Source organism: Tenrec ecaudatus, chromosome 4 (genome assembly GCF_050624435.1).
Source record: "Tenrec ecaudatus isolate mTenEca1 chromosome 4, mTenEca1.hap1, whole genome shotgun sequence".
NCBI lineage: Eukaryota > Metazoa > Chordata > Mammalia > Afrosoricida > Tenrecidae > Tenrec > Tenrec ecaudatus.
In genome coordinates this window covers 64482966-64555054 of record NC_134533.1, presented here as the reverse complement: position 1 = coordinate 64555054, position 72089 = coordinate 64482966, and the positions used below count along the sequence as shown (strand labels likewise).

Genomic DNA, 72089 nt, shown 5'->3' with positions numbered 1-72089 from the left:
GGACACCAGAGAAGACACCCCCCAGGGAACTGTGCCCTCAGCCCAGCCCAGTCCTCATGCCCTAGACGCCAGGGTGCTTCTCCTGCCATGCCCACGTGTCGGAGGCCTGATGGTGAGGGGCGCAGCTTTCTTCCGACCAGCCCGGCCGGCTGCCCGGGTAGAAGAGGGGCCACATTTCTCGGCAAACCTGTCAGTGAAGGTGTAGATATGCGAGCAGTCTGGGACGTTGTAAAAGGACAGCGTGCCAGCCTGGCAGTCTAGGAATATGCCCACCCGCTTAGGTTTCACCTTGATGTGCAAGGGCATAAAAGGCGTGGTGGTGGCCACGTATCTGTCCCCGTTCCACAGGAGCACCCTCCAGTAGCCAGTCTCAGGGAGCGGAGTCAGTTTCCCCTTTCAGCTCACAGAGTCCTGACACACACCCACCGCCCAGTGGGTCTTGTCGCCCACCTCCACCTCTCAGTATTGTCGGCCTGCAGGGAAACCCTCTGTAGCCAGGACGCAAGGGTAGAAGGGAAGCACCGCGGTGTGTCCGGGAGATCCTGCGATCTGGTCTCCACCGATTGGAGACCATCTTCTGACAGGCCTAGGTTAGGATGCGCAGTCTCGGGGTGCAGGTTCACGACTGCTGGCGGAGAAGCCAGAGTTGGGATCAGCCAGCTGTTTAAGGACCTTCCTCAGGGCAAAGTACTGCCCAGGGAAATCGCCACAATTCTTCTCCAACTGCGTGGATAAAGAAGTCACCTCCACGTCTTTGCTTTCTCACATTTTCCGAGGGTACTTTTGACATCCTTGAACATCTCAAAGCCCGACTGCAAGCACTTTAGCTTCACTCAGCAGCGAACTGGGCCGGATCCAGCGCTGGTCTGTGCGGTGGGCAGAGTTTTCTCTGAGTCGTTGCAGGACGTCCTGTTCCTCCGCCTCCAGCCAGGAAAGCAGCACCCGCTGTTCGTCACTGAGGCGTCTGCGGAGCTCTGCGCAGTCCTTTATGACCCTCTGCATAAAGTTTCTCGAGCTCTCCCAGCTTGTTCTCCTCCGAGGACTTGCAGTGGGTGACGTCCTGCAGCTTCTGCAGCTTCTCCTGGTACTCCTGAGTGGGGTTGCCCAGCGGCAGGACGGTGTGGGAAATGGCACATACACAGCACACGGGCTCTTGGTCTTCGGTCTTCGTAGCAGAAAAGACCCGGGGCCTCATGGTGCTGTGGGCAGAGGCTCTCAGCCTCCAGCTGCTTGGCGAGTTCCACCATGCTGCCCAGCTGCCGATTAGCCCGGAGAGTGTGGTGTCCGGGTGTCTTTGGACACACAGGACACGGGAAGTCCCTCTCCTGGTTCTCCTACCAGCTGGTGATACAGGCTTTGCAAAAGTGTGACCGCACCCAATGATGACGGGCTTCTCCCAGGACTCCAGGCACCCAGAGCAGCGAGCCTCCAGCTGCAGGTTCTCCAGAGTTGCAGCTGTGCAGGCGGCACAAGCCCCAGCCTCTGACAGGGCCATCTCTGCCACTGTTTAACTCAGGCTTTGCTTATCCTTCCAAAACTCCCCAAGACCGCCAAGCTGCCACCCGCGGGCAGCCACAGGCCATAGGTCTCAGCTGTGAGAAGCTGGGATTCAGCTTCCAAAGAGAGTTGTGTGTTGGGGCAGGATCCAGGAACAGTGAGTGGAGGGGGTACGGGAGGGGGGCGCTGTGGGGGCTGCGCTTCTGGGGCTCTGCTCCTCCCCTCCCAGAGACTGACAACCTGCAGGTAGGTGTCATCCTGCTGCCACCTCCCCAACCCAGGCCTGCCTTGACCGGTTGGTCGGCTCCGCATGCTGGGTCCTGGCCACCAGAAACTGCATCATGACTTCTTGCACATTCTAAAGCTCTTTCTTATACACATATGAGTGTCTGTGAATGTGTTTCTTTAGTCAACCCAGATTAACATCTACTTCCCCTTTTCTATCAGGATCCTCATAACATGCTCCTGATAAGAACATGTCATAGTGATAGCTATGATCTACTTCTTTTGTTTCCAAGGTAGATGTGATTGTGTTGTTGTTGTTAGGTACCACTGAGTTTGTTCCTACCTTAACATCTCTATACAAGGTCCATGTGGTTCTTCTCACTCCGAGGGTTTCTGACTGCATCAGGGTAGTTTTATGTGGCTTCCTGTCAGAAATGTCTTACAGGGAGTGAGCAGAGTATTTCCCGCCTCCAAGGAGGAAATACAGGAGTCCCCACAATTCTCAGGAGAAGGCCATGCCTACACAGAGGCCTCATTGACTATACAGTGATTGACAGATTAGACTCCACCTCTACACTCTTAATCCTCAAATTGACCCCAGATTATGTAATTACCACGGTTATCTCCATATGGCAGAGTGTTTATAAGCCTTCCTCCAACCCCAAGGCAGCTTTCTTCTTCTAGTTTCTGTGTTAGACAGGGTTCTCTAGAGAGACAAAACCAGATTGCTGATAATTATACATATAAAGATAGATATATAACACAAGAAATGAACAGTTAAATTATAAACAGATAGATATATAATACAAGAAACGAACAGTTAAATTATACATCAGTACAAATGGCTCAGTGCGACTCACTCCCGTGAGAGAGTTGTGAGACACTGGCAGTCCTTCAAGTCTTGAGGGCCACCAGGCAGTCCTCTGTAGAGAGAGAGAGCTAGGCTATCCCAGCACAGGCAGCAAACAGTAAGGCAGGTCACCAACTGTCAGCCAGGTCACCAACTGTCAGTCCTCAGCTCCGGAGATGTAAGTTTCATTTGGGTGGTCTTAAAGGGACCTCATCTTACAGCTACACAGTCCACAGTCTAGGCGCCCCACAGGTAGTGTGCCCTTTAAATTGAGGCACAAAACAAGCAAGGCAGCTGCACACTGGTCCGATGATTAAAGAGCGAGAGACAAGAAAGGTGAGGCTCACCGAACCATTTATCTTTCCGCCCTTCAATTAATCCCACTTGTGTTTATCGGCCAGGCTGGCACAATAAACTATCTCAGTTTCTCTGATTATTTGCTTATGAAGAAATTATGGAAATAAGCTCAACCCAAACCCAATGGCCTAAAGGTTACTCCAACTCATGGCAAACCTATAGGACACAGTCGAACAGCTCCCTGGGGTTTCAGAGATTGTAACTCTTTCTGGGAGAAGTCTTTCTCCTAGAGATTGGCTGGTGGGTATGAACTGTTGACCTTGTTGATGACAGTCTAATACATAGCCCACTAAGCCACCAGGGCCATGGAGACAATTAGTGCTGTTTTCCAATACTGTCTCTGATCCTTGTATTTTCTTCTTCATTGCAGTTTGCTCCTGATGAATAGAGACTAATGTTACACTGTAGATGGCTGTCTTCAAACTATGAATCCAGACCCTACTTGCAAAATAGGACATAGAACGTGAGCTTTATGAACTATCTTATGACAGCTGACTGCATTGACCCATGAGACTATGACCCTGAACTCTCGAATCAAGAAAATTAATCCCATGAGGTGATTGTTTTTGTCTAATTAATATCAGTACTTGTAGCTCTTATTTGATTCATTATATTTATCATCAATTAAAAGTATTTATACTTCTGCTTTTTTATTTTAAGGAAACAAATATGTTTACAAATATTATAAATATAAATAGTGAAGTTACTGACAGTGTAAAAATGTTTTATTTAATGGATGCATGGTATATTGTGAGAATAAATTTCCATAAGTTTTAAAGTTTGCCTTAGCTGAAACTTGAATGTGAATTTGTATTGATCTCTACAAAAGGCTCTTAAGTCATTGATTTCTTCAAAATATTAAACATACATAGGCTCTGACTATTTTCTTACGTTCCAAGAAGGAACATTTTTTTAAACAATTTATTGGGGCTCATACAATTCTTATCACAGTTCATACATATACATACATCAATTGTATAAAGCACATCTGTACAGTCTTTGCCCTAATCATTTTTTTCTCTTTTCTTTTTTTACATTTTATTAGGGACTCATACAACTCTTATCACAATCCATACATATACATACATCAATTGTATAAAGCACATCCGTACATTCCCTGCCCCAATCATTCTCAAGGCATTTGCTCTCCACTTAAGCCCCTTGCATCAGGTCCTCTTTTTTTTCCCCCTCCCTCCCCTTTCCCCCTTCCCTCATGTGCCCTTGGTGTAATGTATACATCATTATTTTGTCATATCTTGCCCTATCCGGAGTCTCCCTTCCCCCCTTCTCTGCCGTCCCTCTCCCAGGGAAGAGGTCACATGTGGATCCTTGTAATCAGTTCCCCCTTTCCAACCCACTCACACTCCGCTCTCCCAGCATCGTCCCTCACACCCTTGGTCCTGAAGGTATCATCCACCCTGGAGTCCCTGTACCTCCAACCCTCATATGTACCAGTGTACAGGCTCTGTCCTATCCAGCCCTGCAAGGTAGAATTCAGATCATGGTAGTTGGGGGGAGGAAGCATCCAGGATCTGGGGGAAAGCTGTGTTCTTCATCGGTACTACCTCGCACCCTAATTAACCCATCTCCTCTCCTAAACGCCTCTATGAGGGGATCTCCATTGGCTGACACTTGGGCCTTGGGTCTCCACTCTGCACTTCCCCCTTCATTTAATATGGTATATATATATACATATATACATACACACATATACACATACATACACACACATATCTTTTTTTTTTTTTTTTTTGCATGATGCCTTGTACCTTGGCACCTCGTGATCGCACTGGCCGGTGTGCTTCTTCCATGTGGGCTTTTTTGCTTCTGAGCTAGATGGCCGCTTGTTCACCTTCAAGCCTTTAAGACCCCAGACACTATCTCTTTTGATAGCCGGGCACCATCAGCTTTCTTCGCCACATTTGCTTATGCACCCATTTGTCTTCAGCGATCCTATCATGGAGGTGTGCAGTCAATGATATGATTTTTTGTTCTTTGATGCCTGATAACTGATCCCTTGGGGACCACTCGATCACACAGGCTGGTGTGTTCTTCCATGTGGACTTTGTTGCTTCTGAGCTAGATGGCCGCTTGTTTATCTTCAAGCCTTTAAGATCCCAGTCACTATCTCTTTTGATAGCCGGGCACCATCAGCTTTCTTCACCACATTTATTTGTTCACTCACTTTGGCTCCAGCCGTTGTGTCGGGAGAGTGAGCATCATAGAGTTCCAATTTAATAAAAGAAGGTATTCATGCATCGAGGGAGTGTTTGAGTAGAGGCCCAAGGTCCTTCCGCCACCTTAATACTTGACCTATAAATATAGACACATAGATCTATTTCCCCATCCTCCTATATATATTTGCATGTACATGTCTTTGTCTAGACCTCCATGAATGCCCTTTGACTCCTAGCTCTTTCCTCCATCTCCCTTGACTTTCCTCCTGCCCTACTACCATGCTTCGTCGCCACCTGGGCTAGAGTATACCTCTTCTCTAAGCAACTTTACCCTTGATCATTTCCCACCATGCCTGCCACTCCCCCTTCTCTACCATTTGGGGTCCCATGTTTTTCCCTTGTCCCTGGGTTTGTTAACACCACTTCTTTACCCCCATACCCCCCCACCCCAAGTCCCCCCAGAACTGTCGGTCCCGTTGTTTTTCCTCCAGATAGTTCATCCAGCCTGTCCTATTCAGACAGACCTGTGGAGTCACTAACATGCACGAAAACAAGACAGAGGAAAACAAAGCAACAGTATGCAACCAGACAACAAAACATCAAAAACAAACCACTGACAAAGAACAGAACAAAACAGTTCACAAGAGAAAAGCTTGTAGTTAGTTCAGGGATCGTTTGCTGGCCCTTAGGAGCGTTTTCCAGCCCAGTCTGTTGGGGTACCACGCCCTGGCCCCAAAGTCCACTTTCAGCATTCCCTGGGGACCTTGCCACTCCATTCCCTTGCTGTTGAAGGAACATTTTTTTCTTTCTAAATTAAACACTTAAAACACTTAAGCACTGACAAGAGAATTCTCATTTCCCATATACTACATTTATTATTTAAAAATTTCTACTGTTTAATAACAAGATCAAATGGAATTGCACATTTATTTATCACTCCTGTAGAATATTAGATACAATTATGCCAGTTATTTAGTTAATTAATTCTATAAATAAAGTTATCTTAGTTTTATTTTCCATTTACTTTGAGATGAAATCTCTTAAAAAACACCCATGTGGACCAGGCTATACTGTTTTCATGATCTCTGCTGATGGTATTCATTGAGATGTTCAAATTAGAAAATGGGACTTATCTTTTATTTTCCATATTCTTTACTTTGCATACAGATATGGAATCTATCACTAAGTACCACTACTAATTATTCTACCTCCAAAATATATCTTGAATATATTCATCTTTTCTGAACTTGAACCCACACTTCAATCCAGACCACTGTAATTCCTTATCTAAACTGTGAAAGTAACTCTGAAAAAAATTTGCTTTTCCTGCTCTCTATAGTCTGATTTCTCTGAGTAATTTTAGCTTTCTGTTTACAATTTTTAAGTGACTACTCATACTGGTATGAATATATTTTTGGAATCTTAACTGTAGTGGCTTGCATTTTGTCGCCCCAAGTAAAGGTCAAATTCTAACTCCCAGTACCAGTGTCTGTGGCGTGGTTTGGATGTAGGATCTTTGCAGTCAGAATTAACCTCAGTATCTTGAGATGACATCTTTCTTGGTTCAGAGTAATTTTTGAATCGAGTGACAAATGCCCTCCTGAGAAGAAGTTTGGGACACCCAGAAAAAAACCCAGAAGAAAGCAGTGAACATAGTTGCAGAGACTGGAGGACAGCCATGAGCCAAAGAATGCTATTTATCACATATACTCAAGTATAAGCCGACCCAAACATCAGCAGAAGGGGGCACCTAATTTTACCACAAAAACTTCACTAAAAATGTGCTGAAAAACTTGGCTTATTATGAAGGTTGCAGATGGATATTGGACCTCCACTCAAGTACTCCCTCAATGCAAGAATATTTTGTTCTATTAAATTGGCATTCCATAATGCTCACCTTCCAGAAACAATCGCTGAAGACAAAGCAGGCGTATAAGCAAATGTGGTAAAGAAAGCTGATGGTGCCCTGCTATCAAAAGATGTAGCATCTGGGGTCTTAAAATCTTGAAGGAAAACAAGCAGCCATCTAACTGAGAAATTACAAAGACCACAGGGAACAAGCATACCAGCCTATGTGACCATGGGTGTTGAAGGGATCGGGTATCAGGCATCAAAGGAAAAAAAAAATCATATCATTGAGAATGAGGAGCAGTGCGGAGTGGGGACACAAAGCCCATCTGTAGACCACTGGACATCCCCTTACAGAAGGGTCCTGGGGAGGAGACAAGCAAGTCTGGGTGCAGGGTAGCAATGATGAAACACATAACTTTCCTCTCATTATTAAATGCTTCCTCCCTCACTTTCTTTTGTTTCCCACTCCCTACCATCTTCTTCTTCTTCTTCTTCTTCTTTTTAAATCCTTTTATTAGGGTCTCATACAACTCTTATCACAATCCATCCATACATCAATTGTGTAAAGCACATTTGTACATTCATTGTCCTCATCTTTCTCAAAATATTTGCTCTCCACTTAAGCCCCTGGCATCGGCCCCTCATTTTTCCACTCCCTCCCTGCTTTGCTCCCTCATGAACCCTAGATGATTTATAAATTTTTATTTTGTCATATCTTGAACTGTCTGATGTCTCCCTTCACCCATTTTTCTGTTGTCCATTCGCCAGGGAGGAGGTTATAGGTAGATCCTTGTTATTGGTTCCCCCTTTCCACCCCACCCTCCCTCCAACTTCCCGGTATCACATCACTATTCTCACCACCGGTGCTGAAGGGATCATCCACTGTATTTCCTATGTTTCCAGTTCCTATCTGTACCAGTGTACATCCTCTGGTCTAGCCAGATTTGTAATATAGAATTGGGGTCATGATAGTGGGGGCAGGGGGGTTGGTAGGAAGCCTTTAGGAAGTAGAGGAAAGTTGTATGTTTCATCGTTGCTACTCTGCACCCTGACTGGCTCGTCTCCTCCCTGCAACCCTTCCATGAGGGGATGTCCAATGCTTACAGCTGGGCTTTGGGTCTTCTTGTCTATATCTTCGATTGCTATGGGTCTGTTGAGATTCTTGATGTCCTTTGTCGACAGTCTAGGGAGGGCTTGTTTTTCCAAGAATTTGTCTATGTGTTCCAAGTTGTTGAATTCATTGGGATACAATCCTTCGTAGTACTGTGTAATTATACTTTTGATTTCATTAGGGTCTGTTGTAATGTCCCCTCTTTAATCCCTGATTCTTGCTCTTGAAATTTATTCCCTCCTTTATTTGGTGAGGTTTGACAGCGGTCTGTCTATTGGGTTAATCTTTTCAAAGAACCAACTTTTAGGAGCATTAATTTTTCCCATAGTTTTCTTATTTTCCCTCTCCTGAATCTCAGTCCTGATTTCATTATTTATTTTCTTTTGTTATTAGTGGGATTGTTATGCTGACTCTGCTTTAGTTGTAAATTTTGTGCCAGCATACCAATCATGAGACTCCCTTCCTTTCTCAGGTAAAAATGTATTGCTATGAAACTTCCTCTGACAACTGCCTTTGTTGTGTCCCACTAGTTTTGTAGCCTCGTGTTCTCATTCTCGTTGGTTTCTAGAAATTTCCTAATATCATCTCTGGTCTGTGCCAATACGCACTCCTTTTGCAGTTATTCATCCTCCACTTGTTTGCTTTTGTTTTCTTCATCTTCCTTTGGTTGATTTACAGCCTTATGGCACAGTGGTCAGAGAGAGAGAGAGAGGTCTGTATGAGCTCAATGTGGTTAAATATATGTAGATTCACCTTATGCCGCAGCATGTAGTCTGTCTTCGAATATGTGCCATGTGGCCTTGAAAATAATGTGAATTAGTTTGTATTTCGATGAAAATCTCTGTAAATATCTATCAGGAAATATTACCTAATTGTAGTATTTAGATCTCTAGCCTTCTTGTTGAGTTTCTTTCCATGTGATCTATCTTTCTCAGAGAGCGGTGTATTGAAGACACCCACTATAATTGTTGAGGTTGTGATTTCTTTTTTCATCTTTTGGAGTGTTTGGTTGATGTATTCAGCGGGTCTCTCATTCGGGGAATATTTGTTTACAATGCTTAGTGGTTCTTTGTCTACCATTCCCTTGAGCATTACATATTGTCCCTCCTTTTCTCTTTTTATGGTTAGCACTTGGAGGTCATTTTTTTTTTCTTAGATTAGGATTTCAACCCTGCTTTTTTTGAATTGTTGTTTGCTTGGTATGCCTTTCTACAGCCTTTGATTCTCAGCCTATTTTTTTTCTGTAGCATTGAGAGGTGTCTCCTGTACGCAGCAGGTTGTTGGATTGGGTTGGCTAAGCCAGTCTGCTAGCCTCAGTCTTTTAATGCCTGAGTTCAGGCCATTGATATTCAGGGTTATTATCTCCATCTGAGAACTCTGTGATGTCATCTTATACCTTTTGTGTTGAGTGTTTTCCTACCTTTCTTTAGGGTGTCGTGCATGTGTGTGTATCATTCTTGACTTCTTTCCATCCTTAAGCCAATGGTATCTTGGGGTCAGTTTTCTCTTTATTGCTCTCTGGGTGAGGTTGATCTATGAGGCAGTCTCTTATTTAAGCTTGGTGAGGGTTGTTCTTCTGCTCATACTGGGTCAGCAAGGATCCTTTGCAGGACTGAGTTTCTTCTAATGTATTCTTTGAGGTTTTCCTTGTCTGGGAAGATTCTTACTTCTCCATCTATCTTGATCGATAATTTGGCTGGATAATTTGGGTTTGTGTTGTTTTACTTCAATTTTTGGAATATTTTACACCACTGTCTCCGCTTCTTCAGGGTTTCTGCTGATAGTTCTGAGCATATTCTTTTTAAAAAATCTTTTTATTGAGGGCTTGTACAATTCTTATCACTATGCATACATCCATGCATTGTGTCAAGCGCATATGTACATTTTTAACATTTTATTAGGGGCTCATACAACTCTTATCACAATCCATACATATACATACATCAACTGTATAAAGCACATCCGTATATTCTTTGCCCTAATCATTTTCAAAGCATTTGCTCTCCACTTAAGCCCTTTGCATCAGGTCCTCTTTTTTCCCCCTCCCTCCCCGCTCCCCCCTCCTTCATGTGCCCTTGGTAATTTATACATCGTTATTTTGTCATATCTTGCTCTATCCAGAGTCTCCCTTCCCCCCCTTCTCTGCTGTCTGTCTCCCAGGGAGGAGGTCACATGTAGATCCTTGTAATCATTTCCCCCTTTCCAAACCACTCACCCTCTACTCTCCCAGTATCGCCCCTCACACCCCTGGTCCCGAAGGAATCATTCACCCTGGATTCCCTGTGCCTCCAGCTCCCATATGCACCAGTGTACAATCTCTGCTCTATCCAGTCCTGCAAGGTAGAATTCGGATCATGGTAGATGGGTGGAGGAAGCATCCAGAATCTGGGGGAAAGCTGTGTTCTTCATCGGTACTACATTGCCCCCTGACTGACCCATCTCCTCTCCTAAAGCCCTCTGTGAGGGGATCTCCATTGGCCGACACTTGGGCCTTGGGTCTCCACTCTGCACTCCCCCCTTCATTCACTATGGTGTGTGTGTGTGTGTATTTGCATGATGCCTTATACCTGGTCCCTTTGGCACCTCGTGATCGCACAGGCTGGTGTGCTTCTTCCATGTGGGCTTTATTGCTTCTGAGATAGATGGCCGCTTGTTCACCTTCAAGCCTTTAAGACCCCAGACACTATCTCTTTTGATAGCCGGGCACCATCAGCTTTTTTTCACCACATTTACTTGTTCACCCGCTTTGGCTTCAGCAGTTGTGTCGGGAGGGTGAGCATCGTAGAGTGCCAATTTAATAAAAGAAAGTATTCATGCATTGAGGGAGTGCTTGAGTAGAGGCCCAAGGTCCTTCCGCCACCTTAATACTAAACCTATAAATATAGACAAATAGATCTATTTCCCCATCCTCATATGTATATTTGCATGTATATGTCTTTGTCTAGACCTGTATAAATGCCCTTTGACTCCTAGCTCTTTCCTTCATCTCCCTTGACTTTCCTCCTGCCCTACTACCATGCTCTGTCCCCACCTGGGTTGCAGATATACCCTCTTCTTTACGTAGCCTTACCCTTGATCATTCCCTACCAGGCCTGCCACTCCCCCCTCACCACCATTTTGGGTCCCATGTTGTTCACTTGTCCCTGGGTTTGTTAACACCAGTTCCTTACCGCCCCACTTCCCCCTATCCTAAGTCCCCCCGGAACTGTCGGTCCCACTGTTTTTCCTCCAGATTGTTCATCCAGCTTGTCTTATTTAGACAGACCTGTGGAGACAATAACATGCACAAAAACAAGACAGAGGAAAACAAAGCAACAGTATACAACCAGACAACAAAACAACAACAACAAACCACTGACAACAAAACAAAAGACATCAAGAAAGAAAAGCTTGTAGTTAGTTCAAGGATCATTTGTTGGCCCTTAGGAGTGTTTTCCAGTCCAGTCTGTTGGGGCACCACGCCCTGGCCCCAACGTCCACTTTCAGCATTCCCTGGGAACCTTGCCACTCCATTCCCTTGTTGTTCCGCTGCACTCCCCCAGTGCTTTGCCTCGGTGTGGTGGGATTAGGTCAGGTGCAATTCCCACACTGTGTCTCTGGTGCTGTCCCCTGTATTGCCCTTGGTCACTGAGGGGCATCATGTCTCATAGTGGGGCCGGCCATGTTGCTCTCTCTGTGGACTGGCTGCTCTAATCAGGAACATCATCCTCACGGCCTGGTGGGCCAGGCTGTGTTCCACTCTCTCCTCCTCCCCCTTTATCTGCTCCCGTGTGCTCTGATCAGATATGTCCATCTCCCGGAGCTGCAGAAGCAATGTCGTCCTTTGAAACAAATTCTTCTTGGGGGAGGGGCAGGAATCCACTTAATTTTTGGTGCTGGGGCCAGCCTCCCAGACCTCTCCACTGGTTCCCTACTCTTCGCCGGGATATTGCATTCACACCTTGCGGCACTGGGTTGAAGTCTGGTCCCACTTTCCCTGTCGAGATATAAACAATACCCTCCCATTGGGTGGGTTAGTGCCCCATGCCCCCACTCCCCTTTTCTTCCTTATATTCATCCTTTTATTTTCCTTTCCCCACCTCCTCCACCATTGTCTACCATGTGCATCCCTGGTTTTGATCTGTTCTCTGCCATACTACACAGTCTTCACCCCAAAAATGTTTGTATATAGTAACTTTTCCCCCTATGCCACTTTTGCATTTTTTTAATACTTACCTCAGCGGGCTCATGTTGTACTTGTCCTTTTGTGCCTGACTTACTTCGCTTAGCTTCATATGTACATTTGTTGCTACCATCATTCTCAAAACATTTGTCTTCCACTTGAGCCCTTAATATTAGCTGCTCATTTTCCCCCTCCCCCACCTCCCCCTACCTCATGAACCTTCATAAGTCATAAATTGTTATTATTTTGTCATATGTTACACTGTTCAAAGTCTACCCCTGCCCTCTCCTCTGCTGTCCATCCCCAGGGAGGAATTTTTGCGTCGATTCCTGTAATCAGTTCCCCCTTTCTATTCCATATTCCCTCCACCCTCCAGGCATTGCTACTCTCACAACTGGCCCTGGAGGAGTCATCTGTCCTGGATTCCCTGTGTTTCCAGCTGCTATCTGTACCAATGTACATCCTCTGGTTTAGCCAGCTTTGTGAGGTAGAATTTGTATTATGACAGTGGGAGGAGGAAGTATTTAAGAACTAGAGGAAAGTTATATGTTTCTTCGTTGCTACCCTGCACCCTGACTGGCTCATCTCCTCCCCACAACCCTTCAGTCAGGGGTGTCTGGTTGACTGCTGATAGGATTTGAGTCTCCATTCTGCACTCACACATTTACAATGATATGATTTTTGGTCCTTGATGCTTGATACCTGGTACCTTCGACAGCTTGTGGTAACACAGGCTGGTGTGTTTCTTCCATGTGGGCTTTGTTGCGTCTGAATTAGATGGCCACTTGTTTATCTTCGAGCCTCCAAGACCCCAGATGCTGTATCTTTTGATAGCTGGGAACCATCAGTTTTCTTCACCACATTTGCTTATACATACATTTGTCTTCATTGATCATATCAGGAAGGTGGGAACCCACTAATGTGATTTTTAGTTCTTTGATGTCTCATAACTGGTCCCTTCTATACCTCATTGTCAGACAGGCTAGTGTGTTGATTCCATGTGGGCTTTTATTCTCAGCTAGATGGCTGCTTGTTTATCTTCAAACCTTTAAGACCCCAGACGCAATATCTTTTGATAGCCTGGCATCATCAGCTTTTTTCACCACATTTGCTTATGCACACATTTTTTTCTTCAGTAATTGTGTCGGGAAGGTGTGCATCCTGGAATGCCAATTTAATAGAACAACACATTATCGCATTGAGTAAGTACTTGAGTGGAAGCCCAATGTCCATCCGCTGCCTTAATACTAAACCAATAAATATATGCTCATAGAGCTTTTTCTCCACACTCTTATGTAAATCTATTTACACATGTACATTCCAGTCATTAGACCCCTGTAAATACTCTTTGTCACCTTGTTCTTTCCTCTATTTCCTTACACTTTCCTCTTGTCCCACTATCATGCTCAGCCTTCATTTGGGTTTCAGTAATTTCTCTCGGTTACCTTCCCCTTGCCGAATCCTTACCAGGGCTCTCACACCCTCCTTGCCACTGACTTTGGATCTCTTGTTACTTCCCTGTCCCTGGGTTGGTTAGCACCACCTCCTTACCCCCTCCTCCCCTTCTCCCGTATCCCCCCGGAACCATTGGTCCTGTTTTCTCCTCCAGACTATTCATCCAGTCTATCTTATCTGGATAGATCTGTAGAGATAATAATATGCACCAAAAATCACGCCATAGCAAGATAGGTGATGGGTGAGAACGCAGTGATGACAATGAATAAGGAAACCAATTACCCATAGAAGAATAAATTAATTAAAAGAAAAAAATTTAGAAAGAAAGGAAAACCTGGAAATAGATCAAGGTCTGATTTTTTATCTCAAGGCGTGTCCTTCAGTCAGGTCTCATGGGGTACCATGCTTTTCTCCAGAGTCTGTCCTTTGTATTCCCTCAGGGGCTCCCTGTTCTGCTCCCACAGTTGCTCTGCCGCACACTTTTAATGGTTTGCCTTGATGTCACAGGGTCAGTCTGGGCCAGTTCCAGCCCTGAGTCTCCAGTGTTGTCCCCCTTAGGGTCCTGGGCCATCAAGGGACAGCGTGTCTCATAGTGTGATCAGCCATATTGTCCACTCTGTCATCCATTGGCTGTTCAGAGCAGGGATATCATCCTCCAGGCCTGATGGGCCAGGATGTGCTCCACTCTCTCTTCCTTTCTCTTCATTTGCTCCCATTTTCTCTGATCAGACATACCACTTGTCCCTAGCTGCAGCTTCAGTACTGTCCTCTCAAGTAAATTCTTGGGTGAGGCAGTGTCCATGTAGCTGGTAGGGGGGCCAACCCCTCAGGCCCCTCCACTGGTTCCCCATTCCTTGCTGGCACATTGCATTGATCTGGCACTGGCTTTATATCTTGTCCCTCTTTCCCTATGGAGACATGGAGACACAAACAATACCCTCCCCTTGGTATGTAAACTTATCTCAGCAGACTCATGTTATACTTGTCCTTTTTTGCTTGGCTTACTTCATTTAGCATAATTTCCTCCAGATCTTCCCATGCGGCTATATGCTTCATGCGTCCATCACTGCTTTTTAGCGATGCATAGTACTCCATTGTATGTATGTATCACAGTTTTTTAATCCATTCGTCTGTTGATGGGAATTTGGGTTGTTTCTTACTCCTTGCGACTGTGAACTGTGCCGCAATGAACATTGGAGCACAAATGTCTGCCCGTGGTTTTTTTTCTTGTCTCTTCTGGGTATATGCCCAGTAGGGGGATTGCTGGGCCGTATGGTAACTCAATTTCCATCTGTTTGAGAAATTGCCTGATTGATTTCCATAGTGGCTGTACATACCTACAGGTCCACTAGCAGTGGATAAGAGTTCCTATGTCACCACAGCCCCTCCAACACTTGTTGCTTTCTGAATTTTTGGATTGGGCTCTCTTTGAGGGTGTTAGGTGGTATCTCATAGTTGTTTTGATTTGCATTTCTTTTATGGCTAATGATCGGGAACATTTTCTCATATGTTTAATGGCCATTCGGATTTCAGATTCTGTGAAACTTCTGTTCAGGTCCTTTGCCCACCTCCTCAGTGGGCACTTGCACTTAGTTTTCCTCTTATTTGTAAGCTTGCAAAGTATTGTAGATTTTAGTAATACAGGCCTTTGTCTGATGTGTCATTGCTAAAGATGTTTTCCCATTTGGTGGACTCTCTTATTACTCTCTTGGTGAATTCTTTCAATGTACACAGGTGTCTTATCTTCAGTATATCCAACTTGTCTATTTGTGATTCCTCTGTATTTGTATCATTCCCCATTTCTGATAGCCTATGTATTCCCTGTGCCAAGGTTCTCAGATTTGTCCTTATTCCCTCATTAATGGCCCTAATTGTTTGGGGTTTTATCTCAAGGTCTGTGATCCACCTTGAGTTTATTCTTGTTCATGGAGTGAGGTAAGCATCTTGCTTCATTTTTCTCCAGGTAGATTTCCATTTTTTCCCAGCACCATTTATTGAAGATGGCACGTGTTTCCCATTTCATATTTTTTGGGGGGCCCTTATCAAAGATCAGATGCCTGTATGCTGATGATTTTATTTCTGGGTCTTCAGCTCTTTTCCATAGGTCTGAATAATTGCCATTATGCCAGTACCACACTCTTTTGACTACTGTGGACATATAGTACATGCTAAAATCAGGTAGAGAAAGCCCTCCCACTTTGTCTTTCCTGAGGAGTTCTCTGCTAATTCTGGTCTTCTTCCCCCTCCATATGAAGTTGGCAACCCGTTTTTCCAATTCTTTGAAGAAGGATGGTGGTATTCATATCGGGATAGCATTGAACTAATTTTTTTTGTTATACATCAATTGTGTAAAGCACATTTGTACACTCATTCATTCATTCATCATTCTCAAAACATTTGCTCCCCACCCAAGCCCCTGGCATCAGTTCCTCATTTTTCCCCTCCCTCCCCTCTCCCTTATGAACCCCTGATAATTTATAAATTATTATTGGTCATATCTTGCTCTCTCCTATGTCTCCCTTCCCCCATTTTCTGTTGTGTGTCCCCCAGGGAGGAGGTCACATGCAGATCCTTGAAATAGGTTTCCCCTTTCAAACCCACCTTCCCTACACCCTCCCAGTATCGCCACTCACACCACTGGTCCTGAGGGGATCATCTGCCCTGGCTTCCCTGTGTTTCCAGTTCCCATCTGTACCAGTGTACCTCCTCTGGTCTAGTCTGGTTTGCAATGTAGGATTCGGATCATGACAGTGGGGGGGGGGGAGGAAACATTTAAGAACTAGAGGATAGTTGTATTTTTGTTTGTTGCTTGCACCCTGACTGTCTTGTCTCCTCCCCAAGACCCTTCTGTAAGGGGATGTCCAATGGCCTACAAATGGGCTTTGGGTCTCCACTCCGCACTGATGATTCCTGATACCAGATCCTTTGACACCTTGTGATTGCACAGGCTTGTGTGCTTCTTCCATGTGGGCTTTGTTTCTTCTGAGCTAGGTGTCCGCTTGTTTACCTTCAAGCCTTTAAGACCCCAGACACTATATCTGTTGATAGCCGGGCACCATCAGCTTTCTTTGCCACATTTGCTTATGCACCCCTTTGTCTTCAGCTATCATATCAGGAGGTGAGCACAAAATGATACGATTTTTTTTGTTCTTTGATGCCTGATAATTGATCCCTTCAGCACCTTGTGGTCACACAGGCTGATTAAGCATTGAACTTATATAGTGCCTTGGGCAGAACAGATATCTTTACTATATTCAGTCTGCCAATCCATGAATATGGGATATTGTTCCATTTGTTGAAGTTATTCTTGATTTCTTGAAGTAGTGTTTTATAATTTTCCTCATACTTTTTTTTCAGTCAGGTATATCCCTAGGTATTTCAATTTGTGCTTAGGTATTGTAAAGGGTGCTACCTTTTAAATCGTCTCTTCTGTGATCTTGTCTGATATGTAGAGCAGTCCAATAGACTTCTGTTTGTTGATTTTGTATCCTGCCAACTCTGCCATATTCCTCTATTGCTTCCAACACTCCGCTTGTGGAGTTTAAGGGATCTTCAATATATAGAATCATATCGTCTACAAATAATGATAATTTCACTTCTTCCTTCCCCAGCTGAATACATTTAATACTTTACTTTGTCTTCTGTTGTTAGCTAGGACCTCCAGTACAATGTTAAATAGGAGTGGGGACAAGGGGCATCCTTGTCTGGTCCCCTTTGTCAGTGGAATTGTTTCATATTTTCTCCATTAACTACCACATTGCCTGTTGGTTTTTCATATATGGCTTGTGTAATATTGAGGGATTTTTCCTTCTATTCCTATCTTCTTAAATGTCTTAAACAGGAATGCGTGTTGGATGTTGTCGAATGCTTTTTCCGTGTCTATCAATATTATCATGGGGTTCTTATCATTTTTCCTGCCAATGTGGTGAATAATGCTGATGGTCTTTTGTATGTTGAACCATCCCTGCATACCTGGTATGAATCCCACTTGGTCATGGTGAATTATTTTTAAATTTTTTTTTTTTTTTTGGTATTCTATTGGCCCGTATTTTGTTAAGGAGTTTTGCATCAATATTCATTAGGGATATTGGTCTATAGTTCTCGATTCTTGTGGCATCTGCCCTCTTTAGGTATCAAAATTATACTAGCTTCATAGAAAAAGTTTGGGAGTTTTCCATCTTTTCCTATGCTCTGGAAGTGTTTGTATAGGGTTGGTGTCAGTTCTTCCCTGAATGCTTGGTAGAATTCTCCTGCGAAGGCATCTGGCCCGGGGGATTTTTTGTTGGTAATCCCTTGATTACAGTGTCTATTTCTTCCATTGCTATGGGTCTGTTGAGATTTTTGACATCCATCTGGGATAGTCTAGGAAGGGATTGTGTTTCCAAATATTTGTCCATGCCCTCCAAATTGTTGAATTCGTTAGAATATAGACCTTCATAGTAGAGTGTAATTATCCTTTTGATTTCATTGGGGTCCGTTGTAATGTCCACTGTTTCATCCCTCATCCTTGCAAATGTCATTTGTTCTTTTCTTTGGTCAGGTTTGCCCGAGGCTTATTAATTCTGTTAATTCTTTCAAAGAACCCAATTTTAGCGGCATTAGTTTTTTCCCATAGTTTTCTTGCTTTCCCTCTCCTGTATCTCGTCTCTGATTTTTATCATATCTATCCTCTTGCTATTAGTGGAGTTGCTCTGTTGACTCTGCTCTAATTGGGGTAAGGTTTGTGTCAGTATATCATCCACGAGTCTCTCTTCTTTTTTAATGTGTGCATTTATTGCTGTCAGCCTCCCTCTGATAAATGCCACAGGTTTTGGTACGTCGTATTTTTGTTCTCATTGGTTTCTAGAAACTTCCTGATTTCATCTCTGATCTGGGTCAATACCCACTCCTTTTGGAATAGGAAATTGTTCACCCTTCAATTGTTTACCCTTGTTTTCTTCACTGTCCTTCCGTTAATTTCCAGCTTTATGGTGCAATGTCTGTATAACCTCTATGTGCTTGAATTTACTCAAGTTCGACTTGTGTCCTAGCATGTCATCTATTTTCAAATATGTGCCACGTGGCCTTGAAAAGAATGTGAATTTTTTGCATGTGGGTTGTAAGCTCTGAAAATCTCTATCAAGACAATTCGTCCAATTGTGCTATTTAGGTTTGTAGTCTCCTTGTTGAGTTTCTTTCCCAATGATCTGCCTTTTTCAGAGAGTGGTGTATTAAAGTCACCACTATAATTGTTGAGCCTGTGATCTCTTTTGTCATAATTTGGAGTGTTTCATTTACGAATTTTGCAGGTTTCTCGTTAGGTGCATATGTTTATTATGCTCACTGGTTCTTGGTCTATTGTTCCCTTGAGCATTATATAGTGCCCCTCCTTGTCTCTTGTTATGGCCTGTATCTTGAGGTCAATTTTGTCAAATATTAAGATCGCTACCCTTGCTTTATTTGCATTACCATTTGCTTGGTATATTTTTCTCCAGCCTTTAATTCTCAACCTGTTTTTGTCTGTAAGCTTCAGATGAGTCTCCTGGAGGCAGCAGATCGATGGGTTATGTTTCCCGAGCCAGTCTGTTAGCCTCTGCCTTTTAATGCCTGAGTTCAGGCCGTTGAAATTCCGTGTTATTATATCTATCTGTGGATTCTGTGATGTCATCTTGTACCTTTTGTGTTGGATATTTTACTATCTACCTATCTTATCCGCTTGTTTTTTGCCCGTTTACTCTTTTCGACCTATGGGTGGAGTTGTTCTATGTGATGGTCTCTTATTTGCCCTTGGTTAATATTGATCCTGTGCCCATACTGAATCGGCAAGGATCTTTTGTAGGACTGGGTTTCTTTTTATGTATTTTTTGAGATTGTCCCTGCCTGGGAAGACTCTTACTTCTTCATCTATCTTAATAGATAATTTTGCTTGGTAAAGTATTCTTGCATTTGTGTTGTTTTCCTTCAGATTTTGGATTATGTTATTCCATTTCCTCCTCTTCATCATCGTTTCTGCTGATACATCTGAACATACTCTTTTTTTGTATTGCTGTGCTGTTTTATTCTTTTTTTAAAAAACAATTTATTAGGGGCTCATACAACTCTTATAACAGTCCATACATATACATACATCAATTGTATAAAGCACATCCATACATTCCCTTCCCCAATCATTCTCAAAGCATTTGCTCTCCACTTAAGCCCTTTGCATCAGGTCCTCTTTTTTCCCCCTCCCTCCCCGCTCCCCCCTCCCTCATGTGCCCTTGGTAATTTATACATCGTTATTTTGTCATATCTTGCTCTATCCGGAGTCTCCCTTCCCCCCCTTCTCTGCCGTCCCTCTCCCAGGGAGGAGGTCACATGTGGATCCTTGTAATCAGTTCCCCCTTTCCAACCACTCACCCTCCACTCTCCCAGCATCGCCCCTCACACCCTTGGTCCTGAAGGTATCATCCACCCTGGATTCCCTGTACCTCCAGCTCCCATATGCACCAGTGTACAATCTCTGCTCTATCCAGACTTGCAAGGTAGAATTCGGATCATGGTAGTTGGGGGGAGGAAGCATCCAGGATTTGGGGGAAAGCTGTGTTCTTCATCGGTACTACCTCGCACCCTAATTAACCCATCTCCTAAACCCCTCTATGAGGAGATCTCCATTGGCCGACACTTGGGCCTTGGGTCTCCACTCTGCACTTCCCCCTTCATTCAATATGGTGTGTGTATATATATATACACATACACACACACACACATATATATACAAATACACACACATATATCTTTTTTTTTTTTTGCATGATGCCTTATACCTGGTCCCTTTGGTACCTCGTGATCGCACTAGCCGGTGTGCTTCTTCCATGTGGGCCTTTTTGCTTCTGAGCTAGATGGCCGCTTGTTCACCTTCAAGCCTTTAAGACCCCAGACACTATCTCTTTTGATAGCCGGGCACCATCAGCTTTCTTCGCCACACTTGCTTATGCACCCATTTGTCTTCAGCGATCCTATCATGGAGGTGTGCAATCAATGATATGATTTTTTGTTCTTTGATGCCTGATAACTGATCCCTTCGGGACCACTCGATCACACAGGCTGGTGTGTTCTTCCATGTGGACTTTGTTGCTTCTGAGCTAGATGGCCGCTTGTTTATCTTCAAGCCTTTAAGACCCCAGTCACTATCTCTTTTGATAGCTGGGCACCATCAGCTTTCTTCACCACATTTATTTGTTCACCCACTTTGGCTCCAGCAGTTGTGTCCGGAATCTGAACATACTCTTATTGAGGTACCTTTATGTGTGATTGTTTGTTTTTCCCTAGCTACTTTTATGATCTTTTCCTTTTCTTTATATTTGGATAATTTTACAATTTTGTGTCTTGGTGACTTCTTTTTGGGATTCTGTCTTGCTGGTGTTCTTTCAGCCTCTTGAATGGTTGCCTGATTTTCATTTATTAAGCTGGGGAAGTTTTCCTCTAAGAATTCCCTTGCTATTTTCTCTGTTGACTTCTTTTTTTGTGTCTTGTTCCGGTAGTCCAATTATTCTAACATTGTTCCTTTACATGGCGTCAGATATGGCTCTCAGGTTTTCTTTCTGAGCATATTCTTATTGGGGTACCTTTATATTGATTGCTCATATTTCCCTAGCTGCTTTCATGATTTCCTTCTTTTCCTCAAAGTTGCACCGTTTAACTATTATGTGCCTTGGTGACTTCTTCTTGGGATATAGTCTAGCTGGTGTTCTTTCAACCCCCTGAATGGTTGCCTTGTTTTCATTCATTAAGCTGGGCAAGTTTTCCTCCATGAATCCTCTTACTACTGTTGCAGATGAATTATTTGTTGTGTCTTCCTCCGGTAATCCAATGATTCTAATATTGTTCCTCTTCATAGCATCAGACATTGCCCCCACTTTTTCTTCAGCTTCTTTCATGATCTTACTAGATTTTTTTTCACGTTTCTTAAAGTCTGCTTGGCTGTCCTCCAAGTCACTGGTGCAGTTCTCTGCTTTTTTTCAGTCAATTCTCAAGGTCCGTGTGTCTGCTAATTGTTTTTGTTATCTTCTCTCTAAGCTCTTGTATTTCCCTTTGGTCTATGGATTTTATCTCCTCTATCTTTTCATCCCTTTTTTCTGTATTGTTTTCCTCATATCCTCTATGACTCTAATCAGCATTCTGAAAATTTCTATCTATGGAAGCTCAATGTCTGCTTCTTCTATGCACATCATTATGTTCAGGACCTCTTATGTCATTGCCTTTTGTTTCTCCTGTCTTTTCATTGAGATCATTGGGGTTGTTGGCTGTTTGTGTTGCGTTGTTTTAGAGGAACCAGGTGCCACTTTCCAGGGAGTTGAGGAGCACTGGTTCTCTCTGGGAGATATGTAGGAATGCTTCTTTGAACTTCATATAGCCAATTTCACTGTGGAATTAGTCTACCAAATTATTCTTCTGTAGTTTCCCTCTCAGGGACGTGCCCCAGAAGGCTGGTGGGTTGCCGACTTCTGTGTATGACACAGTCAATGGTGGGCTGAATTTCCCTGGCCTGGTAGATCACTGCAGTGGTTGGGAAAAGGTTCCTGCAGCCGCTTGGATCATATGCGAATGTTTGTCGAGCTACCTTTGGCTGTGTGAGGGACTAAGGTAGGAAGAGGAAGTTCCCCGAGTTACGTGGGACTACAGAGGAAAACAGGAGCTCTCCCAGGCACACAGGCATTATTTCCCAGGTAAGAAGTTGGGCAGAGTATCCCCTGGTGAAAAACAGCCGGACTTTCCCCATGATTGGGCTAGCTGCACAGGGTGGAGCTCACCTAACTGGGTGTGGGGCAGGCATAAATGCCTCAGGCTAATGGGAGTGGTCTGTTTCTGGCGAGACAGTGGCAGGGCTAAGGTCAAGTCCTAGCCAGCCTCCACTGTGGTAAGCCAAAAAAACCCAGCCCCTCAAAACCTTGTGGATCTGTGCCCACTTATCTTTATGATGCTCCCCCTGCAACCCAGCAGTGTTGAGATTCCTCTTAGTAACTCTCCTGGGCTGATTTCTATGAAACCCCTCTTGTATGTGTTGCTCAGTCACCATCTCCCCAGAAGCCCCTCCACCCCACGTTCATGATCCCAATTCTACTGGACAAATCCGGCTAGACCAGAGGATGTTCACTGGTATAGATAGGCACTGGAAACACAGGGAATCCAGGTCAGATGAACCCTTAAGGACAGGTGGTGAGAGTGGTGATACCGGGAGGGTAGAGGGAAGGTTGGTTAGAAAGGGGGAACTGATTACAAGGATCTACATATAACTCTTTCCCTGGGAGACATACAACAGAAAATTAGGTGAAGGGAGACATTGGACAGTATAAGACATGACGAAATAATAATAATTTATAAATTATCAAGGGTTCATGAGGGAGGGGGGCAGGGAGGGAGGGGAAAAATGAAGAGCTGATACCAAGGGTTCAAGTATAAAGCAAATGTTTTGAGAATGATGATGAAGGTAAAAAATGTAAAAATGTGCTTGACACTATGGATGTGTGTGTATGGATTGTGATAAGAGTGGTAAGAGCCCCAAATAAAAGATTGAAAACAAACAAAACTTGGCTTATACAGGAGTATATGTGGTATATCCTTTTTTAATATGTTGAAGTTTGTGGTTGTTACATAATTTCATGGCCAATTCGAATAGATATTCAAGTGTAGGGGTGGAGTTTAGCTTGTCAAGCAGGTCACAGTCTGTATGTGTGATTGTCATACTCCTTGTAGGCATGGCCTTCTCATAAGGAGAATCCTGGAAATTCCCACCTCCCCAATCCCAATCAATCTCTTTCTCTTTCTCTCAACCTTCACGTTCCTACTGGCTGACCCTGATTTGCACCCAATGGAGTGTGATATTCTTATATTCTGAATCATTGCCTGTGGCTTCATGTGTCTGAAGAAGGATTCATGGAATAGTATTGAACTTATGGACTTATTTTGGATTGGGCTGGGAGTTTTTTTTGATATAAATTATTTCTTGATATAAAACATTTTCCTACACATATATGAATGTCACTGGATTTGTTTCTCTATCAACCTAGCCTAACACAATAGTACTATAGATTTATTTAATACTTTCCTTAGGTTGACTCTGTACCACATGTGTAGAATTTGGTGGAAGCAAATGTGTTTTCTGGCCCTTTTATGTGAACTTAGAAGTGAATCTCCCATCATCACTCAGACCTCAGATGACTACATCTATGACCAACATCTAGATTTCAATTTGATCAGGGATTTTAGACAACTAATTCATGAGCGCCAGAACTATGAGATAATAAACATTTTTGTTTTGGTTTTAAGCCACTAAGTTTTGGAATATTTTGATATGCAATAATGAATAAGTAAAAAACAATTCATACACATAACATTTTATTTCAAGTTTTATTTGAAGAGAAAAGCTTAAGATTTAAGGCTAGACATAAAGCACATGTGAGTTAAATATTGCTAAAGAGATAGATAAACCATAACCTAATATCAATTCATTTTCTATAGTCAATCAAAAGTGAATTAAAGGAAAATATCTTTCATTGTGCTAACTTATTGAAATGTAATTATGCAAAATATTATAAAGCATGCTTAAATTTGAGTTTCATTGTGATTAGATGCTGTCGAGTTGATTCTGACTCGTCAGGGTCTATGGACAAGACAAAACCCTGCCCCATCCTGCATGGCACGCAGTTGTTGTTATCTCTGTTTGGCCTCATTGTTGCAGCCAGGTATGGGCTTAGGATTAATGAATTCCTAATTATTTGTCACAATTAGTGATATGCGAAGACTGGAATTAAAATGCCTAAGTTATAAAGTAATGCATTTAAGAAGGACAACAAGAAAATATTACTTAAGAACTTCTAAATGAGCACAAGTTTACGTTATTCTAAAATATTATACACTTAATCTAACTTTTTCTATGGTAGTGGTTGAATAGTACTTTGGAAATATTTTCAATTATGAGTATTATATGTGGATAAAACTGAAGCTAACAAACTATAAGGACTATTACTAATCAATATATGCATATGGTATTTTTATCCCTTTAAAGTTTCATTAGGCTTTAGATGAAAGTTTACATAGCAAATTAGTTTTCTAAGTCAATGGTTCATCCCCAAATTGTTTCATGACAGTGGTTGCAGTCCTCACAACATGTTAGGTCTCTCCCTATTTCCTCCCTAGCTTCCCTGCTTCTATTGGTCAGGTTTCCCTTCCTGCCTTGTCTTTCTTTTTAAGTTACTCTTTAAGTCTTGTTCTGAGGAATACATTCTTCAAGGGTGTTATTGTTTATTTCACAAACCCATCTGTTATTTGGTGGTGTCCAGGAATGTTTTGAATTTCAAATAAGATGTATTTCTTAGGATAACAATCTCTGGTGTTCATCTAGTCTATTTCAGACTAAAATTACAATTTCATTCTATTTTCCCCCTTATTTTAAACAGGACCTTCTGTTTTCATTCTGAGTAGAGAGGTTGGTTTTGGGATCTGAGTATGATCTAGTTCTGGTCTCAGGTTTGAGGAGGTTATGACTCAGGTGGGCTGACAAACTGCATCTTTGAGTCATTGACTTTCTTAATTCTCCTTTGCTCAAGGTGAGAAGAGACAAGTAGTTTTGTTCAGATGTCTAAATAGTTTCTATGACTGTGTGTCTTATGTTTTTTTATTATATGAATTTATATTTGAGTTGTGTATACATGCAGTAATTACAGATATGTATGTAGAACTATCCACAACCATACCTGTATAAGCACATATGTGTATTATTGTATAATCTCCAACACCTATTTAGCATTAGTAGTTGGGTTTTAAACCAGAAGGAACTGAGCAGATAAAAATGAAGTCTTTCTTTTTGTCAGAAACAGTTAGTTTGCCATTTGTCCTCAAGTTAAGAATATTGTAGAGTCATGTGGATTCAAAGCAGAGCATACTTTATTACTTGCAACAATTAAGACGTAAGGGAGATCGCTTTCAATACACCATCTCCTGGAGCCAATGGTGCAGGGATCTACAATGCCAATGAGGAAAAGGGGAAGTATACATATTCACTTTATTTCTGGGAATTTCAATCTACTCTTTATTAGGAAGGAGCCCTGGTGGCATAGTGGGTTGCATGTTGGACTGCTAACTTCAAGGTCAGCAGTTTGAAACCACTAGCTGCTCTGTGGGAGAACGCTGACATTTTCTACTTCCATGCCCTTAAGTAAACCCATAGGTGTAGTTCTACCCTGTTCTTTAAGAACAGTATGAGTCAGAATCAGTTCAATCGGGGCAGCGAGATTCATAAATGATTGGGTGAACTTTTGTTATGGAAGCTACTGTCAGACTCCTTGCTTTGGAAAGATGTCTGGGTGGAAACCTGAGGGCACCTTTGATATGTGTCTGGTAGCTTTTGGTTTCTTGATATGAATGCTTTTGGTCTGAGGAAGCTGAGGTCAATAGGTTTTTCCTGGGCAAAGACTTGAAACTAGTTAAAGCTGGTTCTTAGCTGAGTTTCCACAAACAGCACAAGTGGAAAGATGAATAAAGAAAAAGAAGCATCTTGGGGGTAGTAAATAATGTGGCTCACCCTATAATGAGCCTACTCTGCTTCCTTGAGTCTGATTTGTTTGTTGGTTTCAGTGATTGAATGGTCAGTTGGTCACGATGGTCCCTGAAAGCTCTAGTGTGTCTGACTTTTATAGGGAATTTTGAACTCTTTATTTATTGATTGATGTATATTTAGGGGCTCTATTTTGTAATACATTTCAAAAAGTTTTCCTTCTAAGGCGGAAGTGCTTTAAGATATTTTTCATCATATTTTAGAGCTTCTTTGAAGTCCCTGAATATTACTGATTTTTCAAGTCATGGAGCACTTGTTGCTTTGTGATATTGGTCCATGCACTAGGGATTTGACCTGCATTTGTGAATCTATGCCCATATTTTTGTTCGAGATTCTGTCTGAAGTGACATATAAACCATTTCCAGTAGGGCTGGGAGGATGAATCCGGGGTAATGCTCCATGTAGCATAATACCCTCCTGCCTGGCGGTAGTTCTTGTATGGGACTCTCCTGTCATCACTCAAAACTAAGTTACAGTCACTGGCTACCAAACTGGTACAGCAGTCAATGACAAAGTCATTTTTTTGATACCAGTTAATTCCATTGACAGCCTGAGGACGATGGAAGTGGACTCTATGGTCTCCATCATGTGTAGAAATTGTGTTTGTACAAATTGCCTTACAGAAAGGGCATTGTTTCCAGCAGCCACAGAGATGTTCAGAGAGATAATTTCTAATTTTAGGAATGATTTTTTCTATAGACATAGTCAGAGAATCCTGTTCTATTCTGGCCATTGTGGGATCCAAGGCTTCACTCATGGCCTCCTTGAGAAATTCAGTATCTTGTATTTCTTGGTGTTCAATGCTTACCAAGTCTTTTCGTGGAAACACCAACTTATCTTTCAGGTGATCACAGAACAGATCCAACCATTCAGATGCAGTGCTGTTCTTATCCTTGGCCACTGCAGTGGATTCACGAATGGCTTTGCGGATGATGCCCTTGATGTCATCTAAGCTGATTTTTAAAAAGGTCTTTATTCGCTCACCTCTGTTTTCTGAGCAGTATCTTCGAATATGTTGTTCAATGTAAGTATCAAAAAATGCCTGTGGATTATGAAGGTACTCCTGGTATTTAGAAAACTTTTCTTCTTCTGCCAGAGAGATAAGAATGTGCTTCTCCAGGTTTGCTCTGTTTTCATTGAATGCAGGGGTGTTAGCCCTCATGTCCCCAGCGATTTGATGGGCCAATCTATTCAATATGGCAGTGGAGGCAGCAGGAGTGAGTTTCTGCCACAGAAAATCAACAAATGCTTTGACAGAGGTTGCTCCTTGGCACGAAACCTGAAAACTCATGAAGAAGTCATCTTTCTTGCTTTCCAGATAGTACACAGGATCATTTGCTTTCTGAAATGCCTTGTGAATCTCCTTAAATTTCTCTGTTGCACTTTGGAACAAACACAAAGACAAGTCAATCATATACGCCCTTGTGAATTCATATCGATTCTCGGTGGGCGCAGATTTCACCTTCTCATCTATCATTATCAAGATTTCATGGAAATAACTTGGATTGTAATCACATTGCTGCCTTCCAATGTTGTTAATAATTTCATGAAACCTTGAAAAAATGCTTTCAGTTGTCATATTTATGCGCTCTTTATCCTGAACCTCCAACTTATTTTTTAATATCCAACCCTTGCTCATTTTTATATGTTTATCATAGTTGATTTCAAATTTTTGTCTGAAATTATTCTTTAATATGGTTGGCATATTTTTTTCCTTTTTGAAATAGTCCAAAATAATATTTTCAGAATCCACATCAATGTTAGGCTCCATGTGCGAAGGGGCATTAGAGGATACATCATAGACCCACTTTTTCCAAAGTTGATTGAATTTCTTGAGTAGCTCGTTCTCACTCAGTTCTTTGTCTTTGACCATTAAAGCCAATGTTCGGCTTCTTTCCAATAATTCCATTTCATAACCTGACTTCTTTGCATCCAGTTTTTCTTGGCTTTTCTTTAAAGAAATGAGCTCCTCAGCTTTTCTTTTGGTTTCTGATATAAGGGCCTCTTTAAGCATCATCAGTTTATTCTCAAAATTTGCTTTCCACTGGACCAGTATTTCATTATCTGGGTCTTCTGAAAAGAACTTTTCAAGCTCTTGCTGGATGGCTCCATATTTTTCTGTCACTGGCGCCTCAATTGTGCTCATTTTGATGATCTGGATTTTTCCATTCTGAATCTGGTTGGTCAGTGTGTTCTGCAAGCCTAGTACATCACTCCTCAGCAACCAGGTCCAGCGGTTATACATGGTTTCCAGTTTGCTCATGGCCATGACCTCTTTGGTATTCCTGAAGCTGAAAATAAAGTTTTCATTCACTAGGGCCCTCCACAAATCTTGAACTCGATATTTCACTTCTGATAACTTCATGATGCTACCCCTGGATTCCTCTTTGGCAGTCCTAATAATTCTGCTTTTCAGTTCTTGGACATTGTGGCTGTAACGAGGATTGGGAGGGGCCATTGGGGGGTTGCCATCCCAGAGGTGGGCAAAGTAGAAGACGTGATTATTGACATCAAACTTAATGACATCACTGAATCGGGTCACATCAGAGCACTGTTCCTGTTCAGCTGCTATTGCTGCCATTTCATCTAGTCTCTGCTCTAGCCGTCTCCGTCCTTCCATTGTTTGGTCTTTAGCTGTGACTTCCCCCACATTCTGATGGACAAACAGGCAACTTGGGGAGATTTTAACTTGTTTCATCCTGAGAAAGGCTTGGACAACTATTTGTAGAATATCCTGCATCTCTGAAGGGTTCTCTCCAAAAATATTGATTAGAGTCAGGTTTCCCAGTCCGATGACGAAGGTTGCTAACTCATTATCCCGATTCTGGGACTTGTTGTTGAGTTCTGGGGCCCGAAGTCCTTCTGTGTCCACAACAAGCATAAAGTGGAAGCCGAGTTCTTCTGTGAATGACTCATCCACCTTCAGAAGCTGCATATAGGCCCCCCGGGTACACCTCCCTGCACTGACAGTGAATTGCAGCCCAAACAGGGCATTCAGCAGAGTAGACTTCCCTGAACTCTGTAGGCCAAGAATAGAGAGAACAAACACTTTTTTGTTACTAAGTTTTTCGGAGACCTTGTCGAAAACCGCTGCCACCCATTTCAGAGGGACATAGGATGCATCTCCATCCATCAGCTCAACAGCGGCCCCTGCTATCATCAGGTCCGCAGCTATTTGGGGAAGAGAGAGGAAAAGGGCATCTTTTATGGAGGAACTTTCTTCTAGTGCTTCATAGATCTGTCCCACTTCTCTGAGAAGGTGCTCAATTCCCAAGCTACAATCATTAATCTCACTGCAGATAGCTTCGATGGCATTCTGCAAGCTCCTGAGGGAGCTACTCTTTGGTGCTTTTTGCTTTTCGGTTTGAAGCTGTGCCCACAAAGAGCTTTGCTTCTCACGCAGTTTTTCCAAGGGTTCTATGGTTAGGTTGGTCAAAAGCACACTCAGCCACTGCAGGAAGTAAAGTTTGGTGTGAGTTTCAGAATTTTCTTGGAGGATTTCCAGGACAGATCGCATTAAATCATTCAGAGGAAAGGCTTTGTTTAACTGCTGATGCCGTATCCGTTGTTTGTCTGTCTCGATGTCACTCTTGTGTTGCTCAATGCTCCTCTTTCCCTTTTCCCTCAGATGATAGAGTTCTTTGTCCTTCTTACACCAGAGGTGCCATAGCTGTCCTTGAAGGGGCAGTAAGTTTTCCTTCACCTCAGACAACTTTATTTCTCCTAAGAGAGCAAGGAGTGTTTGTGCCTTTTCTTTGGCTTCTTGGCAGTCTCTCTGGTCTTCATCTATTAGGAACCCTTGCCGGTGAGCAATGTGGACACAGTCCTCTAAGCTGAGTGCCTTCTCTGACAGCGCCAGTAAGCTTCGGATTGTACTTGAAAGCTCATCTGTTAACTCGGCCTCATTTCTATTTTTGATCCCAATTCTCACTTTCTGGCTGGCATTATTGGCCACTGTTCTTTCTTTGTCATCAAGCAAACAGATCAGAGGCTTTGAGGACTGCCACAAATCACGAACAATTTTTCGGTTTTCATTATTGCTGTCAGACGTTGACATGAGGATCACAACGAGAGAAGAGATTTCCTGCAGGAAGAGGAGCTGTTGTTCATGGTCCTTTGCGTCACCGTGGAGATTGGTGAATGTCACACAGTTGTCAAATCTGTCCTCCTCTTCCCCACCTGGACAGAACCAGCAGATTTCTACCACACCCGTCATTAAGAGACAGTCTCTGCTGCTGCCTGTGCAGTGTCGGTGGAAAAAGACATCATGTTTACGTTTACTGACAAGCAAGTTCATGATCTGAGATTTGGAAGCAGAGAAGCCATTTCCAACTCGAATGAAGGACACAATGGGGGTAGATGCAGCACACATCTGCTGGTTCTTGAAATTGCTCTTCTTCCCTTGGACTGCTTCTCCTGCTTGCTGCCAACTTCTTCTAATCTGCCTGAGAGACCAGAGAGAGAATTCAAGTTGGGAAGTGCAGGGATTTGGTACCAAAAGCGGAAGAGCAAACTGACAAATGGAAAGTTTGGCAAAAAGATATTGTCTGGAAAAGTCATCTGCGCAGTGATAAATTGCCATCTGAATATCCATTGGGTGAATGTGCTTCTGAGTCGGGGCTAAAGTATTACTGGCATTATCAGTGTCTTCAAAGATTTCATCATATGGGTCCAAAGCTTCATATTCGGTGCTTGAGACACTGGCAGAGACTGAGTCTTTTGTGCTGTCACCAGCTTTGAAGACCAGGTATCTCAGCTTATAGTCAAGCATCAGGAGCTTCTGCAGAAAATAGTAGGGAAGCTCTTGTTCAGAGCTGGGTTGGGTGTTAAACACAGAGGCCTTGTAGATGAGATGAAAGTTTGCTCGGCCCATCTTCTTTGGGTAGTACTGCTCTAGGCCTAGACGCTGAAGTAAATTTTGGAACGCTTCATTTTTGATCCCTTCGGTTTTGTTATTCTCACTGTTGCTTGCCTCTTGGGGCTGTTTCTTTCCACTGCAGAGACTTCTTAGTTGCTCTTTCACCTCATCCATTTTCAAAGAAGACACAGTGACATCGTAATTCCCATCAACCAGCATTCCCAAGTCTTTCTCTAGGTTTTCCCAATCATGATCTGCCCCAAGTTTGGTGAGGACACATTCCACTTCTTTAGACATGGATTGCCCGATGCGTTGTCTCAGAAATGCTAAACGTTCTGCTTTCTTCTCTGGAAAAACAGCTCGAATTCCTACCGTGGCTGTCAGAGCCGTGAGCACCAGGAAAGCCTGAGCCCCATAACTGCAGGTAATTTTCAGCTCGTGGTACTTCTCATAAGCACGTTCCATTTCATGTAGCAGGTAGCCTACCTCATCAGACCCCAGCAGATACTGAAAAGTGTTGTGCACCATGTGGTAACCTGCCCCAGCTGCAATGGAAAGTAGCAAGAGCTGTGAGTCCAGCTGCCCCATTTCCTGAAGGTTATCCAAGAATGACTGAAGAGATAAGCTGATCTTATACGTAGCTTTTCTTTGAGCTTCCTCCATTGATTCCTGAGAATCAGCGTTGCCCTGCAATTCCATGAGGGCCTTCAGAGTCTTCTTTAAGATTTGAGTTAATTCAGAAAATTGAGAGATGTCGACTTGCTCTTGGCATGATTCCGGTTGGAAGATCCACTGCAAGATGGAATGAGCTTGAGGGAATTTTTTCACTTTGTAGATGTGAGGATCCAGAAGAGTACGCAACTGAGATGTAATAAACTTAATATCAAGATCGGAAGACTCCTTGCAAAAGTTGAAAGTGTCCACCAGGAAATTCTGCAAGTTGCAATCTGTGAGGCACATGTTAATCCAGGTGTCATAACTTCTAACTTTCTGACTCAAAGTTTGCATAAACTCTATCATTGTTCCCAGCTGCTCTTCAGGATCAGATATGTCCCAAGATTTCACATCCTCTAGGAAAACCTTAACTTCCTGGTCAGCAGTAAGGAATTCCTCTCCAATTTGAATCTGGGCCGTCAGTCCAGTTAGTGCCGTGTAGCTGTCTTTCAGGCAGTTAGCCAGCCGAAGAGAATTCTTAAAATCACTTCTGTGGTTGGAGGTGATGATGTCCCAAATGGGCACCAGTTGAAGGCCTCGGTCAATGACACACCAGGTTTGATTGTTGGCAACAAGCCCCGATTTCCACTGGGAAAGGCCATCTGCTTCTGGAGGTCCCCCTGTCTGGGCCACTGATAATTGAACTTTGGTTTGGAGGTTTTGGAAGCTAGTTCTCTGAGAGGTCATATTTGCATGAGAGTCTGAAATGTTCACACCGGCCGCAATGTTCACTCCAAAGCCACTGTAGCTGCCCATTATGTAAATATCCAGGGCTTCTGCTGACTGCTGCTTCACGTCTGCCAGTTGCTCACGTTTGAAACCCTCTGAAACAGCCTTCCACCAGTAGATTCCTCCCAGGTGCAGAGGGCCCTGGTTAGCATGAGTACCAAACCTGTGGAAGAAGGCCTCTGTCCTGCGCCTCACCAAAGGGAGTGTGTCTGGACCTTCAGGTTCTCCCAGGAGGTCTTCAATACATTTCAGTTCCTGGAGAGCAGCCTTGGAGAACTGGAGCTGGTCAATGGGAAAGTGGCATGAGGCCAATGGCATGTAGCTGAACTTGGTTGCGCAGAAATATGAGTGCTCAGAACGTGACTGCTGACTCTTTTGGGATTCTGACTGTTTACTCTGGTCCATACCTGCTTCAATGCTGAAACCCCAACCTCCACCCTTAGCTGAGGCTGTGGCACTGAAGCCTAGCTTCTCGATAGTTTGGGTGAATACAGATTCTGCTTGAGAAGATGAAAATTCTTTTGTTTCCATCCGGGTGCCCTGCTCAGGACCATAGAGTGAGAAATTTGGCGGGAGACTGATCAGTTCCTCTCTCTTCTCAATCAGATCCCCTTGGTTGCCGGATTTGTAAATTCCCTGCAGGGCCAACCCTCCAGATGCCCTTCTCACCAGCTCTTCATCTTCCAGGTTTAGACTCTGGGTCACTGTCCCCTGCATGCTATTGAGTTGTCTTTGTATGTTTTCCATGACTTCCCGTAGAGATTTCTCAGGGGATGGCCAGTACTCCCTTGGGATCTCCATTGCCTGCCTCAACTCTGCTTCCTTTGTCCTTACAGCCTCTTCCTGTCTCTGCCTCCCTCCTGACAGCAAGTCCTTCAGTTCCTGCAGTGCTTTCTCTGCCTGCTTCTGCTTGTTCTTCTGAAACTCCTGTAAACTGGAAAGAGTATTTGAGTGTGACACTTTTAGAAGTTTTTCAAGAGCCCTTTTTTCCCAAGGATGTTGTGCCTGGGATTTCAGCTTCTGAAGGTCTTTTTCTTCTACGTGTTGTAAGGCTTGGGTACAGGTTACACCCAGCTGTTCGTGCAGTTTGGGCAACCAGTACGCAACATCCAGTCCCTCTTTCCTCAGCATCTCTTGGAGTTCTTGCCTCTCTGCTCCTTGGAGCGGGTGTTCATCAGAGATAGACTCTTCAGCATCCATGACTATGGAGAGAGCAGACACTGGGTTAGTCTGATTGTATTCTGACCTTAAGTCCTGTCAGCCACATAGCCCAATGGTCATCAGAATAAGGATGCACATCTGCAAGCCTTTTTCATTCTCTGCTGCCTTATAACGACAAATCTATTTTATTAATGTCTTCAGATTTTTCTGTGGTTGGTGCAAGGCAATATTTTGAATGTTTGCCACATGTATTGCCATGTTAGTTGCCAAGGCAAGTTGTAACTTAACAACCTGGCAAGAATAAATTACTTGGAGTGTATTAAATTGAGGGCTAGTGTTATAAAATATGCATATTTTGATAACTAAAAGAAATAAACCTTACTGCGATCAAGTCAGTTCTAGCTCCCAGTGAACCCACAGGTGAGAGCAGAACTGTCACTGTGGGTTTCAACACTGTAAATCCTAACAAGAGCAGAAAATCTAATTTTTTTCTATCAGTGGGGTGGTTGATGGATTCGAACTCCTGACTTCTCAATCAGCCTTATTATGCCACCTTATTGTTTTGTCACCAATTCCTTCTCTTTTCCTATTAGTTTCTATTAGACCTGTTTTGACTAGTTTTCCTTCTGTCAATTCTTTGAACATTTCATATTGTTTGTTCCCACACCCTCACCTTTTTTTTTTGGTAATAGTTTTATTGTGGTATACCTCTGATATACAGTTTAACCTTTCAATCATATTAAGAAGATATGTGTGATCATCACCACAACCAATCTCAGAACATTTTTCTCAATTCATCTGTCTTCTTTAGACGCTTTCTGCTTCATTTCATATTATGCTCAAATCGCCCCAGACACCAAACCCCTGTCCATGAAGTTGATTCCAACTCATAAGGACCCTAAATGGCAAGTAACTTTACCTTCCTTTATTATTCTCAACCTTTTAAAACATAATTCTAACCTGCACATGTCAGTTTCTTTTTTATTTCTCACTTACCCTTGGGTAATATCTTATTATTATGCATCCAAATTTCTGTAAATTGATCTCATTCAAATCTGTATGTGTCGATTCCAATACATTCCTGTATTTGATGTTTTCAGTGCTACTCCCCTCTAATTCCTTGTAGTCATATTTGTAGACTATATAAAATGACATTTTCTGTGTCCCAATTTCATAAATCATTCAGATTTCCCATTTCCTAAAATTTCAGACACTTTGAATGATATTACCATATTTCCACACCAGTGGATGATTAACTTTTACTACATGAATTTAGTACTTTATGTCTTCAGTTAATTCTCCCTTTAAAAAAATCCCCACTCACTCTTCCTTATATTTGGCCTCAGTATGTCTCTGTTGGATTGCTACTGTATATCATCCTCTATTTGGTCATTCTAACTTTGTGCTTCCCATCTTCCCCAGTGTCACTAAAGGTTGAAGGTGGATTTCAATGTCAATCCTAGAAATTGAAACCAGCCTTCCAAAGGGAAGATACCTATAATAGGTGGACGAACTTTTAAAGCAAATTATTTAATGGCACAAGGAGTTTATGATGTGGTAAAAATTACCTGGTAAATATTTGATAGAAGAAGCCGATCAATAAGATGAGTTTAGACTTCAGGAGTCATCCACTGGTCCAGAAGGGATGAGAGGCTGAGTAGTCATGGGAGGCTAGGCAACCAAAGCTGGAATCCAGATCCTTCCCTTCTCATGGAGGACCATTCACATCTAGGTTGAGAAAGAGGTGAACTTTAATGCTTTTGACCCAGCTTTGCAGTTATCTAGCCTTAACTGGACCCAGAATATCTCAAGGCCTAAAATTTCATGAAAATAACTCAGGTTAGAGTGTGTCCACATTTGTCAGTGTAAGACATGAAAAAAATAATACTAATCTATAAATTCTCAAGGATTCATGAAGGAGGTGTAGGGAGAAGAAAAATGAGGAGCTGATACCAAGGTCTGAAGTAGAAAGAAAATTTTTTGAAAATGATGATGGCAACAAATGTACAAGTGTGCTTTACACAATGGATGAATTTGTGGATTGTGATAAAATTTATACTAGTCTCCACTAAAATGATTTTTTAAAAGAAGAAGAATGTGTCCACAAGCACCCTTTGGAAGCACATGAATAGTCTTTCAAGTGGAAAAATAAAATTATTTGTTCTTTAAATGTTTCCAAGGAGCATTGGTAGCGTAGGGGTTATGAGTTGGGCTGTATGGTTGGCAGTTTGAAACCACCAACTGCTCAGAAAGAAAAAGACAAGGCATTCTACTACCATAAAGAGTTACAGTCTCAGAAACCCACAGGATGATTGCTATGAGTCAGTATAGACTCGATGACAGTGAGTCAAATGATTTTGAGAAACATTTTAAATGAATCTCATTAAAATGGCTTGAGTATAGAATAGACAGGCAAAGTTGATGACATGATGCTCCATCAAGTTTATTTGGACTCATAGCTGCTTGGCAGGTCATAGTAGAATCACCCCATACGGTTTTCAAGACCTAAATCATTCCAGAAACCCCCTGCCATACCTTTTCTCATGGACTGGCTGCTGACCTTTTGCATAGCAGTCAAGTACTTACCCACTGCACCATTCCAGTTCTTGGTAACAGGATAATGTGAATTAAAACAAGAATACAGTGATATTTTCAAGTAAGAAAGGGGCAGAATAAAAAGTAACATTACAGATTTGAGCAAAAACTCTAGAAACACAGAACCTAATAAACATAATAACAAAAATCGAAACTTGATGTATGGATCCTTACAAAAGTTGGATGTAGCTGAAATAAGATTTAGAAAAGTGAAGCAGGTTAAAAGCAACAATTCAGAACAAAGCAGACATAGAATATAAACATGCATATATTTGTATGTGGTAGTTGCACAATGGCTGCAACAATGAGCTTAAACACCAGTTGAAAGAATGGCACAGCATCAGGTGCCTGTTTTTTGTTTTTGTTTTATATTTTTACATAGGGTTGCTATGAGCTGGAGCCAAGGTGATGGGAACTAACAACAACATGTAGATATGTGCATATCATATACAACACACTCGGAATATTTAAGATTTAATGTGAGTTTCAGAAAGTAAAAAGAAAAGAAATGGTGCAGAAACAATATTTAAAGTAATACTGATTGAAGACTGATTGAAGTAATACTAATTCAAGACAAGATTTAAGACCTTGGAAAACCCCAGGAAATAAAATAAATTTAGGCTGATAGTGACTAAAAACAAAGCAAAAGCAAAGCCACGAGCAAAAACTATTTACCTATAAGCAAATAATTATATATGTATATATAATTACACACACACACACACACACGCACGTGACTTCTCAGCAACATCAGTGAAAGCCAGAGGACAGTAGAAAAGAATTCTTCATTCGCTGAAACGAAAGAACTGACAACTTTCAATTCACTAGAAGTCTGTGGCTAAGATGGTAGACTAAGCTGCTAAGTTAAGCACATACACTAGGCAGATCCTTTACAACAATGACTGAAGACATCACTTGAAACATGTAGGGGTGACAATTCTGGAGCTCAGAACTTTAAAAGAGAGTATACATCAATAGATCAAATACTAATTTGAGGAAGAGAAGGTAAAAAAATTGTGAGCAAGGAGGCATATAGAGTATTGACTTGATAATAAGCCAGGCACTGTGTAGCCATTTTGAATTATTACAAGGATCATTCTGACCGGGGCAAGAGCCAGATAAGTGACTGCACTTGTCAGGATGCAGTGACACCCACATAAAGGATCAGTGACCAGACAGGTAGCATCTCTACAGCTACTCTGCACAATTTCCTGCTGACCAGAGGTGCTGCATCCCTTACTTCCATCAGCCCGTCAGCTGGTTCAAATAAAAAGGCTATCAAGACAATATCAATACAGAATGAGCAGTATTAAATGGGAAGATAATAATAAATTATGGAGTAACCGCAAAGAAAATTGTTAAGCTTTCTCAACAATACAAAAACAATCATAATTCTTCAATAAAAGCTAAAACAACAGCAATGAAATTGAACTCAGCAGAGAATACTATATGGAACAATGAACCATAAGAATTATAAAAAGATAAATAACACCAACAAAAAAAGCAAAATGATAGCAGTAAAATCATACCTCTTAATAATTATATTGAATGTGAATAGATCAGATGTACAAGTCAAGAGACAGAATAGCAGAATGGATAAGAAAACATGACCCATCAATATACTATCTACAAAAGACACACCTTAGACACTAAGACAAAATAAGTTAAAGACCAAAGGATGGACAAGTATTTCAAGCAAATGGCAACAAAAAGAGCAGCAGTGACCATATCAATTTCTGGTATGGCAAAACCAGCAAAAGACACAAGAATGATATTATGTAATAATTACAGGGTCAATACAACAACCAGATAGTACTATAATACATTTTTATTCATTCATTGAAAAAGCCCCAAGTTAAATCATTCAAACTTAACAGAATTGAAAAGAGAAATAGGCAACTCCATCAAATAGTACGTTAGTTTAGCACACCACTTTTGATGAACGACAGAACAACCAGAAATTCAAAAAAGGTACAGAAGTTCTAAATAACACAATTGTCTTATTTATCTAGTGCTGCTATGACAAAAATACCACAAGCAGATGATGTTAGCAAACAGAAATTTATTCTGTCATAGTTTAGAAGGTTAGAAGTCCAAATTTAGAAGGCTCTCTCTAGGGGAAGGCTTTCTTTCTCTGTTGGTTATACGGAAGGGTTCTTATCGTCTTTCAGCATCTGTAAGACCACCTTTTTTTCTTTCAGATTTCCATGTGTGTTGGTAGCCATTTTCTCCTAGGCCTAAGAGTTTCTCAGTGCAAGGACCCCCAGTCCAAAGGTAGCACTCCACTTCTGGTTCCTTTTTCTTGGTGGTAGCAGGTCCATCTGATTTCTGCTCAATTCTTTCTCTTTTTATCCCTTCTAAGATAAGAAGTTTTGTGGGACACACCCCAGGGAAACTGCCCTTACATTGTATTAGAGCAATGATGGGATTGATGGTATTGTATTCCATCGTAGGGGCCACAGTGGCACTGTGTGCTAGACATTGGATGACTATCTGTAAAGTTGATAGTTCAAACCCATCTGGTGTTCTTGGGAGAAAAATGAGGCTGTGTGCACCTGTAAAGTTCTATAGTCTTGGAAACCCTGTGGGTTCACTAGGAGTTGGAATTAACTAGATAGCAGTGAGTTTGCGTTGGTATTTTCTTATTAATTTACTTCATGGGGATCATAAATAACTCCTCAACATGATCCAGCTATGTTGGCACATATTTTATTTGGTGACATAGCTCAACCCATGACAAAAATCAGCCAACTTCACCTCAAGGAACACCCCTCTGACAAGAGTACATTATATATTGCTTCCCTGTGCACATGAAACATTGTCTATAATAGACCGAAGTTAGACTGCAAAGCAAGTTTATGTAAATTTTAAAACACCAAAATGCTGAAAATCATCCTCTTAGATCAGAATGCTATAGAACTACAAACCAACAACAGCAAGAGTACTGAAGAAAATCAAATACACGGAAACTGAACAACACAATAATTAAAACTACTGGGTATTAGTACAAATGAAAAAATGGGGAAATTATCCTTGAGTAAAACAAGAACAAAAGCACAACACAACGAAGTCTTGGTACACAGCAAAAACAGTGTTTAGTTGATAATTTATAGCAACAAACACACACATCAAAAATTAAGAAATAACCCAAAGCAGCATCTGGACCCAACATCATCCACAACTAGAAAATGAACAGCAAAATAGAACAGAAAGGAACAGCAGAAGAATGAAATAAACTTAACAGAAAAAAAAATCACCAAGCCCAGAAGTTGTGTCTTGGAAAGGATTAATAAAATTGGCAAAGCACTGGCAAGTTTAAAAGAGGAAAAAGACGGGGCATGCGCACATAACAAAAATTAAATGAAATGGGCAATGTCATGACATACTAAACTGAAGTGGAATTGTTCCTCAAAGAATGTTATGAAGAACTCTGCTCCAACACGTGTTAAGACCCAGAAGTGGACACATTTCTAGAAAAACACTCCATGGCTAAAGTAGCACAACCTGACGCCAAAAATTAGAATAGAACCACCACAATAGAAGAAATTGAATGGGCAATTTAACATTCCCAACAAACTTTGGTCCTCAAGGCTTCACTGGTAAATTTTACCAAATAGTCAGAAAAGAGTTGACACCAATCCTACTCAAACTACTCCAGAACAAAGAAAAGGGTGGAATATCGAAAAACTCATTTTATGAAGAATGTATAACCTTTAGAACACTAAAACAGAAAATTATAGATTAATGTCCCTTATTAAAAGAGACAAAAATTCTCACAAAATCATAGCATCGTAGTCAAAACAGCTTGGTATTGGTACAATGACAGACACCTGGACCTAGGCAACAGAATTTAGAAGCCAAAAGTACATCCATTCACTATGGACAACTGCTGTTTGACAAAGGGTTGGAACTCATGGGGAAGAGAGAGGCTCTAGATATTCATTTGCTGAAAATGAAAGGATTTATATATCTCATCATACAAGAAAAATGAACTCCGGTTAGATAAAAATCTAACTGTGAAGTCTTACATAATAAAGACTATCAAGGAAAAAACAGAAACAAACTTATGGTTCCTAACACATGAAATAAATACCCTATTAAACATAAATAAAAATACATAGAAGAAGACAAACTAGACAACCAGAACCTTCTAAATCTTAAATATTTATGCACTGAAAGACTAAAAACAGAACTTACAGAACAATAAATTATTTTCATAATCACATATCAGGCAAGGGACCAATTTCTAAAATGTATAGATAATGTCAACACCTCAACAACCCAAACCCAACAATCTGATTAAAAATTTGTTGCCCAGGAAAGCAACAAAGCCCAAATGGAGGAAGCACACCAAATTGTGTGATCATGAGGTTTCAACAGGATAGGGATCAGGCATCATAACACCCCAAAAAAGAACCATTTCTATGCAAACAAGGGGGATCAGAATGGAGATCCAAAACCCATCTGTAGACAATTGGACATCCTCTCACAGAAGTGTCACAAGGAAGAGATAAGCAGCCAGGATGCAGTACAGTATCAAAGAAACACACAACAATCCTATAGTTCTTGAATGCTTCCTCCCCCCACTGTCAGGATCCCTGTTCTATCTTACAAATCCAGCTAGACCAGAGCATGTACACTGATACAGATAAGAGCTTGCAACACAGGGAATCCAAGAGAGATAAACCCCTCAGGACCAAATAATGAGATTAGAGATACCATGGTATAACATAACTCTGCTGAGGTAAGCTTTAAAAAATGCAAAAGTTTCATAGGGTAATAGTTATTGTACACAAATATTCCTGGGGTGAGGACCAGGTAGTATGGCAGGGGGCAGACCAAATCTAGGGATACATATGGTTGCCAACTGAAAAGGAGTTGTGGAAAGGAAATTATAAGAAATGCATAGCAGGGGAACAAGACACTAACCCACCCAGTGGGAGGGTATTGTTTATTTTCCAAAGGGAAAGAGGGACCAGAGTTCAAACCAGTGTTTCAAGATGTGAATGCAACATGCTGGCGTGGAGTAGGGAACTAGTGGAGAGGTCTGAGGGTTCTGCCCAATCCAAACTATGTGGACACTTGTCCCTCCCCAGAAGAATTTATCTCAGGCAGCACTGAATCTGCAGCTCCAGTAGAGGGACATGTCTGATCAGAGAGCACGGAAGCAGATGAAGGGGGATGAGGAGAGAGTGGAGCAAATCCTAGCTCACCAAGCCTTGGGGATGATGTTTCCACTCAGAGCAGTTAGTCCACAAAGAAGACCACATGGCCGGCCCCACTATGAGTAATGGCGTCCCTCACTGACTCATAGCCCTTCAGGGGACGACACTTGAGATACAGTGTGAGAATGACTCCCGATGTGATCCTGGCACATGGAGACAAAACACTAAGGTTGTGCAACACAACAGCAAGGGAATGGAGCAGAGAGGTCCCCAGGGAATGCAGAAGGTGGACTTTGGGGCCAGGGCTTTGTTCCCCAACAGACTGAACTGGAAAACACTCCTAAAGGCGAACAAACAGTCCGTGAACTAACTACAAGTTTTGCTTTCTTGTTGTCTTGCACTTTTCTCATTTTTTGTTGTTGTATATTGTTGCTCGGTTTTGCTCTGTCTTGTTATTATGCATGTCATTATCTCTGCAGGTCTGTCTAAATAAGATAGGCTGGATGAACAATCTAGAGGAGAAAACAACGGGACCGACAGTTATGGCCAGATATGAGAGAGCGGGAGGTGTGTGTGTGTGGGAAAGCTAGTGGTACTAAAAAACCCAGGGACAAAAGAAGAGCAAGTGATCCAAATCGGTGGTGAGGACAGTGTAGGAGGTCGGGTAGGACATGATCAAGGCTAATGTAACCAAGAGGAATTACTGAAACCCAAATGAAGACTGAGTATGATAGTGATGCAAGAGGAAATTCAAAGGAAATAGAGTAAAGAGCTATAAGGTAAAGGGCATTTATAGAGGTCTAAATAAAGGCATGTACATATGTAAATATATCTATATATGAGGATGGGGAAATAGATCTAAGTGCATATGTTTATAGGCTTAGTATTAAGCTATTAAGCAGGTGGACATTGGGCCTCCACTCAAGTACTCCGTCAATGCAAGAATAATTTGCTCTATTAAACTGGCATTTTATGATGCTTACCTTCCCAACACAATTGCTGAAGACAAATCAGATGAATAAGCAAATGTGGCGAAGAAAGCTAATGGTGTCCGGCTATCAAAAGATATGGGATCTTAAAGGCTTGAAGGTAGACAAGCGGCTATCTAGCTCAGAAGCAATTAAGCCCACATGGAAGAAGCGCACCAGTCTGTGTGATCACGAGGTATCGACGGGATCAGTTATCAGGCCTCATCAGAACAAAACAATCATATCATTGTGAATGAGGGGGGAGTCAGGAGTGGATACCCAAGGCCCATCGGTAGGCAATTGTACGTCCCCTTACAGAAGGGCCTTGGGGAGGAGACAAGGCAGTCAGGGTGTGATGTAGCAACAATGAAACATAAAACTTTCCTCTAATTCCTAAATGCTTCCTCTGCCCGCCACTATCATGATCCCAATTCTACCTTACAAATCTGGCTAAACCAGGGGATGTACACTGGTACAGATAGAAACTGGAAATCCAGTGTGATTGATCCCTTCAGGACCAGTGGTGTGAGTGGTGATACTGTGAGGGTGGAGGGAGGGTGGGTTGGAAAGAGGGAACTGATTATAAGGATCTACATATAACCTCCTCCCTGGGGGACAGATAACAGAAAAGTGGATAAAGGGAGACTTCAGACAGTTCCAGATAGGACAAAAAAACAAGTTACAAATTATTAAGGGTTCATGAAGGTAGGAGGAGTGTGGATGGAGGGAAAAATTGAGGAGCAGATGCCAGCGGCTTATGTAGAGAGCAGATGTTGTGAGAATGATGAGGGCAATCATTGTACAAATGTGCTTTACACAATTTATGTATGTATGGGTTTTGATAAGAGTTGCATGAGCCCCTAATAAAATGATTTAAATAGAAAAAAAGGAAGAGAGACATAATTGTTATGCTGATACAAACCTTATAACAATTAGAGCACAGTCAACAGGACAAACCAACTAATAGCAAAAGAAAAGAAATAATAAACATCAGAGCTGAGATTCATGAGAGGGAAAATCAAGAAAACGATGGAAAAAATTAAGGCAGCTATAAGTTGGTTCTTTGAACGTAGTAACAGAATCGACAGACTTCTGGCAAACCTAACAAAAGAAGGAAGGAACAAATTTCAATTACTAGGATGAGGGATCAAACAGCAGACATTACACTGAACCCTAATGGAATCTAAAGCATAATTACACAGTACTATGAAGGCCTGTACTCCAATAAATTCAGCAACTTGGAAGGCATGGACAAATTCTTGGAAAAACAACCCCCCTAGACTATCACAGATGGACATCAAGAATCTCAACAGACCCATAGCAATGGAAGAAATAGACAGGTTATCAAGGGATTATTATAAAAAAATCCAGATGGACCAGATGGCTTCACAGGAGAACTCTACTAAGTATTCAGGGAAGAACTGACACCAATTCTATACAAACTCCTCCAGAACACAGAAACAGATGGCAAACTCCAGAACTCTTTCTATGAAGCTAGTATATCTCTGATACTTAAACTGGGCACGGATGGCACAATAATTGAGAACTACAGACCAAAATCCTGAATGAACATTGATGCAAAAATCTTTAACAACATACTGGCCAATAGAATACAAAAGTATATGAAATAAATAATTCACCATGACCAAGTGGGATTCATACCAGGGATGCAGGGATGGTTCATGATATGAAAGACCATTAATATTATTCATCACATGGACATGAAAATTTATAAGAACCGCATAATAATATCAATAGATGCAGAAAAAGGATTCAACAACATCCAACACCTATTCCTGTTTAAGACACTCAATAATGTAGGAATGGAAGGAATACTTCTCAGTATAATCAAATGATATATGAAAAACCAACAGCCAATGTGGTAGTCAGTGGAGAAAAGATGAAAATAATCCCACTGAAAAAGGGGACCTGACAAGGATGCCACTTGTCTCCTCTCTTATTTAGCATCGTAATGGAAGTCATAGCTAACAGCATGGGGCAAAGAAAAGACATCAAGTGTTTTCACCTGGGGACGGAAGAGGTGAAACTATCATTATTCACAGATGATGTGATCTTATATATGCACTATTCCAAAGTGGCCAGTAAACATATGAGAAAATGTTCCCAATCATTAGACACAAGAGAAATGCAAATTAAAACGACCATGAGATACCACCTAATACCCTCAAAAATAGCCCAATTCAAAAAATCAGGAAGTAACAAGTGTTGGGGGGGGGGGCTGTGGTGTGATAAGAACTCTGATCCAGTGCTGGTGGACCTGTATGTACAGTCACTATGGAAATTCATTTGGTGATATCTAAAATGCATATACTTGAGTATAAGCAGACATGAATATCAGCTGAGACACCTAAGTGTTCCACAATAAATGCATAAAAATTGTGCTGAAAAACTCGGCTTATACATGAGTATATATGGTAGATGGAATTCGCACTACTGGGCATATACCCAAAAGAGGCATGAAACAAACCATAGCCAGACATCTGTGATCCAATGTTCATCTTGGCACAGTTCACAATTTCAAGGAGTTGGAAACAACTCAAATTTCCTTCAAAAGATGAATGGATTAAAAAGCTGTGGTACCTACATACAATGGAGTATTTCACATCCCTCAAAAGCAATGATGAATGCGTGAAGCACATCTCCACATGGGAAGAACTGGAGGAAATTATGCTAAGTGAAGAAAGCCAAGCACAAAAGGACAAGTACAACATGATTCCTCTGATGTAAGCTTAAAATGAAAAAGGGGCATAGAGAAAAAGCTGCTGTGTTCATACATTCCTGGGGTAGGTCCAGGTAGTAAGGCAGGGGCCAGACCCAATCCATGGATACATATGGCAGTCAACTAAAAAGGAGGGGAAATGAAAAAAAGAAAAATACCTGAGTAGTGGGGGAACAGGGTACTAATCCACCCAAGGGGAGGGTGTTGTTTATATCTCCACAGGACACCGAGAGAGAGAGGGACCAAACTTCAACCTGGTCCATAAAGATGTGAATGCAACCTACCAGCATGAAGCAGGGAACCAATAGAGAGGTCTGCAGGGCTGACCCCAATCCCAACTACGTGGACACCTCATTACGCCCAGAAGAATTCACTTCAGAGGACAGGACTGAAGCTATAGCTCAGGGAGAGGGGAGTGTCTAATCAGAGCACACAGGAGCAAATGAATAGGGAAGGAGACATTGTGGACCACATCCTGGTCCACCAAGCCCCGAGGATGATATTCCTGCTCAGAGCAGCCAATGCACAGAGAGGACCATAGATCCAGCCCCACCACAAGACACAACATTCCTCCCATACCCATAGCGCTTCAAGGAACAGTACTGGAGACATTGTGTGAATTGTGCCCCATCTGACCCCACCACATTGGGGGCAAAACGCTAAGGGTGTGCAACAGAGCAGCAAGGGGAGCAAAGCAATGACATTTTCAGGGAAAACCAAAAATAGACTTTGGGGCCAGCGTGTGGCAACCCATCAGACTCAACTGGAAAACACTCCTAAGAGTCAACAAACAAACCTATAACTATTTATAGGCTTTTCTTTTTCTTTCTTTCTTTCTTTCTTTCTTTCTTTCTTTCTTTCTTTCTTTCTTTCTTTCTTTCTTTCTTTCTTTCTTTCTTTCTTTCTTTCTTTCTTGCTCTCACTCTCTCACTCTTTCTTTCTGTCATTGGTGTTGTTGTCCTTGTTTAGTTTTCTTTTTTACTTTCTTTTTCTCTGTCTTGTTTTTGTGCTTATTACTGTCTGTGCCGGTCTGTCTAGATAAGATAGGTGGGAGAAAACAATGGGACCGATGGTTCCAGGGCTCAGGGGAAAGGCGGAGGTTGGGGAAAGGAAGTGGGTGTTAACAAACCCAGGACCAAGGGAAAACAAGTGATCTAAATTTGACACTGATTACGTGGAGGGTGTAGAATGCCTGGTGGGGCTTGATGAAGGGCAATGTAACTGTGAGGATTTACTGAAACTGCAATGAAGGCCAAACAGGATAGTGGGACAAGAGGAAAGTAAAAGGAAACAGAGGAAAGAACTAGGAGCAAAGGGCACTTGTAGAGGTCTAAAAACAGGCATGCAAATATGTAAATATGTTTATATATGATGATAGGGAAATAGATCTATGTACATATATTTATATGTTAAGCATTAAGGTAACTGATAGACATTGGGCCTCTACTCAAGTACTTCATCAATACAAGAACACTTTGTTCTAATAACCTGGTATTTTGTGATGCTCAGCTTCCTGACAGTATCGCTGAAGACAAAATGGGTGTATAAGTAAATGTGGTGAAGAAAGTTGATGGTGTTATCAAAAGACACAGCTATCAAAAGACACAGTGTCTGGTGTCTTAAAGTCCTGAAGATAAACAAGCAGCAAATACCACATGGAAGAAGCACACCAGCCTGTGTGATCATGAGTTGTCAATGGGATCAGCTATCAGGCATTAAAGACCCACAACAAAAAATCATCAATGTGAATAAGGGGGAAGTACAGAGTGGAGACCCAAAATCCTTCTGTAGACAATTGGACATTCCCTTACAGAAGGGTCACAAGGAAGAGACAAGCTAGTCAGGGTGAAGTACGGCACTGATGAAACATACAACTTTCTTGTAGCTCTTTAATGCTTCTTCTAACTGACTATCATGACCCCAATTCTACCTTAGAAATCTGGCTAGACTGAGCACGTAAATGTGTACAGAAAGAGCTGAAAACACAGGGAATCTAGGACACATGAACCCTTCAGGACCTACAATGAGAGTAGCAATAACCGGAGGGTAAGGAGGGGAAGGTGGGGGAGATAGGAGAAACCTATCAAATGATCTACATATAATCACCTCTCAGGGGGAGTGACAACAGAAAAATGGGTGAAGGGAGGCATTGGCCAGTGTAAGACATGAAAAAACAATAATTTATAAATTTTCAAGGTTCATGAGGGATGGAGGGAAAAAATGAGAAACTGATACCAAGGGCTCAAGTAGAAAGGAAATGTTTTGAAAATGATGATGGCAACAAATGTATAAATCTACTTTGACACAATGGATGCATGTATAGATTGTGATAAGAGCTGTATGAGCCCCCAATAAAATGATTAAAAACAAAACTAAATTGATATTACCTAGTGTTTGTCAGAATAGAACAACTAGAGTTTTCATACACGTTTGCACCACTCTAAAAAGTTGTATTATGTAATCCTATTTCAAAGTATTTAATCAAGGAAAATAAAAGTATATGTCCATGAAAAAGTTTGTATGTCGATATGCAGAGTGGCTTAAAAAACAACATCCTGCAAACTGGAAACAACCCAAATGTTCACCAAAAGGTAAAGGACAAATAAAATGATATATCTTTGCAATGAAATTTTACTCAACAATGTACACGCACTGCCTTTGAGTCACTCCCAACTCATAGAAAACCTATAGGACAGAGTAGAATTCCACCTGTGCATTTCTGAGACTGTAAGTCTCCACAGGAGCAAAAAACCTCAACTATCTCCAGTGGATTGGCTAGTGGTTTTGACCTACTGAACTTGAGGTTAGTAGCCCAAGGTAACAATGCCACTAGGGCTCCTTTTATGTCATCAAATTAGTAAAATATTTAGATATGCAACACCATGCAGGATATTCAGGTAAATGAAAGAAACCATCAACAAGATAGTACATATTGTATTGTTCTTTTTATATAAGATGTAAGCTCATTTACAGTCACAAAAGGCGTTTATCAGTAGTTGCTTAGAGAGGAAGAAGGGATGGACAGCAAATGGACACTAAGAATCTTTGGGGATGCTGAAAATGCTTTGTATCTTTATTGTGGTGATGGTTTTATGAGTATATACAACTGACCAAGTTAATTAAACTGCATACCTGAAACCAATTTATTGTGTATACATTATTTTCCCATAAAATTAGCATTAAAATAATAAAAAATCTGACTTTGATTTTAAGCCAGTATAAAGGCAGGCATATGACACAGTCTGAAGTGGACACCTTTTTAGTGCGAGAATCTACCAAAACTCCAACACCTGAGAATTGCCTCATAGGGTTCCCTTAGCTGTAATCTATTTTTTCCATATCCGTAATCTTTACAGAAGCAGATTGCCACATTTTTTTTATCCCACTGAGCAGCTGGTGGGTTTGAACTGTCAACCTCTCCATCAATAGCCAAGAATTTAACCACTGCACCATGAGGGCTCCTTTGGTGTAGTTGCCAAGACAGACAGATTAGTTTTCCTTCATGTTTCTATTTATACAGCCGTATCTGGAACCTTACCAGAACTCCTCCGAAGCACACAGCAGAAGACGTTTTCCCTCTTTAGCTTCTGCAGTTTGTCTTCATGTACCTAGTGATTATCAGAAAATCTCTTAAGAGAACGAGCCAGTGTATTGACGTTAGAAAGGAACTAAAAAGCAACTGGGATACGGCCCAGGGACAAACAAGGACTTGGCGGGTAGTGCCACCACTCTTCCTCCAGGGCTTCTCTTCAATCCTCTGCATCAGAAGTCCTGAGCCCGGTAAAGAAAGCTGTGAAAGGCTCATGCAGGATAATATACAGAATCAAGAAACTCCAAGAGCTTGCGGGAAGATGGAAGAGTGTGGCTTCCTACTGAAAAGAGGAAGATGGGTGGTAAGAAAAGGTACAGGATTGGGAAGGGCTTGGGGAGACTAAGTGTTGTGAGGGACTTTGAATGCCAAGGCCGTGTATTTTGAGTGTATCATAACCAATGTAATTTTCGCAGCTTTGTAAACAAGAAAGTAAACTCCATTTGGGTTTTAGTATGCAACTTAAATTATCGACCACAAGAGGGCAGGAGAGAGCACTTACAAGAACTGCTCATCTAGTGCATTCAAATGAAGTGTCCCTTTCTTGTTTCATTCCTTTTCCTACCCTTTCCTCACTTTTTTTTTCAGTAGAAAGCCATTCTCTTCTACTTTGCCACAACCTCATGGGGTTTCCTAATTCTATACATTGTACTGCCGGAGCCCTTCACCACCTTCTCTGCCTGTGGCTCTATACTCCTGACCCAGCTCAAGTTTCCCGTGCGTGCGTCTGTCCCAGCTCAGCATAAATTTCCTGTGTGTGTGTGTGTCCCAGCTCAAGTTTCTCGTGTGTGTGTGTGTGTGTGTGTGTCCCAGCTCAAGTTTCTCATGTGTGTGTGTGTGTGTGTGTGTGAAATTAATGGAGAAGCCTTCCATTAATCTTTGAGGTCTACACTCTCTTTTTTGTACTTGCAATAAACCCAAACTAAACCCACTGCCATTGTACTGATTCAGATCCTGAGAGACCCAATAGGACTGAGCAGAACTGTCCTACAGGGTATCCTAGCCTGTAAAACTTAATGAAACACACCCAATTCACAATAAAAAGTTTAAAAGAAAAAATATCTTAAAGAAATGAATGAAGTGCATGATATTATTTTATTTAAAATATACAGTAAATGTTTTAATATCAAGAAATGCCACGGGGCTACCAAAAGTTCATGAAAAATTCAATCATAAAAAAGCTTTATTGGTATTTAATTTACATAAGTGTATGCAATCATCACCACAATAAATTTCACCACATTTTCTTCTTTCTGGTACTCAATGTTGTTAGCTCCCCATATTCTCCCCACCCTCCCCGCCATGGCCCCTGGTGATTATTAATCCAGTTACTGTCTCCGTAGACTTACCTCTCCTAGCGTTCATATTCAGAAAGTCCTATGAAACTAAAACAAGAAACAAACACATAGCAACCCCCCAAAACCAACATAGAAACAAATCTCAATGAAAAAGAAAGCAAAAATATTAAAAATGGAAACATCTGAAAGATAGATCAAAAGGGAGATCAAATGAAATGGTGGTAACATTTTAACCCAACCAGGTCTTTCATAAACAACCTCACAATGCTGTCTGTCTGGTAGCGAGGCTGTTCTCCTTCCTGAACTAGGATCAGAGGCAGTGCGTCTTTATACAAGCAAACGACCTTAGTCTACTGTTGAGGGAATCTGGTGGGTTGGAACTGGCAATCCTGAGGTTAATAGTTCAGTGTTTGAGCCACTACACCCTACCCTAAATTACACGACCTTGATTGACAATGTTAAACGTTACCTGATCCCGGTGCTCCTGAAAAGCAGGTGTAGTTTCCCTTGACCATTTTTTATTCCAGTATACTGCTTACCGCAAAAAACCACTTGGTCCAATGAGACTAAGATAAGACTCATAGATGTCCTTCTAGTTTACTTATGACAAGGCCAGACACAGACCTCTGAGTTCCATAACAGATGAACGGAACCATTTATTATCTCTGAAGAAAGTGAGGACAAAACGAGGTGGTTGAAACTACCGACTAAACTTGAGCTACGTTTCTCTCCTTCTCACAGTACCCTGAACTTGACTCAGCCTCAGCCTCCCAAGAACAACCTCTGCCATCGAAGCAATGCTGATTCATCGCAACCCCCTGTGGGTTTCTGAGATTGCAACGGACTGTGGGAGTAGAAAGCCCAGTCCTTTTCCCACAGAGCTGCTAGTGGTTTAGAACTGCTGACCATGAGGATTGTAGCCCAACTCGTAGCCACTACAGGTCAGTCTGTAACTCCTCGTGAAGAATACCTTGCCTCTCCTAAGCAAACTGACTTCAGGGAAAACCTGATTATTTCACTCCTCAAATTATTTTTGTCCTAATTTTCTTCAACCTCTCCTAAAAAAACCCAATGAATTCCATTCTGCCTGACCTTTGAGATTTCTGATGTTAGGAAAGCATGTGATGCTACACAGACACTGTGGAATGAAGCCTCTGAAGATAAGATTCAGTTCCCTAACTGTAACAATCCTTTCAAATATACTTTCTTTGGCTCTAAATCTGAATTTGTTTTTATTTCGGAACACAAATGCTCAAAATGAGTCTTAACATTCTTTCCCCCTAGTTGTGTTTGGAGAACAAGAATCGTGTCAAATATCTATTTGTGATCTACTTGTTTCTGTGTCTCCGACTCTGCTCTCTGTGTCTGTTGTCATCAGTTCCTGGCTCTGTGTCAGTCTCTGCATCTGTTGCTGTGTTTCTGCACCCCTGCCATTTTCCTCCTTCTTCTCCCCCTACCTTGTCTCCTGGAGGCTGAGATCCTGTTTTCAGGTGGCTCCTGGGTGAGGACTAGGCTGCTGACTCCCAGTTCCCGTTCCTCAGAGCTCCGACCTCAAGAGCGTGCCTGCTGTGTGGCTGAATTTATACTCCAGTCAGGAAGTGAGCAACTGGTTTCAGTTTTGTTTTCACTTGTTTTTTTTCACCTTTCCAAGAATACTGGCATTTAAATTAATTTTGTTAATTTTTATTGTGATTCTTAAGTTTCAAATATATGGCAGAGGGAAGATAAATGTACATAGTATGCTAGTGTGTTTGTATTGTATGTATTGTGAATGAGAATATGTGTCTGCATATATATATATATATATATATATATATATATATATATATATATATATATATATATATATATATATATATATATAAACCTGAATGTATGTATGCATCTCTATCCATTGTGGGGCAGTTTGAAATCCATTGAAAAATAATTTTTAAATTCCTGATATTCTGATTTCTGGGGTAACTCACCCAGTCCTGGGTTCTTTTTTTACTTCCCCAGAATATTTCCTTTCTTTAAAAAAAAATTCTTTAATTTAATAATTTTAAAATTAAAATTAAAAAACACATTTTATGGTGGCTCTTACAGCTCTTACTACAATCCATACATATATGCAGTTTCAAGCACCTTTGTACAAACATTGCCATCATCATTTTTAAAACATTTTTTTCTACTTGAGCCCTAGGTATCAGCACCTCATCCCGTCCCCTCCCCACTCTCCCTCCCTCACATTTATTTCACATTTTACACCAACCAATGTCTTCCTTCACCCACTTTTCTGTTGTCCATACCCGGGGGTTATATGTCAATCATTGTGATCAGTTCCCTCTTTCTCCCGCCACCTTTCCTGCACCCTCCTGGAATGCTACTCTCATTATTGGTCCTGAGAGGTGCCTTTGTCCTGGATTCCCTGTGTTGCGAGCTCTGATCTGTACCAGTGTACATGCTCTGGTCCAGTTGCATTTGTAAGGTAGAATTGGGGTTATGATAGTGGTGGTGCAGGAAGGAGGCACTTAAGAACTAGAGGAAATTTTATGTTTCATCAGTGCTATACTGGCTCATCTCTTCCTTGTGAGCCTTCTGTAAGGGGATGTCCAATTGTCTACCGGTGGGCTTTGGGTCTCCACTCCGCCCTCTCCCTCATTCACATAGATATGTTTTTTGTTTTTTTTTGTTCTAAGTCTTTGATGCCGGATATCTGATCCCATCAATACCTCATGAGCACACACAGGCTGGGCTTTGTCGCTTCTCAGTTAGATGGCCACTTGTTTATTTTCAAGCCTTTAAGACCTCAGACATGATATCTTTGGATAACTGGGCACCACCAGCTTTCTTTACCACATTTGCCTATGCACCCATTTTGTCTTGAGCGATTGTGTTGGGAAGGTGAGCATCACAGAATCAGGCCACTGCTCTTAAATGTTCTTTTGAACTTTATGCCTTTAAGAAATTGGTTTCAAAGTTCACATGAACTGAAGCAAACTGTCTAGATTAATAAGTAAAGACAATTTTATCTTAGGTATTGTGCTTTTTGAAAAGAATGATCTGTGCAAAATTGACCCCAGAAATGCCAATGTTCAGACTAGAATTGTGTTTTAAAGTAAATCAATAATTATTTTAATTGTTCTTCCAGACAATGCCATTTCAATTCCTTTCAAATCACACATTTTTCACCTGGCCTTTTATTTTTCCATGGCAATATCAATAAGACAGGGTATAAATATCTTTGAAAATTTTCTCAAGTGGGGGATACTTTTGATTCCATAGTCAACACATTTCTCCATCTTGCAGCATATATTTAATTATCTTTAAACAGTATTGTTGGCTTCTGGAGACTTTTGTTTTGATACCATTGTGGCAATGGGTGACCCTGGAAAGGATAAAGAACTTGGCAGAAACAGTAGAGGGGCAGCTGACAGTGTTAGGGAAGAGACATGGGACACATTTACGTTGTTTCCCTCAGGATTGGTGTTGTAACTTCATTACTAATCTCTCTCTCGGGTTACCCGGGGACAAAGAGAAATGCACGTTCTCAGTGCCAATGAACTACTTTAGTTTTTTTATTTCCTGTTAATGACTTCTATTTAGGAATTAGTTTCAAGATTTGAAACTCTTACTTCTTCTTTTACTTTGCAGTTTGAAGCTAAGGTGCAACATAGGATTAGCTGATTGGAAAGATTCCACATGAAATAGGGTTCAAGCACTGCGTGTCTCTGTTGGAAGAGAAGGTCACCTTGTGATTTATATTAGAGCTTTTCAGTAGCAGCACTATTTCAACATTTTCCTCTGACTTTTAAATCTGATATAAACCATTTTGTTTTGTTGATTAATATCTTTCCACAGAATAATATTAAATACAGGATTGCTTTGTAGAACAGCACACGGTCCCATTGCCATTGTTATTTCTCTATTACCAAGCATTATTGTTATTGTTGTGAGCCATTGAGTCAATTCCTACTCACAGTGACTCAATAGGACAAAGTAGAATGGCCTTATAGGAATTTCCAAGGCTATAAATTTTTATCGAAGCAGACGGTCACACCTTTGGCCTCTGGACCAGTTAGTGGGTTCTGACCACTGACCTGCCTTTACAAGCTGAGGGCTTAACCATGATCCCAGAATGATGGAGAAATATGAAGACCGGCCAGGGTTTTAGTATAACTGCCTGAGCTCTTTTCCTCTGGTGTACCTGAGCACAAGGCGCCCAGATGGTGCAAGCTGACAACGGAAGGGCTGGCAGATGAGCTTCCCAGTGGAGAATGACATGGCAGTCAGCTTCTATTTTGGTGAGTCACACAGGGTTGCTATGGGTTAGACTGGACGGAGTGGCAATGCAATGGGTTTGGCTTATGTGGGGACATGTATAACTACCTCAGTGAAGTGACATGAGAAAGAAAGAGGACCTGGGGGGGGGGTGGTGGGGTGATGGCTGACATTTTTACTGAGCAACTGTAACACCCGTGTCGTCTTCTTTCCCCTTAGAGTAAGAGCACAAGTGTTTTCTAATGAGTGAGAGTTTTAATGTCCGGCAGAGATAAGTTTGAACGCAGAATCCAGGATTTGGTAGCTTTGCTACTTAAAGATGCTGCTTATCCTGCTGAGGGTAAGGCTAGTGGCTGGAAACATGTCCTAAGACATGTGAGGCAGCTGAATGAGAGGTTGAATTTGTTTTTATCAGCGGTACTACATACCTCGCATAATGATAATGAGGACAAAATGAGACGATGAAAGTTAATCTATGCCAATGTTGACCTAAGGACGATATTAAAATATACATTCTTCCCATCCCAGCCCACAAATCACTTGCATATCAAATGCGGGAAAAACAAGAAATATCAGGCAGACATCCCCAGTTTCATGATGTCATCAAATGTCTCCTTAGAGGACAGTTGTGCACCATCATGCTTTGCCTTGTGAGAATGCCTATGTGTCTCTCAGTATCCAGGCTACGCAGAGGTCAGAGTTCTTCTGAACCCGGACAGATTCCCACCCTGTGAGGACATACCATGAATACGGCAAGTTCTCACTAAATTTGTTGTTAAAATGATGAACTTGAAAAGGCCTGACCTCCAAGTCAAATTCGCAGCACTTCTTTGACACAACAGAGCTCTATTATGATTAACAAGTCCACGCCCTAAGTCAGAGAAGAGACTTTCAGTTTCATTTGTCAGGTTTAGCTCAATTCCAGGAAATGTTTATTTAATTCCCTTGAGACCCTTAGAAAACAGCATGCTTGTGACATTATTTCTAATCCTTGTGAGCTTTTAAGTGTTTTCCTTTCCTGCTAGTTTTCAAACTTCATTTCCATTTGCAACATTGTGGTCATGTTCTTAAGAAGTTGAGGAGAGTAAATCCTCCTAGAGCTCTGAAAGACTCGTGGTGAGAGCACAGTGACCCCGTGGCTCGCTCAGGGGTGGCGCTGAGGCGAGGCGGACAGTTGTCTCCAGTGGCAGGGAACCTGTGAATGACTGTTTCCTTTAATCTGTCCCCTTCTGTGCACACCTGCCTACGCTGGATCTGGCCCAGGCCCTATGTTTGACGGAAAGCTGTGCGGCTGAGTGGAGACAGGGTCCAAGGCTCCATGAAGAGAGGGTGCACGGAAGCAGAGAGCGTTCTTCCATCTTTCTTTGAAGTTGGCTCATCTTTGGCTAACAGGTGATTTCCTTGCCGGGACTCTGTGATATTTCTGAAGAGTGTGGTCAAGTTCTTGCTAATGAGAAAGCCAGGAGGAGCAGGAAACACCATGTACCTGGTGAGCCTGGAGGCATCCTGTCCTGCCCTCCATAGACACCCTTCTCTGGCTCTCAGGGCAATGCCCAGCTGTAACCAGAGTGCTTTGCTTGTCAAAGGAGGTCGGAAGGAAGAGCATGTCCCCCTTTCCTGAGCACCCTGAGGTTTTTCTGCTTCGGCTGCCCAAGCATAGTTCCCCCATTCTCTCTTCTGCATATATACAATTTTGAGTTAATTATCATGTGACATTTTCTTTGCAGATGTCAGGTATATGTGGATTAGGGCTGATTTATCAAGTTTAAGAGATAAAATTATCAGTCTCTTTAAAATCACAAATTTACATGGAGAGGAGCTCCAAGTCTTTTCTCATTACTACTAGCTGTGTGATGGGGGACAATCACTTATTCGGTCAGTTTTTCACCTTACCTGTTTTTCACAAGATTAATCAGAGGAGACCATGCCGGTGCCATTCATCCAAAATCAGACCTCAAAATTTAATTCTCATTATCTCTTCTTCCCACTCAAGTTTTGCTTAAAAGATTCTCTACTGTACATTGGATTCAACTTTGCGTGGGGATATCAAATCTGACAGGGCTACAGCCGAAAAGTGTTCAAGAAGTCTTATGTCACCAAGTCAAAGCCGTGCATTTCTGGACATGTTCATATATCCTGTAAGTATCGTGTGGAACACTCTGGGTAAGTACATCCATCATTGGTGATCTGGAAGAGTAAAGTGGGTGGGGATTTAGAGTGGTCCCATTACACAGATGCTGCGGGCCCTTCTGCGGGATCCAGTGGAATACAAAGGACACTGAAGGGTGAGAGTTATAGAAGTAGGTCCCGAAGGTTTTGCTGAGACTGAGTAGGTGGTAACTTACTTCTCATTTGAAAGGATCATTTTGACGAAACTTAAAAACCAACAAAAGAACGTTAAACACATTGCAGGGTCCTAACTTCCTCTCGTGGTGACCCTGTGTCTTTCCAAGCTGCAATGCTGCACAGAGGCAGACCGCCTTAGCTCTCCTGTGGAGTGCCTGGTGGGCTGAAACCGTCAGCCTTCGGGTTAGCCGCGAAGCTGCTAGCCACTAAGCCACAAGGGTTCCAATTGGATTATACTGTGGGAAATACCCCGAGAGAGGGGCAGATAAGGGAGAATGGCAAAGGGAAGACAGGACTGTATGTGTGTTTACAGAAGTAGAAGTAAAGCAAAAGAGGAAAAGAAAAGTAGGAAGGAGGGGAAGAGAAACGGAGTAACAAAAGAGCAGGAAACAAGGAGAGAAGGAAACAGGAGCAGAAAACAGAAACAAGAGCATGGGACATTGTTTATGAGAGGATGTTAAATTCTGCTGCTGTGCAAGGTGCCCTGGAGATTCGGGGTTATTGGGGGTGCACAGGCAGAGGAAGGGGGAAAATGTGGCTTCGGTGGGGTTGCGCTTCTGTGGGCGTGTTGAAGCGCATGGATGTTTCCTCTGTGAGGGTGCTTGTGTCTGCAGGGAGTGAGAAGAGTGGGGGGACAAGAAGAGAACCACCACACACAATGAGCAGAAAGCCCTACCTGGATGGATGGAGTGCTCTGGACGGACAGTGCGGGCTTCTGCGTCCAGCAGCCCCTCGGTCTGTTATTCACTCCGAGGGACTGAAGACTGCAGAGGTGCGTGTGTGCAGGGAGGGCAGGTGTTCTCTGACTCCACGTGGCAGCTGTGGAGCCTGCTCCCCTTGGGCTGTCCTTGCCCACATACTCCAGATTATAAAAACTTGGTCTATTTACTTTTCAAATTATTTTGTCTTTCCAGGAGGCAGCGGTTCCAGCTCGTTTGGATTTTTCCGTCTGTGGAGGGGCAGTCTTTGGGTATGATTTAAGTCCTGTGGTTGAGCAGTCCTCCTCGAACTAGGCTCTGACTTGTGAAGGGGACGCCTTCTAGTTTCTTCCAGGTGTGGAGATAAGTCAAGTTTTCTGGGTCACTTCCATTGACATGGAGCGGTAGATCATGCCTCATTACTTACTGTTTCCCTTTTGCTCCTCAGTGACATCTTGTTACATCAGGTGGCATTTTTCTTTACCACTGGTTGATGATGAAAGTCTTAACTGTTGGTTAGGTCTCTGGTGTTATTGTGAGTTACTAATTAGGCTGCTAACCACAGGTCAGCAGTTTGGAACCACCAACCACTTCCTGGGAGACAAATGAGGCTTTCTATGGCTATACAAGCTTCCAGCGTTGGAAACCCACCTGAGCAGTTCTACCTGGTCCTAGAGGGTTGCTGTGAGTCAGAACTGGCTCCATGCAGTGAGTCAGTGTGGAGGGAAGGAGCCCTGGTGGTGTAGTGAGTAGTGAATTGGGCTTTTATCCACAAAGCTAGCAGTTTGAGCCTCGCATCTACTCTAGAGAAGAAAAATCAGGTTCTCTGCTTCTGTAAAGATTTAGTATCTAAAATGTAAGAACTTAAAGGCGCTGTTCTTTTGTCATGTAAGGTAGCCCTATGTTAGAATCTACTTGATGGCAGTGATTAGAAAGGAAGGGTAAGAATTCCTCATTGCTGTCAGGTTTTGGTGAAAGACTAGCATTCCTACATATGTGGTAAGAGTGCAACAGTGTTCTCACTCAGGGAGGCAATGTAGATCTGCATTTCCCTTGTAGTCTTCCATGACAATGCTGTGGCGAGAAGCCATGAGAGCTCCACAAGCCATGCTTTTGTTCTCAGGGATGGGGGTGGGATCTCAGATTTTTTTTCCTGCAGTGTTTGGTTTTGTGGGCAATTTAATCTAAACTATTTATATTTCACTAGGCTGTTCCTTTCCTGTGCTTTGTTTGGAAAAGAAGTCTTTCCTTTAAACTCTTTTGTCTTGTTTGTTGTTATTTCTGTGTTACAGGTTTCTTCAGCTCCAGAACTGGGATATATGATTTAAGAAAGGACAAGGGAATTATCACCGTGTTACCCCTTAGGGCCCGAGGCCCTTAGCCTTCTTCTGTCCATTTTTCTGAGTCTTTTTAGGTCTGTTCTATAGACTGTCCAGGATTTTCTTAAGTCATAGCTAGTGCGGAGAATAGGAAACTGTACTTCTACACCATCTTCTGAGAAGTAGAAGGAGGTGTTTTAAAATCTGTTCTTTGATCTTTCACATTTGCCATAAAATTTTAGTTGGATCTAAACTTGATCAAATTCAGCTTCATTTTTGCATATCTTCTTCATATACAGTAAATTGCACTTATTTCAAAAGAACACAATATCAAGTTTGATTCCCACATTTTAACTTGATTAGCAATTGGTGCTGAATACCTGAAGTCCCAAACCAGAGTCCATGCCATCATGTTGAATCAGATCCTTTGAGACCCTAGAGGACAGAGACCTGCTTCTGTTGGTTTCTGAGGATGCCCACCTTCATGGAAGCAGACTGCCTCATTTCCTCCGAGGGAGGTGTGGGTTGAACTGCTGATCTTTCAGCCAGCATCCCCGTACAGAATCCACTCCACCACCAGAGCTCATGAAACCAAACCCACTGGCATTGAGTGGATTTGATTCACCGTGATGCTACAGAACATTGTTTCTCCACTGTCCTAATGCCGCAACCCTTTCATTCAGTTCTTCATGTGTGGTGACCCCTAAATATAAAATTATTTTCGTTCGTACCTCATAACTTAACTGTAATTTTGTTACTGTTACGAATTGTAACGGAAATATCTGATATGCAGGTTGTATATCCATTGTTAGAAATTGAACATAATTAAAGCATAGTGATTAATCACAAAACAGTATGTAATTATATATTGTGAAATATTTATTTCTAATGATAAATAAATGAAATTTTATCTTGAATCATGGTATAGCATGGGTAACAGTCTGAAAACCAGGCATTTGTGTGTATGTGTGCATGTGGGTAGACCCACCTGGAAATGGAAAGAGGAGTGGTATTGTGGTTCCTAAGATCATTAGAAATAAGTGTTATCCAAGGATCTTAGGAGACCCCTGGGAAAGGGATGATTGACCCAAAAAGAGGTCGTGACTCCTAGGTTGAGATCGCTACTATGGGAGATTTCCGTGATTCCATACAGTCTCATCTTTTTCTCTCAGAGTTCCTGGGGGGTTTGAACTTCTGAGTTCATCCTTAACAGCCCAGCAACTAATGCAATGTGCCATCAGGAGAGATTAATTTATCTTTAGGTGTCACAAGTCTCTTCCTCCTCATAGGGTCTTTATGCACAATCGATCAACACACTGCCCTACTCAGGCCCTACCACCCTCACAATGGTTCTTATGTTTGAGCCCATGGTAGCAGCCAAGGTGTCAATCCATCTTGTTGAGGTTCTTCCTGTTATCCTGCTGCCCCTCCACCTTGACCAAGCGTGATGTCCTTCTCTAGGAGGGACTGGTCTCTCCTGATACAGTTCAAAGTACGTGAGACAAAACTCGCTATCCTTCCCTCTAAGGAGCACTCTGGCTGTACTTCTTCTAAGATATATGATTTGTTCTTTGGCAGGCTACGGTACTTTCAATTTTCTATGCCAACATCATAATTCAAAATCATTGGTCTTTCTTCAGTCTTCCTTTTCACTATCCAACTTTCACACACAGATGAGATAAGTGAAAGTATCATGTAGTGGGTCAGGTGACCTTAGTCCTCAAGTAACATCCTTGCTTTTCAACACTGTAAAGAGGTCTTGTGCAGCAGATTTACCTAATGCAATGCATCATTTGATTGGGTTGGGCCAGATGTGAGGACTTTTGGTTTTCATTATATGAGTTCTAATTCACACCGAAGTCTGTAATCTTCATTTTCTTCACCAAGTGATTCAAATCCTCCTCACTTTCTTCAAGCAAGGTTATGTCATCTGCATATCAGAAGGTGTGAGTAAACCTTCCTCCAATCCTGATACTGCAGTCTTCTTCATATCATCCAGCTTCTCTGATTATTTGTCCACCTTAACTTATTAGGGAATCAAAAAATGGTAATATTCTATATACATGATTCTTTATTCATTTATTAGCTTATTTTAATATATAGGTTAGAATTGACCCTATAATTACCTTTGTGTATAATTAATATAGAAGAAGTTGGCTAAATTGGCTTGTCAAGTTACAATAAATCAGGATCTGGGTAGGAACTAAGTGTTTTTCAAACTATTGTTAGAGGGAAAGTGTTCTGAATTTAGGGTCTGCCAGTCCCTCCAAACAAAAGAGAAAGCAAAATGCTCAAAATCAGGGCTAGAAGAAACTGTGTGTCAGGTGGGCCTGAGGTTGGGATGAACAGACAGAAACTTCAACAAAGTTTACAGGAAGTGTTTCTCTCTCTGTCTCTGGTACAGTTTCAGGATGAGTTGCTAAAAAGGAGATTCTGCAGTGGAGTGCTTGCTTCGGACTGGAGGTCTGTCAGCATTCAGAGGCCTGTGAGGTGGGAGGAACCTCACTTAAGTTTGGTCAAGTTAAGCCAGTGGGTAAATAATGGGTAAGTGGGAGCACATGGTCATTGTATCCTTTGTCTTTATTTCCCTATCTTGATTATCTTCCAGCGCTGAGAATTTAGTGTTCGTAAACACCTTGAATTAATCCAGGGTCATTCCTGTTGTTTTTAATGATTAAATTATCTCAATTTGCCCGATGAGAACTTTTGCATGCTAGCCCCTTACTATTCTTTTTTGATCCTACATTAGAAGTCTTTGCTGAATGGTATCCAACACGATGACCCAAGCTATTTTACACATTTCCTACCAAAGACCCAAGAGTTAAACATTTTCCAAAGAAGCCCGAATTCCTTTATTTGAACATGGTGTTTTATGGAAAAGATCTGAATTTTAGGGATATTCATTGATATATATTTTTAATTGTTTACAGGCTTTAAAAATCTTCACAGTTGGGCTATAGGTTCATCATGATAAGCAGAGAAAAGATTGACGTTTCCAAGCATTTCATCAAGCTTGGGCCCCCACACAATGCTTACGGGAGAAGAAATCAAGAGCTCAAACAATGCCTTGCATTGAGCAAATCTGCTGCACAGACCTCTTTAAAGTGTTGAAAAGCCAGGGTGTTCCTTTGAGGGCTAAGTACCCCTGATGCATGCCATGGTGTTTTCAAGTGCCTCTTACGTGTGTGAATAAGGAAGACCTAAGAAGAATGGGTGCATTTGAATTACGGTGCTGGCGGAGAATATTGAAAGTATCATGGACTGTCAAAGAACAAACAAATCTGTCAGGAAAGAAGTACAGAAGTACAACCAGAATTCTCCTAAGTGCAAAGATGGTGAGAGGTTGTCTCCTGTGCTTTTGGCGAGTTATCAGGAGCGACCAGTGTCTGAAAAGGGCATTGACCTTGGTAAAGCAGAAGGGTCAGTGAAAAAGAGGAAGCCCCTCGATTAGATGGACTGACATAATGGCTGCAAAAATGGGCTCAAACATAAGAACGACTGTGAGGCAGGCACAGGACTGGGCAGTGTTTTGCTCTGATGTAGAGAAAATAACTGTACGTTGGAACTGATTTGGTGACACCTAAGAACAACAAGATTTAAAATGGACTGAGCTGGGAAAAACTAAACTACATCATGTGCAATGTATAGATAAAACTCCCTAAACCAAACTCATTGCCATCGAGTCAATGCTGATGCACAGCCACCCACTGTGAGTTTCTGAGAGTGAAACTGTTTACAGGAGTAGAAACCCCAGTCTTTCTCCTGAGCAGCTGCTGGTGGATTTGAACTACCCACCATTTCAATGGAAGTCTAATGCCTAGCATATAGGCACCGGGGTCCTTATAATTAAATAATTAAACCTATTTTTATTCTTATCTTTTTTAAATATTAAAAATATTTCCCAACCCCACACCCCCTTGCTGAAGACCCTGGTTGTCGAGGGCTTCTCAAATGATATAAGGAGACTATCACAGAATTACTCATTTCATTTTTTCCACTTTATGCACACAACAGAATAATAATACCAAGATGATCACAAACAATATAATAATTGAAAATAAGTTAATTGTAATTTGTTGTCTTTTTATCTTTAGGGCATATCCTTCTTGGTATGTATAGCTAAAAATTTTAGACTTTAAAAGTTTAAAGGTACTTAGAAACTTCTTGCCTCTGTGGTTATGCACTTAACTGGACTCAATTTAGGTTTCTTTCTTTTTTACCTACTGCTTTGAAAATCTCAACTGCTTTCTAACTGTATAAAATACACGTTCCAAATCAAATATGAAAAATAAGGCATCTTCAAAGATATCTAGTTTCCACTCCTGTTCTATCCCCTCTATTTTATCTCTCCCTTAGAATTAACCACTTATAAAATATTTTGATTTATAGTTCTCTTATATATGATAAGCAGATTTTTATATTTCATGCTACCTCCCACACCTTAGATCAATAGTGGCATACAGTACGTATTGTATTCCTGTCTTACATGGAAACTTGGAGTATATCCTGGAGATCATCAAATAGCAGTATATCAAGATATCCCTTAGTTCTGTATCCTAATACATAATAATGTGGTAGTTAGACATGTCAGATGTCAAAGTTCTTCATCCAGTCTCATCTAGAAGCACATTGGTGTTTTCATTCTTTTGTTCATTCGAGCAGTCCTGATCTGAATAGTCTTGCGCATGCTTAAAAGATCTGTTTAAAATAAAATAAAAAACTTTTCTCATGTGTCTGTGAGAGTGGGATTATTAGGGCAAAGGTTTAATATGTATATAAATTTCTAGGTAATTACAAATTTCCCTACTGCATTACCATCAACAATATGCCTGTTCCAGTATCTTGACAACATACTATACCTTCAAAGTCTCTGTGTTTTTCAATTTAATAGATGTGGAAGTTTTTCTTTAGTATAATTTTAATTTGCATTTTTCTGACAAAAGACAAAAGGCCTACAGTAAAACCATATATAGTTTAATATAAAAAGTATAATTCACACATGGCAATAGATGGGCAATAAACCAACAAAAGACCTCCTTTGATTTAAAAATGTTGAAGTGATCAGAATGGTTTGAAAAGACAAACTAATTGAGCCTTATGACACTAAATTCAGAAGCTCTCTTTTTATTCTAATAAAAGTAAAGTGTTTATATGATTAATGAACTGTATTGACTTAAAAAACAAGTCAATGGTGTTTCTACCCTACAGACAGAATAAACTGTCTTGGACTATACATATATGTTAATACCATCCATAGTTAACTTTATTTGCAAATGAAATAGCATATTAACTTTAAAAAGAAAACAATCTTATTGCGAGTGAAAAAATTATTTTATCTGCTATTAAAACAAGTAAATTATACTTAATGACATATTAGTTAAAAGGTGATTTTGATTAATGGGGGATTCACCATCACAATGCATGGCAATAAGCTGGTTATACATATCTTAAGAAAGTAATAAGCAATGTATAGCAAGCACTAAGCAGGCATTGCCAAATTATTCTTCATGTACTTACTGAATTCACAGTCGTCTTCTTACATACGGGCATATTGGTTTTCAGTTTCCTTTAAATATTATAAGGAGATTAATATGTGTTTATGCTCTCTTCTACACCTTACATACATCATAGCGCATCATACCTGTTTATCTATCTTTGTCTTTCCAGGTTTTAAAATTAGAATACATTAATATTTCATAAACAATCATCACAGCACTACTATTATTAAATTCTCCATAACAAATTACCACAGAAAGCAATGCAACGAATTTCTTCTCTACAAATTAACATTCTCATCTTATATCACTTGATGAGTCCCACAAGTATGGTGCAAATCATTCCTTTAGAAAAAAATTGCAAACATTCTTTGTTGGGAAAATAAAAGGCTTCTATCCAGTAAAAGAATTACATCTATTACATTTGACATGAGTGCAATATCTTTATTTGAGCTCTGGACATAGAAGATCTCAAAGAATCTCTTCATTTGGTGTATCAATATCCAGAAATTCAAATTTACATTTACACAGAAACTTGCACATTAATATTTATAGCAGCTTTATTTGTAATAGCCCAAACTAAATCCAAACCAAATGTCCTTCCTTAGAGGAATGGATAAATTGTCATTCAATGGATTCAAATGATTACTGTTTGGTTCTTGATATTAGTTGTCATTGAGTTGCCTTCAACTCATAGTGTGTGAGACCGGTTTGAATAGAGAAACAAATTCATTGCCACTCATATATGTGTAAGAAAGATTTTTATATCAAAGAGCAATTGTATATTAAGAAAGCAACCCAGCCCAGTCCAGATTAAGTCCATAAGTGTTATATTAGCCCACAGGTATGATATTAGCCCATGGATTCCTCTTCAGACTCACGCAGCACATGCAATGATGCTGAATTCAGGAAGATCACAGGCCAGTGGGTGGAAAGTCCTGTGGATCCAATGGCTGTGGATGCATTTGGTTGCCATCAGTCTGGCTCCCTTTGGCTTGTCAACAGGAATGGGAAGCAGGGAGTGTGGCTCTCCTCTTCTGATGGTAGTATCAAGAAAGAGAGAAGTTCCCAGAATCCTCATGAGCAGGCCACACTCACAAGGAGGGGTCACCAGGTGGTTACCCAATTGACAGGCTAGACTTTACCCCTTCATTCTTTTATCGAGTTGCATGAAATCATCTAACTACCACACATAGTAACCTTGTGCACAAGAGAACAAACTACGGTCAACACTGTGCAGTTGCTGCGAATCCTGGGCATGGTTGCAGCCATCACATTGATGAATAGTTCACTCAGTGTTTCCCTCATTCTTGTCAGCATTTAATTCTTCCAGCAATTGGCACTTCCTGAAGATCTGTTGAAAGCACGCGAGTCGAACTGGGTTCTTTTAGGATCCATGTGATTTTCTGATGTAAATAGGCCTTTCTTCGTCGACTATTTTAAATGGCAGGTTCCACTGATAACTGTCTACCATGAGTGCCTTGCTGGCAGCACAGCTTTCCTAGAGGCATGCACTCCATGACAACATCAGTTACACGAAAGAGAAACGATTGCCACTGGCAGAACTTTACATGACCTCTCAGGAATTGTGCTGCGTGAGAGAAAAGAGTCTGGAAAATCAATCTATGTTTCTTTCCACTGTATGATATTCTAGGAAATGACAGCGAGCAGATCAGATCAGTCTTGGCCAAGGGCTTGGCTTGTGGGGAAGCTGTGCTCTAAGGAGGTGATATGAGTGAGTTTCTTTGTGGTTTGGAGAGGTTCTGCCTCTTGATTATGATAATAGTGTCACAAGCAATGCATGATAACATTTCATATATAGATAAAATACATGTAATATTGTTGAGATCTGAATAAAATATGTAGTTAATGGAATGTATTACAGGGAATTCCCTAATTTTGACAACTGTACTATGCATAAGAGAGATTTTATCATTTGGCAGATTGGATGATGGGTACATAGGAACTCTATTTTTTTTGAAGCTTCTATGTGAATATAGAGTTATTTTAAAAGTATATATGTAAAGAAAAGAAAAATATTTTAGATCATTTTATTAAAGGTCTATCAAAAAGTTTTAAGTCATGTAGGGCGTTCCTACCTCTCATCACAATCCATGTATCCATCCATTGTGTCAAGCATATATGTACACTTGTTGCCATCATCATTTTCACAACATTTTCTTTGTATTTGACCCCTTGCTATCACCTTTCATTTTTTCTATCCTTACCCCACCCTCCTTCCCTCATGACCCCTTGATAATTTATATATATTTTTTTCATGTCTTATAATGACTGGTGTCTTCTCTCACCCACTTTTCTGTTGTCTGTCCCCCAGAGAGGGGTTATATGTAGATCATTGTGATTGGTTTTCCTTTTCTCTCCACACCTTTCCTCACCCTCCTGGTATCATAATTCTCATTATTGGTCCTGAGGGGTTTATCTGTCCTGGATTCTCTGTGTTTCCAGCTCTTATTTGTACCAGTGTACTTCCTCTGGTCTACCTGGATTTGTAAAGTACAATAGGATATTGGTAGTGGTGGGGAGGAAGCATTAAAGAATTGTCCCATCCCACGGGACGTTCACCGTGGATTCTGGAGGAGAGAGTGGGAATTGGGGGCGGTACAAGAGGCACGGAGAATGAGGACAAGACAATATCCTGATCAAGTCCTGTTTTAATGAACAAAGAGTCACAGCTTATAAAGGCCAGCCAAGGGGGGGAGCCTCAGCCGCACATGCAGATTAGGCTACCTTGGCAACAGGCCAATGAGGGAGTTCAGGGGAGCGTGCCCTGCCCATGAGTCAGTAAGGGCTTACAGTCTTCAATTAGGTAAGCAGAGCAGTGGCATGTCCATGCAAATCAAGCATGGGAGAGGACGATCTTTTGCCCAATCAAGGGGATGCAGGACACGGGTGCTTATCTAAAGAGCATCACCCCTTGTTTGCTCAAGCTCTACAGCTGCAGTGCTCTGTCACGTAGGCTGGGGTAGAAGAATGCCCAGAGCTCAGGCTAATAAATTCCAAGTAATGGCCGGGCCTCACGGCTCCAGGAAAGTCCTAATAAATTCCAAGTAATGGCCGGGCCTCACGGCTCCAGGAAAGTCCTAATAAATTCCAAGTAATGGCCGGGCCTCATGGCTCCGGACAAAGAACTAGACTGGAAAGCTGTATATGTTTCATTAGTGCTATTCGTCACACTGACTGGCTTGTCCCTTCCTTCTGACCCTTCTGTGAGGGGATGTCCAGTTGTCTACAGATGGGCTTTGGGTCTCCACTCCGCAACCCCCCTCATTCACAATGGTAAGATTTTGTTCTGGGCCTTTGATGCCTTATACCTGATCCCACAAACACCTCGTGATCTCACAGGCTGGTGGTGTGCTTCTTCCATGTGGGCTTTGTTGCTTCTCAGCTAGATAACTACTTGTTTATGTTCAAGACTTTAAGAACACGGAAGCTATATCTTTTAATGGCCGGGCACAATCACATTTGCTTATGAACTGGTTTTGTCTTCAGCGATATTGTCAGGAAGGTGAGCATTATGGAATGCCAGATTAATAGAACAAGTGTTCTTGGGTTAAGGGAGTACTTGAGTACAAGCCCAGTGCCCATCTGCTACCTTAATACTAGACCTATACATATATGCACATAGAGTTATTTCCCCATTGTCATATATCAATATATTTACATATACATATGAACATGACTATATTTAGACCTCTCTGAATGGCCTTTGCCTCCAAGTTCTTGCCTCTATTTCCTTTTACTTTCCTCTTGTCCCACTGCTCAGGCTTCATTTGGGCTTCAGTAAATTCTCTTGGTTACATTGCCCTTGATCATGCCCTACCAGGTCTCCTACACTCTCCTCACCATCTATTTTGCACCAATTGTTGCTCTCCTGTCCCTGGGTTTGTTAACACCCACGTCCTTTCCCCCACCTCCCCCTCTCCCCTGTCCCCCTGGAACCCTCATTCTTGCTGTTGTTTTCTCCTCCAGATTGTTTATCTCACCTATTTTACCTAGAGAGTCCTGCAGAGATAATGATACACACACAAAAAAACCAAGACAGAGCAAAACAAATCAACAAAAGAAAACAAAACAGCTACAACAACAACAACAACAACAACAACCAAACATTGTAAAAAAAAAGGGGGGGGGGAAAGCCTGTAAATATTTCAATGTCTGCCTTTTGACCTTTAGGAGTGTTTTCTTGTTGAATCAGATTGGGTACCATGCCCTGTCCCCAAAGTCTATTTTTGGTAATCCGTCTGGACTTCTCTGCTCTGCTCCCCTTGCTGTTCTATCACATGCCCTTAGTGTTTTGCCTCAGGGTAGTGGGGTGAGATCAGGTGCAATTCCCACACTGTGTCTCCAGTGTTGTCCCCCATAGGGCTATGGGTCACTGAGGGATGTCGTGTGGTCTAGTGCGGCTGGCCATATGGTCCTCTCTGTGCTTTGGCAGCTTTGTGCAGGGTTATTGTCCTCAAGGCTTGGTGGACCAGGATGTGCTCCATTCAGCCCACCCCCTCCCGCCCTTGACTTGCTCCAGTGTGTTCAGTTCAGACATGTCCCTCTCCCTGAGCTATAGCTTCAGTGCTTTGCTCTGAAGTAAATTCTTATGGGGGACGGGGAGGCTGTACACCTAGTTGGGATGTGGCCGGCCCCTCAGATCTCTCTACTGGTTCCCTCCTTCATGCTTGTATGTTGCATTCATTTCTAGAAGCACTGGGTTGAAATCTGGTCCCTCTTTCCCGATGGAGATATAAACAATAGCCTCATTTCAGGTGGGTTAGTGCCCTGTACCCCTGCAACACAAGGCTTCCCGCCCCTATCCCCACCTCCTTTTTAGTTGACTACCATATGTATCCCTGGATTTGGACTGGCCCCTGCCATCTGACCTGGACCTCACCCCAGGAATGTTTGTATATGCATCGTTTTCCCTATGCCCCTTTTGCATTTTGAAGCTTACCTCAGCGGAGTCATGTTGTACTTGTCCTTTTGTGCTTGGCTTATTTCACTTAGTAGAATTTCCTCCAGTTGTTCCCAGGTGGTGATGTGCTTCATGCAGTTCTCACTGCTTTTTTGAGATGTGTGATACTCCATTGTATGTACCACAGTTTTTTAATCTATTCATCTGTTGATGGAAATTTGGGTTGTTTCCAACTCCTTGCAATTGTGAACTGTGCTGTGATGAACATTGGAGCACAGATGTCTGGTCATGGTTTCTTTCTTTCCTTTTCCTTTGCCCAGTAGGGGGATTGCTGGGTCATATGATAACTCAGCTTCTATCTGTTTTATATTTTGCCAAATTAAGATCCATAGTGCCTGTACATACCTACAGAGAATTCCTATCTCACCACAGCCCCTCCAACATTTGCTGCTTTCTCATTTTTTGAATTGGACTATCTTTGAGGGTGTTAGGTAGTATCTCATTGTTATTTTTATTTGCATTTCTATTATAGCTCAAATACCTTGCACTGTCATGCAATAAGGTAAAGAGAACCAAAAGTGAGTATTGGACAGTTTTGCCACCCGCTACATTTCCAAAGCTGATATGGGGATCTCACCACCAACAAGTAAGAACAGACAGGAGTGGAGAGTGTCCTCCAAACCCCAAGATCCTTGTGTTGAACTTTAGGAAGCAACCGCTGATCAAGGTGTTTACTAATGGGTGACTATTTAGTCCCCTGAGTCTCTGTGCCTCTGCAGACAAAAGCATTGCAAATGACTGTTATTTGTGACTTTGCTGCTAAAAGCATTGAGGGATAACTCAGTTATTTATGATCTCTTTGAGGCTCTCTTGGATCCTGCATATCCCTGTGATTGTCTGTGAACCTAGTGCTTTTATTATTGTAAGGTTAAGAAACTGTGACTAGTTAAGTAACCTTTGCATAGATAAGAGTTTAGGAATGTTTAAGTTCTTTGATGTTTACTTTGTAACAAATTCCCTTGTGTAAGAAGAGTATAAAAACCAAGCTTCAAATATACACGAGACTTCAATCCATAGATTGGAGTCCTCCCAATCCCATACTTTGTTTATATCTCTTCCTTTTCCTTTCATCCGCGCCTCATTAGGGACCCAGCTTGATTCGGGATTGAACCTCCTTGGAGAAGAGACAGGAAAACGTGACACCAGTAAAGTTTTGTAGATGGGGCAGCAGCAGAGGCCGTACAGCCACAAGCACAAGCTAATGTGGGGATTCCCAGGCCGTGCAGCGAGAAAGATGAGGGGAAGGCCGGCTGCCTGTTAGATTGGGGAAGGGAACGCGAGCTCACCTTGGGTGCATGGAAGAATTACGACCAGTTGAGATGCAAGCACCACAAAAGGAGTTTTAATTTTGGACTAGCTCAAGTTTCCTTCCCTCCACTGCCCTGCGCAACGGGACCTTGCGTCCAGAAGGGAATCAGCCCCTAGTTCTTTGTTCCCTGGGCTTTTATGGGGCCAGGAACGGGGGGCAGTCCAGTGTTGGTTGCTGTTCTTTAAACTTATTGGAGAAAACTTCTAGCATCAGCGTTATCCAGTGGTGGTTGGCGAGTAGTTCTTCGTGTATTCTCTTGACTGGTCACTTGGGGGATGGTGGTCGCTGCTCTCTACTGGTCAGTCTGGGACAGGTGATGCCTTCTCTGACAGAATTACCTCAGTGTCCAGGAATCTGAAATTAGAGCTTAAGCCTGCCCCAGACTTTGGTTTTACACGGCCTGTCATGGTGCTGGTCCCGGCAGTTGTAAACCAGGACCCCACATGCCACACTGAGCAACTTCCTTGCAGTTAATGACAAGGGCACATAAAAACCAGAACTGGGTGTCTCAGGCTAAGGTTTTCTGGCAGAGTGGGCTGGTAGAGCTACACCTGCCCAAGCATGGCAGAAGCCAAGGAGTCACAGGGCTGACAAGCAGAGGACTGGGGAGATAGAACTGCAGAATAAGCTAAGAAAAGGCTGTCCTGAGCCAAGAAGTGTCTTGAGAAATTGAGATCCTGCTTTGTGACCAGTTACCTCCCTAATAAACACTATCATTGTGAAGTTGTGTAATCATTGTAACAAATTACTGAACCTAGGAGAGCAGAAGAGAGTATCTGGGGAGGCACAGTGGGTGTTACAATGGGTTAAAAAAAGGTTGTTGGGAAGAGACATATTTGACCTCTGTCTAAGAGGAATCATTCTTGGGGTGATGTTTAGTTTGACTTTCCTTTCTCCTTGTGAAGTTGGAGGAGTTGAGACGCCATTCCATGACATTCTTACACCAGCTATGTGAGAAATTCATGTTCCTGTGTCATAAGGAGAAAGATTTTAAATTGACTATTAAAATTATAATAATATTTACATTTTCAAGAATATCTTATTACAAATAGATTTCTCTACCTTTTTTTCAACAGAATCAGGTTCTTTTCTTTTACCACGGGAAAAGATTTACTGTAGTCAGACCTAGAGGCAGTGCTGGAGAATCTTATTAGAAGCTCCTCAGAGGGACGTTCATGAGAACTGACTTCTTTCTTGAGCACAAGTGTGTTTTAAGGGTTACTGAGTGATGTGAAAGAGTGTCGACTTTAGCCCAGCATGCTCTGTAAGATGATGTCAGGTGCAAAGGATTCTGGGGAATGTGGTCCACAGTAGGGGGCTGATTCTTGGTCTCTGAGGCAAATTTGTGAAAAATAACTTAAAAATGTATTGAGAGAGAGAGAGAGGGAGAGAGAGAGAGAGAGAGAGAGAGAGGGAGAGAGAGAGAGAGAGAGAGAGAGAGAGAGAGAGAGAGAGAGAGACTGATTCTATGAGTTTCTCCCGTTCATCACTGAGTTACATAGGACCCACTCTTGCCTTTGTTTCTGATCTAGCTGTCTCTGTTTTTGTTCTCCTGCCCAGTTTCCTTCCACTCTGCCAGCTTTCACACCCATACTGCTCTGT

At 41.8% G+C, this 72089-nt stretch overlaps 1 protein-coding gene and 1 pseudogene across 2 annotated transcripts; both read right to left on the bottom strand.

Moving 5' to 3' along the window:
- Positions 1-54: 54 nt before the first annotated feature.
- Positions 55-1809, bottom strand: LOC142445850 (E3 ubiquitin-protein ligase TRIM39 pseudogene; annotated as a pseudogene).
- Positions 1810-24088: 22279 nt separating this feature from the next.
- LOC142444841 (interferon-induced very large GTPase 1-like) lies at positions 24089-51661 on the bottom strand. 2 transcript variants are annotated; one of them, XM_075546142.1, is made up of 4 exons: positions 51534-51661; positions 48728-48797; positions 35290-35449; positions 24089-33762 (listed from the first exon to the last, which is right to left on the bottom strand). In XM_075546142.1, the coding sequence occupies exon 4, from the start codon at positions 33758-33760 to the stop codon at positions 26486-26488; it is 7275 nt and encodes a 2424-aa protein (XP_075402257.1). In that variant the 5' UTR covers positions 33761-33762; positions 35290-35449; positions 48728-48797; positions 51534-51661; the 3' UTR covers positions 24089-26485. The 2 variants fall into 2 exon arrangements, with proteins under 2 accessions (XP_075402257.1, XP_075402259.1); XM_075546144.1 differs by lacking the exon at positions 48728-48797.
- Between the last annotated feature and the right edge of the window lie 20428 nt (positions 51662-72089).

Excerpts from the sequence above, each read along its gene's own strand:
- LOC142444841 (XM_075546142.1), bottom strand. The coding sequence starts at position 33,760 with ATGGATGCTGAAGAGTCTATCTCTGATGAACACCCGCTCCAAGGAGCA.